The sequence below is a fragment of the Pan paniscus genome, chromosome 9, assembly GCF_029289425.2.
Source record: "Pan paniscus chromosome 9, NHGRI_mPanPan1-v2.0_pri, whole genome shotgun sequence".
Lineage (NCBI taxonomy): Eukaryota > Metazoa > Chordata > Mammalia > Primates > Hominidae > Pan > Pan paniscus.
In genome coordinates, this window is record NC_073258.2 from 63,641,386 (window position 1) to 63,712,522 (window position 71,137).

The following is a 71,137-nucleotide window of genomic DNA, read 5'->3' on the forward strand; positions in this document are numbered from 1 at the left end:
CTGAGGCAGGGGAGAGAAACACCCACCACCACCAAGCAGGATCTCCCAAGGGCCAGATGGCAGAGCCTATCTGGGACACTTGGTGGTGGCAGTCGAGGTACCTTCCAGAATCAGAGCAAACCTCCAGCCTCGCACCTGAAAGGCCAGTGCCCCCGGTGCCCCCAAACTCCCACTGTACCTGTGTGCTTATCTGTCCCATGCATGTCGGACCATGGCCAGGTCCCCTCCTGAGCCTGGGCCCCCTTCATGTGGCTTTCTCCTCCTGGCACATCCCCCGCTTCACCCCAACCACCAGCATCACCCATCCACCAGAGGCCAGCTCAAATGCCAGCCCTCCACGTACCCTCTCCCCTCTGCCCAGCTACCTTTCTTGGGGCAGCCCCCTTTCTTTTTTTTTTTTTTTTTTTCCTTTTTTTTTGAGATGGAGTTTCGCTCTTGTTGCCCAGGCTGGAGTGCAGTGACGTGATCTCGGCTCACCGCAACCTCTGCCTCCCAGGTTCAAGCGATTCTTCTGCCTCAGCCTCCCAAGTAGCTGGGATTACAGGCAAGCACCACCACAGGCCCAGCCAATTTTGTATTTTTAGTACAGACAGGGTTTCTCCATGTTGTTCAGGCTGGTCTCGAACTCCCAACCTCAGGTGATCCGCCGGCCTCGGCCTCCCAAAGTGCTGGGATTACAGGCATGAGCCACCGCGCCCAGCCTGGGGGCAGCCCCCTTTCAACTCCCGGAGCACCATTTCCTTCTCTGACTTCCTCCATCTCCCCACAGAGCATTCCCATCAGTTGCACCCATCTCTGTCTCTCCTCCTAGCTGTTAAGTTCCTCAAAGACCCAGGAGCCAGCTATCCTGTCCCCAGGACCTTGCACCATGAAGGTGGAAAGTAGAGAGCAGAGTCTGAGGCTATGGGTGATGTGACTCCTGCCTAAGACCCCTGCAGCCATCACAGCTGCCCCGGCCAGACCAGCCACTGCCCACAGAGGGATCCAATAGTGGCGGCACTGGATGGGCTTTAGGTGCCCCCAGTGGTCCAGCTCATCTTCCTTGCCCATTTCAGCTCCATTGGCCACAGCTTTCTTTTGTTTGTTTGTTTGTTTGTTTGTTTGTTTGTTTGTTTTTGAGATGGAGTTTCGCTCTTGTTGCCCAGGCTGGAGTGCAATGGCGTGATCTCGGCTCACTGCAACCTCCACCTCCTGGGCTCAAGTGATTCTCCTGCCTCAGCCTCCCAAGTAGCTGGGATTACAAGCACCTGCCACCACGCCCGGCTAATTTTTGTATTTTTAGTAGAGAGGGGGTTTCGCCATGTTGGCCAGGCTGGTCTCAAACTCTCGACGACCTCAGTTGATCTGCCCTCCTCGGCCTCCCAAAGTGCTGGGGTTACAGGCAGGCTACACCTTTCAACAGTCCCTAAGAGGGGAGGGATGCAGACACCTGAAATCCTCAAGATGGGCTAACCTCAAGAGCCCAGATGATGGGACACAGAAGGAAACTTAAAAGAAAGAAGGCACTTCTGAGATGCTTTATGCAAATACAAGCAAATGCATATGTGGATTCTTTTTGCTTTTTTTTGAGACGGAGTCATGCTCTGTCACCAGGCTGGAGTGCAGTGGCATGATCTCGGCTCACTGCAACCTCTGCCTCCTGGGCTCAAGTGATTCTCGTGCCTCAGCCTCCCGAGTAGCTGGGATTACAGGCAAGCGCCACCATACCCAGCTTTTTGTATTTTTTTAGTAGAGACGGGGTTTCACTATGTTGGCCAAGATGGTCTCGATCTGACCTCGTGATCCGCCCGCCTCAGCCTCCCAAAGTGCTGGGATTACAGGCGTGAGCCACCGCGCCCAGCCTTCTCTTTGTTCTTTTTTGCTCTATTCATGCCTTGTTTTTCCCCCTTTGCAGTCTGCCTTGGAGATCATTTCACCATCAGTTCAGAAGATCTTCTTTCTCTGTTTTCAGCCACACAGCGTTTCATTGTAAGGACACACCATAACGTACTTGACAAGTCTTTGTTGGTTGCTAGTTTAGAACATGTGCTCTTACCGGTGTTAAGGCGTCTCGGAGTGGGACGGTTCAGCGGTCACCACAGCCTTCAACTGTCACATGGCACAAAGGCCTCATGCATGGATTCATTCCAGGGATTCCTGTTTAGCAAGCGTTGCGTACCTTGGCTTACAGCGGCCTCAGCCCTAAAGGAGGTCAGTCAAGTAAAGGAGTCATACAAGAAAATAAGAATTGCAAAGTTAAAATATTGTGTAATGGGCCCTGTAAGCAGAGGGGGAAGAGAGGCCCATGGGGAGAGTCACCACCCATCAGAACCACCTGTCGGGGAAGGCTTCACTCCCTATTTTCACCCCCAACCCTATTTTTCCCAAGTCTTCTCTGTGTCAGGAAATAACACCCCATTCCCCCAGCTGCCCAAGTCAGGGTCAGTTCATCAGGAAAGGGATATCAGACCATGTCACTCCCTGATTAAAACCTTCAAGAGCTTCCCACTCTGAGTGTAAAGGCCTTAGAACGAGGCCTTGTGTGCTCTGGCCCCTGAATGCCCCCTTTGCAGGCACAGCAACCCTTTCGAAGCCCTCAGGCACAATGGGGTCCTTCTTTTTTTTTTTTTTTTTTTTTTTTCTGAGACGGAGTTTTGCTCTTGTTGCCCAGGCTGGAGTGCAATGGCGTGATCTCAGCTCACCGCAATCTATGACTCCCAGATTCAAGCAATTCTCCTGCCTCAGCCTCCCAAGTAGCTGGGATTACAGGTGCCCACCACCACATCCAGCTAATTTTTGTATTTTTAGTAGAGATGGGGTTTCATCATGTCAGCCAGGCTGGTCTCAAACTCCTGACCTTAGGTGATCCACCTGCCTCAGCCTCCCAAAGTCCTGGGATTACAGGCATGAGCCACCCTGTCTGGCCTTTTATTTGTTTATTTATTTTTATTTATTTATTTTTGAGGAGTTCTTGAAGTGCCACGCAATGCCTCTCCATGTCTATCTACCCCAGTTCCTGACTCCTAGCACCACGTCTGGCACATCATAGGTGGTCAGCATTTATTGGATGAATGAATGGATCAATATTTGATTGAGTCTTGAAGTACGAATAGAATTTGGCGAAGTGGACAAGGCAGGAAATGTGTATTCAGGCATGAGGCTTAGCTTGTGCATAGGTAGAAAGACATGAAAAAACATGGAACATTCTCAAATCCACAAATAGTAAGAGAGGGCTAAGTCGTTGTGTGGGGGAGAGGAGAAATGAAGTTCAAATGGTAGGCAAAGGTCAGTGGGCAAGGGCCTTGTAAATTGCACTTGAATTCTATTCTATAGGCAAAAGGAAGAGTTTAAGGGTTTCAAGAAGAAGGACACGACCAGTGGGTTTTAGGAAGATCATTCTGATGGCCTTTCACAGGATGGCTGAGGAGAGCTAGCAGGGAGGCAGGGAGGTCGAGTCAGGGGATTTTGACCAGGCCAGGCTATGTGCTATGAGGCCCGGGCTTTGGAGAAGAACCAGGAAATGGCAACTGGAGGCAAGAAAGGGGAGAAGGCCAAAGCCTGGGAACCATCAACACTTAAGAACAGTAAAGAATAAACATCTAAAGAGAACAAGAAGGAATGGCCAGAAGAAGGAAAACAGGAAAGAACTGAGGCGTGGGAGCGCAAGAGAGAGAATGGTTCGAGAAGGAAGCAGTCACAGGTGTCAAGGCCATTGGGAGGTCAAGTGAGATAAGGACTGAAGGTCCCACCAATTGGGCCATCAGGAGCACAGGACTTGAGAGCACTTCTGGGTGGGAGCAGACCCAGCCTGGGGCAGGGCTCAGGTTTCTGATGGGAATTCTGGAAGGGTCCCTTTTATTCAACATGCTTCAATCCAGGGGCCCCCGAAGTCTGACCACAGCAATGCTCCAAACCATGTGTCTTTCCTGGCTTAAGGTTCAGTCGCCCTCCTCAGAGGGGAGCCTATGAAAGAGCCCAGTGGAGTGTCAGGGTCCTGAGTCCTAGTCCTAGTCCTGTCCCTGCCACTTGTGAGGGACCTTGGGCCTCAGTTTCTCCAGGTGGGCTCCACAATTGCTTCTCTTGATCTGGACTGCCCCAGTGCCCAGGTTCAGTGAATGACACAGGCAGCTGGGTTTCCACATCCTCTGACTTGGGTTCCCTTCACTGCCTCCAGGCAGGGCTCGGCCCTCCACCCCCAAGTGGCCCATTGTGTGAGCTCAGTTTCAGTGGGGACAGAAACTGGGTTGAGAAAAGGGAATATTTACCTATCCCACCAAGCCAATGCCAAGTAAATAGTGCGGTATCTTACGTAGAGCCCTTGCCCTGCCCTTCCCCATCTGGGTGCTGCTGCCTAGAGCATATAAAAGCCACCTTGCTGGGCATGTCTCATACTAGCCCACCAGACTCAGAGACGGAACCAGAGACGGGCCAGAGCATCCCCCTCCTCCACCATGAAACTCGCTGTCACCCTCACCCTGGTCACACTGGCTCTCTGCTGCAGCTCCGGTGAGTGCTCAGAGACCCTCCCCTCCCTCCTGGACTTAGGAACTCTCAGGACCCCCCAGTTCTGCTCAGAAGAAGGAGTGAGCTGCCCATTCCTGCTCTGGAGCTGCTGGGAGGACCTGGGCATGCTGAGTCTCAGAAAACTGGGTCTGGTGAGCAAGCTCATCTTGGAAACTTGGAGAGAGCCCCAGGCTGTGAGGAAGCCTAAAAAGGGTCCCATCTTCTATATCCAACAACCCTCAGAATCCCAGGGAATGGAATAGCCTGGAGGGAGGAGTGGAGAATACCCCATAAAGATGAGTACATCCAGCATACGAATAATGAGGCCCTCATCCCAGATCTGGACAGACTCCAAGATGCTGAGACCTTGGTGCAGCCTCCAAGTCTGGGGTCTCCACTCCATGCTGGCAGCTGAAGTCACTGGAAGGGGAGCTGCAGGGACTCGTGACCCCAAAAGAAACCCAACCCAAGACAAGGTCTCTCATTCTGGGCACAGAGGAATATTCCAGAAAGAGATCTTCCCTTTGGGGAACTGCCAACCCAGAGTGGAGTTTTCTAAACATTTCCGTCCTCTGCAAAAGGGATTAGGAGTCTCTGAGTAGTTGCTGCTGTCACTAAAAGGAAAAGAATTGTGGGGGGAAGAGGGGCAGAAAGAGAGACGGAGAGAGGGGGAGAAAGGAAGGAAAGAAGGATCACAGCTCTCTCCAAGATCCCCCGTCTTTGGGGAACTGGGTTATCTAACTCTGTTTTTCACTCTGCGTCAGCCTCTTCCATTCTCATCTGAAAATGCTGTTGTTATTTTTTAATAAACAAACTCCAATTAATTCACTTGGAAAGCTTCACAACACCCATGGAGATAAGTTTTATGACCCTGGGGAGTTAGAAAACCCAAACCAAGAAGCAGTAGGAACAACTATTTTGCAGAGAGGTTTATTTGTTTTTCAGAGAAAATGACATCATTTTGGACTGAAATGTGTATTAATTAGAAGATCTCAGTGCTGTCTGCGTACAGAGGTGGGTGGCTGAGCAAGATAGGACTGCAACATGTTAAGGGGTGGGTCAGAGATGCATTTGTCTATTTGTGTGCACACGCATACAATATTTAACACTTACTTCACACAATGTGCCAATCACTGTCACCCTTTCACATAATATCTCTTTTCATTCTTTTTTTTTTTTTTTTTTGAGACAGAGTCTAGCTCTGTTGCCAGGCTGGAGTGCAGTGGCGCGATCTCAGCTCACTGCAACCTCCGCCTCCCGGGTTCAAGCGATTCTCCTGCCTCAGCCTCCCAAGTAGGTGGGATTACAGGCACGCACCACTGCACCCAGCTAATTTTTGTATTTTTAGTAGAGACAGGGTTTCACCATGTTGGCCAGGATGGTCTCCATCTCTTGACCTCGTGATCCACCCACCTAGGCCTCCCAAAGTGCTGGGATTAGGCGTGAGCCACCATGCCTGGCCTCTCTTTTTATTCTTACAACAACCCTATGAAGTAGGGATATTGGGCCAGGCAGGTGGCTCACGCCTGTAATCCCAGCAATTTGGGAGGCCGAGGTGGGTAGATCACTTAAGGTCAGGAGTTCAGGACCAACCTGGCCAACATGGTGAAACCTTGTCTCTATTAAAAATACAAAAATTAGCCAGGCATGGTGGTGCATGCCTGTAGTCCCAGCTACTTGGGAGGCTGAGGCAGGAGAATCACTTGAACCTGGGAGGCAGAGGTTGCAGTCAGCCGAGATGGCATCACTGCACTCCAGCCTGGGCAATAGAGCGAGACTCCGTCTGAAAACAAATAAATAAATAAAAATAAAAATTAAATTAAATTAAAATTTAAAAAATAAAAAATAAAATGAAGTAGGGATATTGTTCCCATTTTACAGATGAGAAAACTGAGCTACAGAAACACAGAGTGACTTGCCTGGTGACACAGTAAGTTACACATCAAGGACCTAAGTTCTGGAGAGGGTCTGACTTGGAGTGGCAATTTCTAGTGAGGCCCTAGAGTCAGAGGAGGGAAGGCAAATTTGTTCAGAAGGCAGAGAATTCAAGGAAAAGGGATTTGAGACTCACTGGGAAGATGGAGGCAAGCAGTGGGTAGAAAATGGTGACTTTCCCCCATGTTCCTGGTTGTAAGGACCTGAGAAGAAAACAGAGTCTGGAAGCTCTGTGTTGAAGGGAATGAAGTGGTACAAGTGGCTGCTCTGTCCATGAGCTGAGTGTGCCACAGGGCCCGGTGTGCACATGTGCACACCTCTTCCCGGCCAGGTTCGGGGGCCCATGTTTGGCTGGTACAATCTCAATGGCTTCTTTTCTTTTCTTTTCTTTTCTTTTTCTTTTCTCTTGCTTGCTTGCTTGCTTGCTTGCTTGCTTGCTTGCTTGCTTGCTTTTTGAGACAGAATCTCGCTCTGTTGCCCAGGCTGGAGTGCAGTGACGAGATCTCAGCTCACTGCAACTTCTGCTTCCTGGGTTCAAGTGATTCTCCTGCCTCAGCCTCCTGAGTAGCTAGGATTACAGGCGCCCAGAACCACGCCCGGCTAATTTTTTGTATTTTTAGTAGAGACGGGGTTTCACCATGTTGGCCAGGCTGGTCTCGAACTCCTGACCTCGTGATCCGCCTGCCTCGGCCTCCCAAAGTGCTGGGATTACAGGTGTGAGCCACCGTGCCTGGCTTACAATCGCCTTTTCCTGCCAGAGCCTGAATTTGTCACATGCCCCCAGTGAAGCATGGCTCAGGGCATCTCTAAGCACTGATGAGAGGCAAGTTTCTGGTGGGAAACAAAACCCTCAGTGGCCTCTTCCCAGCCTCCACACTGCATTAAAAAATCAGGCCAGCAGCTTCTATTATCAATACTCTGCCTTGATCTCCAACAGAAAGAAAAACGGAACCTTGCTCACCTCAACCCAAGAAGTCTAAGGAAGACTCGGGCAATCCACAAAAAGCTGGCCATAACCCAGAAAGTATTTGCACAGCACCAAATAGGCAACCTCTTAGAGCACCAGCAGATCTTAAGCTCTAGTCCATCGATGAAAAGGCTGCTATCTCTCGCTGATGGGCCTGGCTGTTCGCATCTGGGCAGACCCAGCGAGAGGGCTAGCCAGCTTGGAAAGGGGCCTGGAGACATGTGCCTTCTCTCCTCTGTGTTGCAGCTTCTGCGGAAATCTGCCCGAGTTTTCAGCGTGTCATCGAAACCCTCCTCATGGACACACCCTCCAGTTATGAGGCTGCCATGGAACTTTTCAGCCCTGATCAAGACACGAGGGAGGCAGGGGCTCAGCTGAAGAAGCTGGTGGACACCCTCCCCCAAAAGCCCAGAGAAAGCATCATTAAGCTCATGGTAACCAGCACCTTTCACGTCACACTGGTTAGAAGTGGCTTCCCCAAGTGGGGCTGCAGGATTGCCCCAGTTTTCAGACCTGTTTCTAATCCAGAGAGGAGAGTCACAGTGCCACTGTCCCCAGGCAGGCAGCACAGTGATCTTTCTAGACATCTCCTCTTCCTTTTTTTTTTTTTTTTTTTTTGAGACAGAGTCTTGCTCTGTCGCCCAGACTAGGGTGCAATAGCACGATCTTGGCTTACTGCAACCTCCACCTCCCAGGTTCAAGCGATTCTCCGGCCTCAGCCTCTTGAGTAGCTGGGATTACAGGCACCCGCCATCATGCCGAGCTAATTTCTGTATTTTTGTAGAGATGGGGTTTCACCGTGTTTGCCAGGCTGGTCTCGAACTCCTGACCTCAGGTGATCCACCCGCCTCAGCCTCCCAAAGTGCTGGCATTACAGGCGTGAGCCACCACGCCCAGCCTCCCCTTACTATTTTGTAAGAGGCTTTTGAGAAACAATCCAAGCCCTTACTACCTTAGTTCCTCCTAGAGTTGACTGCACCTCTCGGTTAATGTTGAAGTTTCTGTGGCTCGTCATCTCTGCCTAACTATGCAATTCATTCACTGTTGTATTGGGTTTTTCTGTTTCTTTGTCTATTTGTTTTAGGAAAAAATAGCCCAAAGCTCACTGTGTAATTAGCATTTAGAAGCTGAAGATCCCCAACTGCTCCAGCCTCTGCCGCTGCCATGCTTTGAGTCCACGCCCACCAGCCTTGCTCTCTTCAATAAACCACAAGCATCTCACTTTTGTGCCCCCTGCGTGTTTTTGGTCTCCTTGTTATGGTGGGGGGTCTGCCCCTGTCAGGGTAAGGTGAGCCAGGACAAAAGGAAAGCAGCCGAGCTCTGCCCTTGGATCCCAGCAGAAATCTCTGTGCTCTTCCAAAGCTCTTTTCCTCTAGGTTTCTGTCTCCAACAGAGCTCAAGCCCCCTCCCCTTATATCAGACCATACTCTACTCAACATCACAGACTCCACTTGTCCAACAGAACCAGTGATCCTGCCCCAGTCTGTTCCTATCTCAGTGAGTTCTGGCTCCATCCTCCCCGCTGGGCTGCACCAGCCTGAGGAGCATCCGCGATCCTTCCTTCTCTAGCCAACCCACGCTACCTCTAAAGGGCCTCTGGAATCCTTCACTCCAAGTCCACAGGCAACACCCCCATCCCTGCCTGTACAGCCCCCGGGGCCTCCTCTCTGGCTCCCAGCCAGACTCCAGGGCCCCCACAATCCCTTCTCCAACAACCCAAAGGAATTCTTCTCAAGTGCAAAGTCCCTCCCCATCCTTCAAAGCTTTCTAGGGCTCTTACTGTAAAATCCTAAATCCTGACGATAGATAGTGGCCCCTCACCAGTCTTTCCTGTGCCCCTCCTTCCCACGGCTCCTTCATTCTGCTCAGTCCCCACACACACCCCCACCTTCCCTGCCCTCAGTTTTTAAAAAGAGCCAAGCCCCTTTCAACCTTAAGACCTTTGTACCAGCCACACAGCCCTGGCTGCTCAAAAAGTGTGGCTGATGGCCAGGCACGGTGGCTCATGCCTGTAATCCCAGGACTTTGGGAGGCCAAGGTGGGTGGATCACCTGAGGTCAGGAGTTCGAGACTAGCCTGGCCAACATGGTGAAACCCCATCTCTACTAAATATACAAAAAATTAGCCAGGTATGGTGGTGCGTGCCTGTAATCCCAGCTACTCGGGTGGCTGAGGCAGGAGAATCACTTAACCTGGGAGGCAGAGGTTGCAGTGAGCTGAGATCGTGACACTGCACTCCAGCCTGGACAACAAGAGTGAAACTCCATCTCAAAAAAAAAAAAAATTGTGGCTGATTGGTTTTTTAAATTGCTCTAGAGCAAAATGTGCAAAGAATAGAACTCATCCTAAAGATGCATCCATGTGGATATAAAGACCCCCAAATCCCCGGCCAGTTTCATGGCAGCCAGCCCCCTGCTGGGCCACATTATCCACAGCACCTAAATAGAAGCGGAGGATTGGCTGGGCTTGCTGGCTCATGCCTGTAATTCCAGCACTTTGGGAGGCTGAGGTAGGAAGATGGCTTGGGCCCAGGAGTTCAAGACCAGCCTGGCAACATAGTGAGATTCCATCTCTACAAAAATAAAAATAAATTAGCCGAGTTTGGTAACGCATGCCTGTAGAGCTGGCTACTCTGGAGGCTGAGGCAGGAGGATCTCTTGAGCCCAGGAGTTCCAGGCTGCAGTGAGCTATGATCGTGCCACTGCACTCCAGCCTGGGTGACAAAGGTGAGACCCTGTCTCAAAAGGAAAGAAAGAAAAAGGTGGAGGACTGCAGAGGGGCTGCAGGAATCAGAAGGGCGTCGGCAGAGGGCACGGAAGGAGGCGGCGGGTTAGAGACGAAGCTCTCCACTTCGAGCCCCTCCATGGAGCAACGTGGTCCGGCGGGCCTTGTGCCCCGCGGCCACTAGGGGGCAGCATCGTCCACAGGGTCCCGGAGCGGACGCGGTGTCGGGGCTGAGGCACCCAGAGCTCCGGCTCTGAGGATCTGGTGTCATCCGTATAATTTTTTAAATCTCGGCCGTGCGCAGTGGCTGACTCCTGTAATCCCAGCACTTTGGGAGGCCGAGGCGGGTGGATCACCTGAGGTCGGGAGTTCGAGACCAGCCTGTCCAACATGGTGAAACCCCGTCTCTACTAAAAATAAAAAATTAGCTGGGTGTGGTGGCGCGCACCTGTAGTCCCAGCTATTTGGGAAGCTGAGGCAGGAGAATCGCTTGAACCCAGGAGGCGGAGGTTGCAGTGAGCCGAGATCGAGATCGCGCCACTGCACTCCAGCCTGGGAGGTGGCAGTGAGCTGAGATTGTGCCATTGCACTCGAAAAAAATAATAATAATAATAAATATATATATATAAAATAAAAATCTCATATTTTGAAAGTTTTAAAATCCAAATTCTGAGGGAAAACAGGGGCAGCCACACAAACCATGTTGCCACCCGGTTGAACCCTGCCAGGGAGTGATGTGTCAGCCCTTTTGGGATTAGCAATAATTCCATTCCCAGACGATTTCAAGGGCAAGGTTCACGGAATCTAGAACTTGAGATGGCCCCAAAGGTGGAGAAGACCATGCAGAGCTGGCGGGGCCGGCCTTTGACCTCCACCTGCCCGGTTTCTAAAGTCCCCAGGCAGAAACCACAACCCAATAACCCTTATTGATTGCTTAGGTGCTGGCAGGCGCTTTCGCAATCTTTTTTTTTTTTTTGAGACGGAGTCTTGCTCTGTCTCCAGGCTGGAGTGCAGTGGCATGATCTCAGCTCACTGCAACCTCCAACTCCCTGATTCGAGCAATTCTCCTGCCTCAGCCTCCCGAGTAGATGGGATTACAGGCTCCTGCCATCATGCCTGGCTAATTTTTGTGTTTTAAGTAGAGACAGGGTTTCTCCATGTTGGCCAGGCTGGTCTCGAACTCCTGACCTCAGGTGATCCACCCGCCTTGGCCCCTCAAAGGCTGGGATTACAGGCGTGAACCACCGCGCCCGCCCTCAGCCAGTAGTGGTTTTTTGTTTGTTTGTTTGTTTGTTTGTTTTTGAGACGGAGTCTTGCTCTCTCGCCCAGGCTGGAGTGCAGTGGCGTGATCTTGGCTCACTGCAAGCTCCGCCTCCCGGGTTTGCACCGTCCTCCTGCGTCAGCCTCCCGAGTAGCTGGGACTACAGGCGCCCGCCACCACGCCAGGCTAATTTTTCGTATTTTTAGTAGAGATGGGGTTTCACGGTGTTAGCCAGGATGGTCTTGATCTCCTGACCTCGTGATCCACCAGCCTCGGCCTCCCAAAGTGCTGGGATTACAGGCGTGAACCACTGCGCCGGGCCTTGCAATCTCTCAATTACTCCTCACACAACCCAGATTCCAGAGCCCGTGCCCCAACCCCTGCCCTGCAGGTGGTGGTGGGATCCCTAATTCCAGAATCCCCAGAGCCAAAAATCCAAATGATGGTGATGAGCAAAGTCCACCTACCCCCAAACACACACTCACACACACAAACTAGAAAGCCACCGTGCCCTTCATTTTCAGCCACGAAGGAGGGGATCTGATTGTAAAAATTCCGGAGCAGGTTGGGGGACTGGCAACTCCAAAAGAGATTCCTTGCCTCCGGTGGGGCCTTGATGGGGGCTGCCCAGCTCCCTCTCCTCCCCCACTCCCTCCCTGCTGAGGCATCACATTCTCCTTCACCAGGTCATCCTAAAGCACATACCTTTGCGCTGGTGGGCCATCCGCCTGGATGAGTATTGTTTCATGGGATAAGCTTCCAGAGCCATAAAAGGTTCAGAATTTTAATTGCCTATTCACAGCCAAGGGAAACATTTACCCAGGGCCAATGCAAGGCAGGTATCTGAGGAAAAGAAGCACAATTACGGTGCAGAGAGGCTTGAGGCTGGGGACAACACTGCAGGAATCACTGTGGGTGATTCACAAGAATGTGGGCTATGCCAATCCACAGAAATGGGCGTTAAATTTTAAAACAGCAGAATGCAAAGATAAACTGATTGCAGCCACAGGAAGAGCATGTAACTGTGTGATGCATGTTGACAGAAAGCAGGAAATTCGAGAAATGAAGGCACTGTTCACTGGGTGCTTTTCTGTCTGTGTGTAGTTACTCACACCAGTTACTCGTGTATTATAGCATGGGTCTGTAGACTATGGCCAGCAGGCTAAGCTCAGGCTATGGCCTATTTTTTTTTTTTTTTTTTTGAGACGGGTTCTCACTCTGTGGCCCAGGATGGAGTACAGTGGCGCAATCTCGGCTCACTGCAACCTCCACCTCCCAGGTTCAAGTGATTCTCCTGCCTCAGCCTCCCAAGTAGCTGGGATTACAGGCGCATGCCACCACGGCTGGCTAATTTTGTATTTTTAGTAGAGACAGGTTTCACCATGTTGGTCAGGCTGGTCTTGAACTCCCGACCTCAGGTGATCCGCCCACCTCAGCCTCCCAAAGTGTTGGGATTACAGGCATGAGCCACCGTGCCTGGTCATTTGTTTGTATTCTTAGTAGAGACGGGGTTTCACCATGTTGGTCAGGCTGGTCTCAAACTCCTGACCTCAGGTGATCCACCCGCTTCGGCTTCCCAAAGTGCTGAGATTATAGGCATGAGCCACCATGCCCAGCCTGTGGCCTATTTTTAAACAAACCTTAAGCTAAGAATGATTTTTACATTTGGAGGAGGAGGAGGAAGAGGAGGAGAAAAAGAAAAAGTATGCCCCCCCCCGTTTTATATAAATACGTAATTATACAGTCAGTCATTTTCACTATGAATATGCTAAGCTCCAAAACACAGGGAGGCCAATGTATAACTATAAGCATTCCTGCCTTTGGGAGGCATTAGGCACGAGCTGTGTGAAGAAAAAACTGAAAATGTAACTCATCAAGGCTCGGCACAATGGGTCATGCCTGTAATCCTGCAATCCCAGTATTTATTTATTATTTATTATTATTTTTTTTTTTTTTTGAGACGGAGTTTTCGCTCTTTGTTGCCCAGGATGGAGTGCAGCAGTGCAATCTCAGCTCAGTGCAACCTCTGCCTCCTGGATTCAAGCAATTCTCCTGTCTCAGCCTCCCAAGTAGCTGGGATTACAGGTGTCCGCCACCACACCCGGCTAATTTTTGTATTTTTGGTAGAGACGGGGTTTCACCATGTTGGCCAGGCTGGTCTCGAACTCCTGACCTCAGATGATCCACCCTCCTCAGCCTCCCAAAGTGCTGGTAATCCCAGCATTTTGGGAGTCCAAGGCTAGCAGACGGCCTGAGTCCAGGAGTTTGAGAGCAGTCTGGACAATATAATGATACCCCCGCCTCTACAAAAAAAAAAAAAAAACCTACAAAAAGTAGCTGGGTGTGGTGGCGCATGCCTGTAGTCCCAGCTATTCAGGTGGTTGAGGTGAGAGGACTTGAGCCCAGGAGACAGAGGTTGCAGTGAGCTGACATCTCACCACTGCACTCCAGCCTGGGGTGACAGAGCAAGACCTTGTCTCAGAAAAAAAAAAAAAAAAATCATCAAAGCAAAAAAAAAAAAAAGATTAAAAATAACAAACGTATTTGTAGCATGATAGTAATTTTAGCATTCATATCTTTGAGGAACCCAAGGGAGGAAAAGACCACTTTTTTTTTTTTTTTTTTTTTTGAGACGGAGTCTCGCTCTGTCACCCAGGCTGGAGTGCAGTGGCGCAATCTCGGCTCACTGCAAGCTCCGCCTCCCGGGTTCACGCCATTCTCCTGCCTCAGTCTCCCGAGTAGCTGGGACTACAGGCGCCCGCCACCGTGGCCGGCTAATTTTTTTTGTATTTTTAGTAGAGACGGGGTTTCACCGTGTTAGCCAAGATGGTCTCTATCTCCTGACCTCGTGATCCGCCCGCCTCGGCCTCCCAAAGTGCTGGGATTACAGGCTTGAGCCACCGCGCCCCGCTAAGACCACATTTCTTGATCACATTGTCAAGAAAACTGAATCTGAGTGAAAAACTTTTTGAAAGTATCTGTTAACCCTGAAACCTGCAACCAAAGGAAACTTACTCTGGAGGAAAGCTAAAGCAGAATGTTAGTTGTCAAACACCGCCATCACGTTGCAAAATCCAGGGGCTTGTGTCAATGTGCCTGGACTAATTGATCAGTAGGAAAGCTGCCGTTGTGTATGAGAGACAGTTGAGGTTACCCTGACAGAAATATCTGTAAATGACTCATGAGGCAGGAAGAAGAAGCAAAACCAGCCTTCATCAGCCTTATCACGATGATATGGATAAAATTATGTCTAGTTTGCAGCTGATGCAAGCCCTGCTGTTTTCGAATGCCAAGGGATTTGTGGGCAGTAATCACCATAGGGGTGTCTGCCACTCAAAATGGCTTCAGATAGACGATAAAGAGAAGTTTTATTGATGATGATGAGGCCACACAAACAATGCATTCTGAAACATGTAATTAGGGGATGTTCCTCCCAAGCACTTTCAGAATACACCAACAGGCACATGGGGATAATGTGAGGATGAATCATCAGTAGTTAGCCACCCAACATATTTCCATGAGCAAACTAAAATTATAAAACTATAGTACATGCAAAAAAATCTGAAAATAGACTGGGCACGGTGGCTCACGCCTATAATCTCAGCACTTTGGGAGGCCGAAGCAGGCGGATCACCTGAGGTCGGGAGTTCGAGACCAGCCTGACCAACATGGAGAAACCCTGTCTCTACTAAAAATACAAAATTAGCCAGGCATGGCGGTGGGTGCCTGAAATCCCAGCTACTCGGGAGGGTGAGGCAGGAGAATCGCTTGAACCTGGGAGGCAGAAGTTGCAGTGAGCCAAGATCGCACCATTGCACTCCAGCCTGGGCAACAAGAGCAAAACTCTGTCCCAAAAAAAAAAAAAATCTGAAAATACATTTAGCTAAGCTAGCATGGGAATTGATTGCCAGCTTGGGAATTGATAAACCGGGGGTTTGGAACTCAGATTTGTTACCCCATCAAGTGAATGGATTCCCAGCTAATCACAAGAGTCTAGTTAACTCTGAAAATACCTGCAGTTATATGCCCATAGCTGTAACTGCCCGGTGGGTTCACCTTTCTCGCTGCCTGGACGGAGCCAATTTATCAAGACAGGGGAATTGCAGTGGAGAAGGAGTAATTCACACAGAGCTGGTGTGTGGGAGACTGGGTTTTATTATTACTCCAAACAGTCTCCCTGAGCATTCGGGGATCGGGGTTTTTAAAGATAATTTGGCGGGTAAGGGCTTGGGAAGCAGGGAGTGCTGATTGGTCAGGCTGGAGATGGAATCATAGGGGGCGGAAGTGTGGTTTTCTTGCTGTCTTCTGTTCCTGGGGAGGATGGCAGAAATGGTTGAGCCAGATTACCAGTCTGGGTTGTGTCAGCTGATCCATCGAATGCAGGGTCTGCAAACTATCTCAAGCACTGATCTTAGGTTTTACAATAGTGATGTTATCTGCAGGAGCAATCTGGGGAGGCTCAGACTCTTGGAGCCAGAGGCTGCATGACCGCTAAACTAAATTTCTAATCTTGTAGCTAATTTGTTAGTCTTGCAAAGGCAGACTGGTCCACAGGCAAGAACGGGGTTTTTTTTAGGGAAATGGCTATTATCAATTTTGTTTCAGAGTCAAAACATGAACTGAATTCCTTCCCAAAGTTAGTTCAGGCCTATGCCCAGGAATGAACAAGGACAGCTTAAAGGTTAGAAGGAAGATGGAGTCGGTTAGGTCTGATCTCTTTCACTGTCATAATTTCCTCAGTTGTAATTTTTGCAAAGGCGGTTTCGCAGCCACCCTGTGTGTGTAACCATGAGGCAGATACCTACAGAGCTTCCTTTAGAGTTCCCTCTTAGGGCTGGGTGCAGTGGCTCAAGCCACTGTGGGAGGCTGAGGCAGGCGGATCACCTGAGGTCAGGAGTTCGAGACCAGCCTGGCCAACATGGCAAAACCCCATCTCTACTAGTAATACAAAAATTACCCGGGCATGATGGCGCATGCCTGTAGTCCCCGCTACAGCTGAGGCAAGAGAATCGCTTGAACCCAGGAGGCAGAGGTTGCAGTAGCAGAGGTTGCAGAGGCAGAAGTTGTAGTGAGCCGAGGTTGCAGTAAGCCGAGATCACACCACTGCTCTCCAGCCTGGGTGACAGAATGAGACTCCATCTCAAAAATAAAAATGAAAAAGAATTCCCTGTTAGGCCCCTGTCACAAAAGTAGGTACTAATCAGCCCTGGGACAGGATAGAGACTTGATCAGAGGCTCCCTGGGAGCAGGCCTTGGGGCATCAGGAGAGGAGAAAGGGTTGCTGGGCTGGGGGATCTCCTGACCTCCTGACCTTAGGCGTCCAGTCAGTCTCTGAGTCCATCTCAACTTACATGGAATTGATCCCTTTATTTTTTTTTATTTATTTATTTTTGAGATAGGGTCTCACTCTGTCACCCAGGCTGGAGTGCAGGGTTGCAATCACTGCTCACTGCAACCTCCGCCTCCCAGGCTCAAGCAATCCTCCTCCCTCAGCCTCCTGAGTAGCTGGGATGACAGGCGCACACCACCATGCCCAGCTAATTTTTGTATTTTTTTTCATAGATACGGGTTTTCGCCATGTTGGCCAGGCTGGTCTCGAACTCCTGGACTCAAATGATCTGCCAGCCTCTGCCTCCCAAAGTGTTGGGATTACAGGCGTGAGCCACCGTGCCCAGCCCTTATCCCCTTCTCTTGACCCTATTGCCAATTCCAGGCCTTCACCATCTGTGACCTGGATCATTGCAAACAGCCTCTACATTAGTTTCTATGGCTGCTGTAACAACTTACCACAGACTTAATAACTTAAAAACACACAAATTTATGATCTTCTCGTTCTGGAGGCCAGATGTCTGAAATGCATTTCACTGGGCTAAAAACCAAGGTGTTGGCAGGCTGCATTCTTTCTGGAGTCTCCAGGGGAGAATCTGTCTCCTTGTTTTTTCCATTTTCTAAAGGCCACCCGCATTACTTGGCTCATGGCCCCTTCCCCATCTTCAAAGTCAGCAGGGCAGCCTCTGCAATTCTCTCTCCGACACTGATCTCCTCTTCTGCCTCCCACTTCCATTCATAAGGATCTCTGTGATTACACTGGGCCCATCAGATACTCCAAAACAACCTCCCCTCTCACGGTCAGCTGATGAGAAACCTTCATCCATGTGCAACCCTAATTCTCTCTTGCCAGGTAACCTAACACATCCACAGGGTCTGGGGATTAGGACGTGGAGATCCTTGAGGGGCCGTTAATCTGCCTCCTAAATAGTCTCTAAGATTTTAGTCTTACTTCCTTCCCATGATTGCCAAAAATCAAACAGGAAGTTCATGCTTTTGCTTAAAATCCTTCCCTCTTCCTGGTCCGCTGTTGGATAAAGTCCAAACCCCTCACCCATCATCAAAGGCTCCTGGAGATGGTGGCCCTGCTTCCCACTGTGGCCTCAAATCCTGCTGCTTCCCACCTACCCTTCACTTTGAGGGTGCAGCAGTGGATGATGCTCGGAAATAAAACTGCCCTCTGAGTAAGGCTTGTCGATTCATGTCGAGGCACAGACGTTCACATTTGAAACAGGCAACAAATCCATGCCATTCACACTTCCACACTTTTGCAGAAACAGTTCCCGCTAACTGAAATGCTTTCCCTTCCCAAAGTCCCTGGAAGAACCAAACTCCATCCTTCATGACTCACTTGGGACATGCTTATACTAAAAATTGTTTCATTATTTATCTAAAATGCACACTTAACGAGCATACTGTATTTCATTTGCTAAGTCTGGCCCCCTTCAGATTCTTTCAAGACTTAGTCTGTGGGCTCTTTCTCCCTGTTCTCCCTACCCAGCACTTTGTGCCCTGAGGTTCAGGGGCTCTCTCTGCTGCTGAGCTTCCACGCCCCTAATCTGGGGCATGTATTTACAGTGGGATAAATCATGTATTTATCTTACTATAGCATGTTTGCTTCTAACTGTTGCCTTCTCTAGAATGTGAGTCCTATGAAGGCATGATTCACATTTTAGTTATCTTGCCACTCATTGTAGAAAAATTAGAAAACCCAAGAAAGCAAAAGGAAAATAAATCATTCGAATGTACATCTGCGTCAAGTACTTGATCACAGCAGCAGGATTCTACTTTTGACCCTCTAGTGGAAAAATTGAAACCAAGGTGGAAGCCAAGACAGTAAATTAAGTATATTACAGGACTTGAGACCTTTTTTTTTTTTTTTTTGAGACGGAGTCTCACTCTGTTGCCACGCTGGAGTGCAGAGGTGCCATCCTGGCTCACTGCAATCTCCACCTCCCGGTTCAAGTGATTCTCCTGCCTCAGCCTCCCAAGTAGCAGGGACTACAGGCACATGCATGCCACCATGCCCAGCTAATTTTTGTATTTTCAGTAGAGACAGGGTTTCACCATATTGGCCAGGATGGTCTCAATCTCTTGACCTCATGATCTGCCCGCCTTGGCCTCCCGACCTTTTTATTCCATCTCTCTGCTTCCAGGGGGACCATATCAATAACCAAGTGGCCCCTGAGACATGACCCTAAACCCCCAAAAAGACCTCCCATTACTCTCTGGCTGACCCATTTGAGGAATTCATATGTTCTGTGGGCAGGAAGTTCTAACCAAAATGCAAAAAAAGTTTGAAGTTCATCGTATTCCGTTGTTCCCTGCTTTTCTGTTTCTAGGTAAAGATGAGATTAGTTGGCCAGGCACGGTGGCTCACCCCTGTAATCCCAGCACTTTGGGAGACTGAGGCAGGTGGATCACCTGAGGTCAGGAGTTTGAGACCCACCTGACCAACATGGAGAAACCCCATCTCCACTAAAAATACAAAAATTAGCTGGGCGTGATGGCGGGTGTCTGTAATCCCAGCTACTTGGGAGGCTGAGGCAGAAGAATCGCTTGAACCCAGGAGGCAGATGTTGCAGGGAGCCGAGATCACGCCATTGCACTCCAGCCTGGGCAACAAGAGCAAAACTCTGTCTCAAAAAAAAAAGAAAAAAAAAAGATGAGATTCGTTTATGAAACTGGATTCCTCTTAAACCACAAATCCATCTGAATGGTATTCATTTCATGCTTGATAAATTTCAAGACCTGATTATTTTGCAATATCAATGTTGATAAAAGTTAAATATTAACCAGATAATCGAAAGTTATCCTTTAACGTCTGCTACCATAGAATAAGAATTTCAGACTGACCCCCAGTGACAGGAAACTTTGAAAAGGCGTGTGCCTGAAGAAATGTATCGATTGGCATGTTAAAAAATACATTTATTGGCCGGGCATGGTGGCTCATCCCTGTAATCCCTGCACTTTGGGAGGCCGAGGCAGGTGGATCACTTGAGGTCAGGAGTTTGAGACCAGCCTGGCCAATGTGGTGAAATCCCGTCTGTACTAAAAAAAAAAAAAAAATACAAAAATTAGCCAGGCGTGGTGGCAGGGACCTGTAATCCCAGCTACTGAGGCCGAGGCACGAGAATCACTTGAACTCAGGAGGTGGAGGTTATAGTAAACTGAGATCATACTACTGCACTCTCCAGACTGGGTGACAGAGTGAGACACTGTCTCAAAAAAAAAAGATTACATTTCTCCTTTTTTAGATAAATAAAGAGGAAAGAGAAAGGGGAGGGGGAGCAAGGGATGTAAGAGGGAGAAAGAAAAGAGAGAAAGGAGAGAATGCGCGGGGGTTCTCGGTCATGTGGAGGCAGCAGTCATGTGCTGACTCTGAAAACTGAAAAAAAAAAAAATAGTGACAGCAAGCTGCTGCCTGTGGCCAACTCTCCCAGGGATTCTCACAACGCCAGGGAAGGGAACAGAGAAAACCACAAAGGCTGACACAAGAACAGATGCTTGATAAATGTTTATTGGATAAACGAGCGAAGGATAATCACCTGAGCACCATAGTTGCCAAAGCCCCCTCTAGTCCCAAACCTAAGCCCACACTCTGTCCCCTTGCAAGTAAAGAAATGCACCAAGCAGGGCTTATGCAGCAGCCCTCGGTCTGGCCTGGCTGGAGCTATAAACATGCATGCTCCGAAAAGCCGCCTCGTGGAAGGTATTCCTTTAACTGCAGGTGTTTGTTGCCCTTGGCACAGCAATATGTAATTTCCCATTTTTAGAACAATGCTCCAAAGAACGGTCACAAAAACAACCTTAAGAGGGGGTGGTTTTCTTCCTGGCCGCTTCTACAGTCCTGTAAAACAACAACAAAGAGATTTATATTCAACACACTATTTGCATCTCTCCATAAAATCAGAAGATGGTTCGTTAACTTTGCACCAACTGAAAGAAGGTCCCCCCACTCCTTGCTAGGGCATCCAAACAAATGCTTGCCTCTGGAAGGGATAGATTTGGAAAGGATCCTGCTGTTGGGTCTCTTTTGGTCTTGCCACGCCTCCCTCTGTGTGGTTTCTGTGCGGCAAGGGTGGAAAGGAAGCTTGCCTAAAGCCCGAGTCTGTCCTTTTGGTGCCCCCCATACAAGCCTGAGACCAGAAGAGGACAGTGTGTTCCCAAGAACATTCAAATAACAGAGGAAGGTAGGAACCGTGAAAACAGCTGCCACCTCCAGCCTCAGCCATTAAGAAATCCCTTTCATTATCATCTCCAAACTGACTTTCTCTCTTCCCTTTCCTCTTCATGAACCCTTTCTGCTTCATGAACCCAAGCAACTGGCTTTGAGACTTCATAGCCCTTCACCTTCCCTCCCTGTCGTCTCCCAGAGCCTAACTACTACATCTTCTGTCCCAGCCCAGTGCCTCCTCCCTGAGTCACACCCAACTCGTCCCCATCGGACTCCCATGAATGCGCAGGTTGTCCTCTCATGGGCCTCCTGGCCTGGTCTCTCTCACCTCCCACGTGGGCCTGCATGCCCCAGGCTTCATCTTACACCTCCTGCGCTCAAGAAAGCTCAGCAACTCCTTTTCCAACAGAAACAAATCCAGCTTTCGGGCCAGGCACAGTGGCTCACGCCTGTAATCCCAGCACTTTGGGAGGCCGAGGCAGGCGGACCTCCTAAGGTCAGGAGTTCAAGACCAGGCTGACCAACATGGTGAAACCCTGCCTCTACTAAAAAGAAATACAAAAATTAGCTGGGCGTGGTGGCACACACTGTAATCCCAGCTACTCAGGAAACTAAGGCAGAAGAATCACTTGAATCCGGGAGGCAGAGGTTGCACAGTGATCCAAGATCCTGCCACTGCACTTCAGCCTGGGCAACATGGCAAGACCCTGTCTCAAAAAAAAAAAAAAAAAGCCAGCTTTCTTAATGGGACCTCATCTGGCACCAGGCCTCCTTTCCTACTTTATCTTCTACTAGTCCCTACACAAGTTTCAAGCACCAACCAAAATCACCTGCTCACCCTTCCCAAACTTTACCTTGGCTCCTAAAAACTACCTCCTGCCCTCCCCCTAATTGAGAATGACCTTCCTGGTCTTCTCTCTGTGACTAAATCCTACCCATTTTTGAAGACTCAGCCAAATAATACCACCATCTGACCACTCTAGTTCAAAATGCCCCCCTTTCCTTGCTGAAGTACTGCAATTCTGCCCCATTTATTCACTATATGTTACACTTTGTGAAGAAACCATTCACATAACTTCTTTCTTCCAAATGTGTGTTGAATTATTTAGAGGGCAAAGGTGCTAAGCCTCTTTAAGAGGCTTGGAAGGAATTAGGCACCAGGAAATTTCACGCTTTATTTATTTATTTATCTTTTTTTTTCTTTTTTTTTTTTTTTTTTTTGAGACGGAGTCTCGCTGTTGCCCAGGCTGGAATGCAGTGGCACGATTTTGGCTCACTGCTGGCTCCGCCCCCCGGGGTTCCCGCCATTCTCCTGCCTCAGCCTCCCGAGTAGCTGGGACTACAGGCGCCCGTCACCTCGCCCAGCTAATTTTTTTGTATTTTTAGTACAGATGGGGTTTCACCGTGTTAGACAGGCTGGTCTCGATCTCCTGACCTCGTGATCCGCCCACCTCGGCCTCCCAAAGTGCTGGGATTACAGGCTTGAGCCACCGCACCCGGCCTATTTATTTATCTTTTTAAGAGATGGGGTCTTACTATATTGCTCAGGCTGGTCTTGAACTCCTGGACTCAAGCAATCCTCCTGCCTTGACCTCCCAAAGTGCTGGGATTGCAGGCTGGCCGCACCCAGCCAGTTTTGACATTTCTACACTACCTTTTATTGCACACTTCCTATGAACCTGTCACTGAGCTGAGCACTTCTTACATATGACCGCATTTAACTCTCACAGTGAGACTAGAAGGGAAGTACCACTGTCACTTTTCACAGACCAGGAAACAAAGGCTTTGAGAAGTTAAATAACTACCCAAGAGCCTCACTGTTTAAAAGGAGCAGAGCTGGAGTTCAAGCCTGGCTCACAGTATTGACAGCTCTAGCCCATCCCCTTTCATTCTCAGCGAATTCACAACACAGAACAGTTAGGATGAACAGGGTGGGGAGGAAGCTGCAGGCTCTTTTCCTGATTGGAACAAATTCATGGAAAGGGTTCATAAAGGGGCTGGGCTTCCCAATTCATGTTTTTGTTTTGAAGAAGGTGGGGGAACTTGGGGTTCACACAATGAAGTTCTCTTTAAAGAATGGTGTCTGCAACATCTGATGCTCCGGGGGAGTAGCAGGCAACACAGAGAGCTTTGATGCTGTACCAAGATTCACTCTCAACATCCCAAGCCAAGTGGCAACAGTGCAGAATATGGCATTCAAGTCTAACTCCCACACTTACCAGCTGTGATACTCAGACAAGCTATTGTCCCTCTCTAAGCCTCAGTTTCCTCCTCTCTAACAAGAAAAGAATATCATTTTGACAGGTGGTTTGGATAGATTAAGGCAAATAATCTCTATAAAGCAACCAGGCACATATATTGGGTGCTCCATAAATTATTATTGTTATTACTTCTCTTGGACATGAGAATCTGCATTTCTCTTCATTAAAAAAAAAAAAAGTATAGGCCGGGCGCAGTGGCTCACGCCTGTAATCCCAGCACTTTGGGAGGCCAAGGTGGGTGGATCACGAGGTCAGGAGATCGAGACCATCCTGGCTAACACGGTGAAACCCCGTCTCTACCAAAAATACAAAAAAAAATTAGCCGGGCATGGTGGCGGGCGCCTGTAGTCCCAGCTACTCGGGAAACTGAGGCAGGAGAATGGCGTGAACCCAGGAAGCGGAGCTTGCAGTGAGCCAAGATCGCGCCACTGCACTCCAGCCTGGGTGACTGAGCAAGACTCTGTCTCAAAAAAAAAAAAAAAAAGAAGTATAACATACATTCATTAGAGTACATAAAGCACGCAATGGACAGCTTGATAATCATTTTCATAAATAGGCATTTCTATAACCACCACTCCAGGCCACATAAGGAATATTTCCAGCACCCCAAAACGTTCCCTCATGCACCCTCCCAATCCATATCCCCACCAGACAGAACCATGATTTGACTCATCATAGATCAGCTTTGCCTCTTTTTGAACTATATATTAATGGAATCAGAGCATATAATCTTTTCATCATTGCATAGTACTCTTATATGAATAGATCACCAATTTATTTCTCCAATCTTCTGTTGATGGGAATTTGGGGAGTTTCAGGTTTGGAGAAACTTCTTTGAACATTCTTGTACATATATTATTGTCAGCATAGGCACTCAAACCCCTCAGCTTTGTTTTGTTTTGTTTTGAGACAGAGTCTCACTCTGTCTGCCAGGCTGGAGTGCAATGGTGCAATCTCAGCTCACTGCAACATCTGCCTCCTGGGTTCAAGTGATTCTCCTGCCTCAGCCTCCTGAGTACCTAGGATTACAGGCACTCATCACCACACTCAGCTAATTTTTTTGTATTTTTAGTAGAGACGGGGTTTCACCATATTGGCAAGGCTGGTCTCGAACTCCTGACCTCAGGTTATCCACCCACCTTGGCCTCCCAAAGTGCTGGGATTACAGGTGTGAACCACCACGCCCAGCCCAAATCCCTTACCCAAATACTTAGGAGTAGAATTTCTGGGTTGTACAGCAGGCATATCTATAGCTTTAATATAATCTGCCAAACAATGTTCCCAGTGGCTGTACCTCTTCCACACTCCCCACAGCAATATGCAATAGTTCTAGTTGTTCCATATTCTCAGCAACACTTGGTATTGTCAGTCTTTTCATTTTAGCTATTATGGTGGGTGTGTAGTAGTATCTTTTTGTGGGAGTTTTGTGTGTCTATGTTGTTCTTTTTTTTTCTTTTGCATTTTGTCACCAAGGCCAGAGTGCAGTGGCATGATCATAGCTCACTGCAGCCTCAAACTCCTAGGCTCAAATGATCCTCCCACCTCAGTCTCCCAAATAACTGGGACTACAGGCTTGTGCCACCAGGCTCAGCTAATCTCCCAGCAAATTTGCATTTTCTGATGAATAATGATGTTGAGCACCTTTTCACAGTGTATTTGGCCATCTGGATGTCCTCTTTTGTTAGTGCCTGGTCAAGTCTTTTTCTCTCTCTCTTTTTTTTTTTTTTTTCTGAGACTGAGTTTTGTTCTGTCTCCCAGGCTGGAGTGCGGTGGTGTGATCTCGGCTCACTGCAACCTCTGCCTCCCGGGTTCAAGCAATTCTCCTGCCTCGGACTCCCGAGTAGCTGGGATTACAGGTGCCCGCCACCACGTCCAGCTAATTTTTGTATTTTTAGTAGAGACAGGGTTTCACCGTGTTTATCAGGCTGGTCTCGAACTCCTGACAGGTGATCCACCTGCCTCGGCCTCCCAAAGTGCTGAGATTACAGGCATGAGCCATCGCACCTGGCCTCTTTTTCTCATTTTTTTAATTGGGTCATTTTTAGTTTTCTTATTGATCTGCAGTACTTCAAATATTTTAGAAACGAATATTTTATCAAACATATGTATTGCAGATATATATCTTCTCCAGGTCTGAGGCTTGCCTTTTCATTTTTTTAATGGTGCCCTTGGATGAAGAGAGGATTTAATTTTGATAAAGTCCAATTCATCGATTTTTCTTCTGTGGTTAGTGCTGTTTGCATTCTGTTTTAGAAATGTTTGCCCATCCCTAAGGCCAGGAAGACCTTCTGTGTTCTCTGCTCCTTTTAGTCTTGCTTTATGTGGTATCTTCCTCTGGCGTGGAGACAACTGATTTGTTGTTATTTCAATGAGGAGCAAAGGTCTCATAGAAAAACTAATCATGACCGGCTCACATGAGAATGCTCATATGATAATGACTTCCTGGGCCTTTGGACTATGCAGCCTGCCATCCTAAGGTTGCTGTGTAGCATCAACAGGTACCACTGCTGACCTGACTGCATTGCTGAAATCCCACAGGAGCGGCCCTTAACAGAGGTGGCATCTTCCAAAGTGAACCAGGAAGGAGAGGGGTGGACACCCATCCCTCTCAGTTTCCCTATTTTTTTTTTTTTTTTTTTTTTGAGATGGAGTCTCGCTCTGTCACCCAGGCTGGAGTGCAATGGCGTGATCTCCGCTCACTGCAAGCTCTGCCCCCCCGGGTTCATGACATTCTCCTGCCTCAGCCTCCCGAGTAGCTGGGATTACAAGCGCCCGCCACCATGCCCAGCTAATTTTTTTTGTATTTTTAGTAGACACGGGGTTTCGCTGTTTTAGTCAGGATGGTCTCGAACTCCTGACCTTGTGATCCGCCCACCTCAGCCTCCCAAAGTGCTGGGATTACAGGCGTGAGCCACCGCGCCTGGGCAGTTTCCCTATTTTTCTCATCTGTAAAGTGAATGCTGGTTAGTACTCTAGGGCTAGCACCTTAAACTCGACCCAGCCCAGCTATGGCCACTTTGCAAACACATCCTTCCTATCCTGGCAACTTTGTCCAATCTCCTTCATAAACCCTTTTCCTGTGCATTTTGTTTTATCCCTAAATGTTCCTTTTCATTATCATTTGTCTAACCATTTATTATTTGTAGTGCATGTGTGCATCTGTCTTTCTTTTTGGTTTGTTTTGGATTTTTGTGTGATTTTTCTTTTTTTTTTTTTTTGAGATGGAGTCTCACTCTAGCATCCAGGCTGGAGTGTAGTGGCGCGATCTCAGCTCACTGCAACCTCCGCCTCCCGGGTTCAAGTGATTTTCCTGCCTCAGCCTCCCGAGTAGGTGGGACTATAGGCACCCACCACCACACCTGACTAATTTTTGTATTTTTAGTGGAGATGAGGTTTTGCCATGTTAGCCAGGCTGGTCTCGATCTCCTGACCTCCAGTGATCCGCCCGCCTCCGCCTCCCAAAGTGCTAGGATTGTAGGCATGAGCCACTGTGCCCGGCCGCATTTGTCTTTTAAGTCTCTCCTCTCTTCTGTCTTTCCTTCCCTAAAACAGGGTTTCTCCACCTTGGCACTATTCACATTTTGGACTGGACAGTTCCTTGCCACGGGGCCATCCTGCGTGTGGCCTGATGCACAGCTATTGCGATTTCTCTCCTTCTTCCCACCTCTCCACTCACTGCCAATCAAGGGCCCTGAGGGAAAAGTGAGGGGGTGGCCGGGAGGTAGAATCGTGGCTTTCTCAAGCTCACAGGGGCCTTAGATATGATCTAGTGCAACCCCCTCATTTTACGATGAGGAAACGACACTGAGAGGGGGAGGGAGAGGATGTGTCAGAGCCGAAAATGTTGGGGAACAAGTGCCAGGCCAAACAGGAAGTCAAAATTCCAGGGCTTGAGGCAGAGTTTCCAGTCCCACCAAGGAACCTGGGATTGCTTCCCACAGCTCCTTCCTCCCTCCCAGCCACGAGCCCCATTCCAGAAACAACCCGTGGCTGGCCAGAGGGAACGGCAGACACAGATCCCACAAGCCCCCAGGAGTGCACACCAGTGTCCATCCCTGGGAGCCCGTTTCTGAGCCTCTAGTGGACAGAGATGGCCACCGATTGCAGTAGGGATATTTCATGATGACGCCTGTCATGATCACATCTTAGTTTAACCCTATAATCAGGGGGGAAATGATGCTTATGCTGCCTGGCCACACCTGACCAAATGGAGAAGTCAGGGAACAACAGAGATCTGCAGAGAGCCAGAGGGAGCCTGGCAGCGTCCATCCCAGCCCCGTCTCCACAAAGGCAGATTCCCAGGACAGTTGAGGGCCCTCAGCCAAAATCTCCCAAGTTATAGTGGGGGTTCACATCTGCTAAGTGCTTACTATGTGCCAGACACTATTTCTAAACACTCTATAAATACTATAGGGTGGCTGGGCACAGTGGCTCATGCCTGTAATCCCAGCACTTTGTGAGGCGAAGACAGGTGGATCTCTTGAGCTCAGGAGTTCAAGACTAGCCTGGACAACATAGAGATACCCGTCTGTATTTTTTTTTTTTTTTTTGAGACAAGAGTTCCACTCTGTTGCACAGGCTGGAGTACAGTGGCATCATCTCAGCTCACTGCAACCTCCGCCTCCTGAGTTCAAGCAATTCTCCGGCCTCAGCCTCCTGAGTAGCTGGGATTACAAGTGTGTGCCACCACGCCCGGCTAAATTTTTGTATTTTTAGTAGAGATGAGGGTTCATCATGTTGGCCAGGCTAGTCTCGAACTCCTGACCTCAAGTGATCTGCCCACCTTGGCCTCCCAAAGTGCTGGGATTACAGGTGTGAGCCACCACGTCCGGCCTCTACAGAAAATTTTTAAAATTAGCCTGGCATGGTACCATGTACACCTGTGATCCCAGCTACTCAGGAGGCTGAGGCAGGAGGATCACTTGAGCCCAGGAGGTAGAGGCTGCAGTGACCTGTGATGGAGCCACTGCCCTCCAGCCTACGTGATAGAGTCAGAACCTGTCTCAAAAATAAATATTTTATTTTATATTTTATATTATTTTATTTTTGTTTGAGATGGTGTCTCACTCTGCCACCCAGGCTGGAGTGCAGTGGCACGATCTTGGCTCACTGCAACCTAAACCTCCTGGGTTCAAGCAATTCTCCTGCCTTAGCCTCCCGAGTAGCTGGGATTACAAGAGCATGCCATCACGCCCAGCTAACTTTTGTATTTTCAGTAGAGACGGGGTTTCACCATGTTGGCCAGGCTGGTTTCAAATTCCCGACCTCAAGTAATCCACCCACCTTGGCCTCCCAAAATGCTGGGATTACAGGCATCTGCCACCGAGCCTAGCCTCAAAAATAAATAAATACATAAATAAATAAATCCTCCAGGAGCTCAGTTCACCCTCACCGAGCCCTCTGAAGCAGCCACTGTCGTCCTCCCCTGTTAGAGATGCTGATATGGGGCCAGCAAGCCCTTGGTCAGGCAGCAGGGCTGTCACCCCCAGCATCTTTGGTGGGGTCACAAGTCGGCGCAAATCACCCTACTCCTTGACAACATCAAGCTCCCCTGCAACATCTCCATCAGACACGCATGGAGCCGCCATCATACAGAAAGATTTATACACTGAGACCTTATACAAAGCAATGGGTGGTGTTCAAGATTATATCAAAGGGACAGAATGAGTGCTTTTAACAGTTCCGTCTGTACTTATTTCAATGTCTGTCAGCAAAATGCTGGGTTTCATTTACAGTAGTGACATAAATGTTTCTTTTTAATTAAATGATTAAGGTTTTCAAAATAAATCTCTTTAGGGCCGGGCACAGCAGCTCACACCTGTAATCCCAGCGCTTTGTGGGAGGCTGAAGCGGGCAGATTGCTTGAGCCCAGGAGTTCAAGACCATCTTGGGCAGCATGGCAAAATCCTATCTCTATGAAAAATACAAAAATTAGCCAGGCATGGTGGTATGTGCCTGTAGTCCCAGCTACTTAGGAGACTGAGACAGGAGGATCACCTGAGGCCGGGAAGTCAAGGCTGTGGTGAGCCGTGATTGTGCCACTGCACTCCAGCCTGGGTGACAGAGTGAGATCCTATCTCAAAAATAAATAATCAATAAATCTATTTAGAGAAAAATATTTGCCAGGTGCAGTGGCTCACGCGTGTAATCCCAGCACTTTGAGAGGCCAAGGCAGGCGGATCACCTGAGGTCAGGAGTTCCAGACCAGCCTGGCCAACATGGTGAAACCCATCTGTACTAAGAATACAAAATTAACCGGGTGTGGTGGCGCACACCTGTAGTCCCAGCTACTTGGGAGGCTGAGACAGGAGAATTGCTTGACCCAGGAGGCAGAGGTTGCAGTAAGCCGAGATTGTGCCACTGCACTCCAGCCTGGGCAAGACAGAGCAAGACTCCATCTCAAAAAAAAAAAAAAAAAAGGAAAATATTAAACAAATCGTAGTGAGAATGGCATGTGGATGAGGATGCACCTGGGTGACCTAAGCCTGGGAGACCTGGCTCGAGTCTTGCACATCTTTCTTTTTTTTTTTGAGACAGAGTCTCACTCTGTCACCCAGGCTGGAGTGCGGTGGCGTGATCTTGGCTCACTGCAACCTCCGCCTCCCAGATTGCAGCGATTCTCCTGCCTCAGCCTCCCAAGTAGCTGGGACTACAGGCACATGCCACCACTCCACTCCCAGCTAATTTTTGTATTTTTTAGTAGTGATGGGGTTTCACCATATTGGCCAGGCTTGTCTCGAACTCCTGGCTTCATGATCCACCTGCCTCGGCCTCCCAAAGTGCTGGGATTACAGGTGTGAGCCACCGCACCCGGCCCTTTTTTTTTTTTTTTTTTTTTTTGAGACAGAGTTTCGCTCTTGTTGCCCAGGCTGGAGTGCAATGGTGCGATCTCAGCTCACCGCAACCTCCGCCTCCAGGGTTCAAGCGATTCTCCTGCCCCAGCCTCCTGAGTAGCTAGGATTACAGGCATGCACCACCACGCCTGGCTTATTTTGTATTTTTAGTAGAGATGGGGTTTCTCCATGTTGGTCAGGCTGGTCTCGAACTCCCAACCTCAGGTGATCTGCCCGCCTCGGCCTCCCCAAGTTCTAGGATTGCAGGCTTGAGCCACCGCGCCCGGCTGGGTCTTGCTCATCTTGAAGACAGCTAACCCTGCCAGGGCCTCCTGGGGCTGTGCAGCCCCTCACTCACCCTCTCAGCTGCCACTGCCATAGCATCTTCCTCGATACAGCCCCATAGACTTGAAAGTCATCATCAAATGCCCCTCAGCCTCTCTCAGCCCTTTATGCATGTGGGTTTCTCATGTTAGTTTCATTCTGCTTCTGGTGATGAAAGAGGAACCTAGAAAGGCTGATAAATTACTGAAATCTACAAATAGAAGGCCAAGTATGAAGACAGCAAGGAATGAGGAAACCCCACCCCATTCCTTGGACTCAGCCCTGGGCCTTCTGCCCCCGGCCAGCCTTATGAGGCACCAGCAGTAGAAATGTCACCCCAGGGTCCTCTGCTGAGAGTCCTCTCAGTCATGGTCTGTGAATGGGAGCTGCGAGGGCAGCACTTGAGGCCAACACCGTCCCCCTCCAATGCACGATGGACACTCCGGGGAGTGTGGTGGCACAGAGCGGCCTCTTGGCTCCAGATGTGGATCCTACAGAGAGTTCTGAGGTTCAGTGCCCCCTCCACCCACCCGGCCTCGTAACAACCCTGGCGATAACACAAAAGGCGTTCTTCTTTGGCAGATAGGGAAATTTTAAAGATAATACTCATAAGTGAGCCTGGGGCGACTTGTTCTATGGGCTGGGACTCAAACCAGCCACCAAAACCCACTGTCGGAGGAGCTTCTCAGAGGCCAGAATCAAACACCACCGGCCCTGTGAGTGCCCGGCCTCTGCCACAGCTGGGTGGGTGCCCAGCCAAGGAAGCCTGTGCCCCATCATTCAGGGCATTGTTCTCCCTTAGAAGAGGATCTCGAAAGCAGAAGGAAATTAGAAACAACCGCACAATGAATACCAGATTCTGCTTTCTCTCAGCTCTGTCTGCCAGGAGATTAGGCAGGGCTGGCTGACAGCGTGCCCCGCCCGGCAGCTGCTCGCCCTCCAGGATGTCCGCGCCGTGGGGAAGCGCGGGTCCCGCTGGCCTTCTAGCTCTCTATTTATTTCCAAAGTTTCGGGTTTTCTTTCTCCTGCTAGATGCGGATTCCTTGAAGGCAGAGTCACATCTGACACCCCTTTCCCATGGGGCACAGCACGCATGCGTGATGGGCACTCCGGGTGCGTCAGCTGATTACCTGATTTCATCTGGGCAGATGTGATGGCACAAGGGCAGTGACCCTGTGCCAGACACTTTCCTAAACAGGCATAAGCTCACTGAATCCCGGAGCCTTCCCATGAGGGAGAAACAATCTTTAATCTCATTTTAGAGATGATGAAGTGAAGTCCAGGCAGCCCAGCCAAGGGGCAGGACCGATCTGATGGAAGCAGCTTTGCTGGGACCAAATGACTCTGTTCCTCACCCATTACCAACACTACCTCCTCCAACAACACAGGAGACGTGCATGGAGCCCTCCTTGGGTCACAGTCCTACCCCACGTGCTGGATAAATAAAGAGGGTGACCTAAAAGCAAATATGACTCCTTCTGAACTCTCACCCTGCCAGACAGCGATGATAGGGATATTATGCTCATGCCACCTGGCCACACGTGACCCAGTGGAGAAGTCAGGGAGCAACAGAGATCTGCATTAAGGAGCTACCGAGAAGGAGACATACAGAGCTATTATCAATCAAACCAACCAAGCTTCTGAACATTCCCGCTAAGAACTTCTTTAGAATGCACTATTTTTTTTTCTGTTGGGGCTATTATTCATTTTAACCTAATGTTATGTTTTAAGCCTCCTACGTAAGTACACACCAGCTTTAAATGTTGTGGAATACTGAGCTCATATATCTAGTCAAACTTCTGTTTGCTTTTTGCTGCATCCATAGCTACGATTTGAATAAATAAAGGAGAAAGGTTTGGCTCCCAATCCTACTCCCTGGGCCCCATGCCATCATTCCCCAAAACAAAGGAGGAAAGATGCCAGAAGTGAGAGACCAGGGGTAATGGTGAAGAAAAACAACATCCTGGCCAGGCACAGTGGCTCAGGCCTGTAATCCCAGCACTTTGGGAGGCTGAATGGGGAGGATCACTTGAGCACGGAAGGTCGAGGCTATAGTGACCCACGATTGTACCTCTGCACTCCAGCCTGGGCAACAGAGCAAGACCCTGTCTCAAAACACCAAAAAACAGTCCGGGCGCAGTGGTTCATGCCTATAATTCCAGCACTTTGGGAGGCTGAGGCAGCCAAATCACCTGAGGTTAGGAGTTCCAGACCAACCTGGCCAACATAGTGAAATCCTGTCTCTACTAAAAATACAAAGTTAGCTGGGCGTGGTAGCGGGTGCCTGTAGTCCCAACTACTCAGGAGGCTGAGGCAGGAGAATCACTTGAACCCAGGAGGCGGAGGTTGCAAGATCACACCACTGCACTCCAGCCTGGGCAACAGAGCAAGACACTGTCTCAAAACAAACAAACAAGCAAACCAAAACAAAAATATCATCCTATTCTGGGTGGTACAGAGCAGGGGCAGGCTCCCCAGGGAGGGATGCAGGAGGGGCAGGAAGGCATTTCATTAATTTCCTACAAGGAGTCAGCACATTTTATAACTATGGGCAGGGAAGGGAGAAGAAGAGCTGCCAACCCACCCCTCTGCAGATGAGGTCACAGGCTCGGAGGGCGCCAAAGAAGCCTAGCTTGTAAGTGCTTGACCAGGACCTGAACCTGGAACCTGAAACTCAAGTCCTCGCTTCCCAGCTCAGGGCTCTCCCCCTCCACCTGGCTCCCCACCTGACTCCGCAGGATGTGGTGGCTCTGTGCTGTTTGTTAAGTGACCTGCACCCTCTGGATTGCATCCCATAATAGCCACACCCATGACTATATACTGGGTGGTTCCGTTCGTCCAAACAAGAAAACCCAAGGAGTGAGCTTTGTCCCGGGACTTCCCAGGGCACAACCACGCAGATGCGGACTGGGGTTTTCTAAAGAGTCTATTATATCAGATGATTAAAACAAAGATGCAGGAGAGGTGAAGGTCATGGATTCAATCTCTAAATGAGCCCACTGTCACACAAAGGAAAATGAGGGGGATCTGTCCTGGCCGGGCATCTTCATGTTTTGTCATCCACCCTCCTGCCCTCCTGTCTCAAAAGGCACCAGAGTCTTCTCAGAAAAGCCTTCCTGCTTGATCCAGTGACAACCACCACCTCCTGGGCACTCGATGCCACCTCCATGCCTCCTTCAGGACGTGGGGATCCATTATCCCATCTTGCTTCAAAATCTTTACCCTCTCTCTCACCAGCTCCTTTTGCTCAGCCTATAAACATCAAGTCTCCCCCAAACTGAAAAGATCTCCCTATGTCTGCCTCCTGCACCCAGTGATGGTGCCACCTCTCCTCTTACCTTCAACACTAGGCTTCCTGGTAGTCCCCCTTAATCTCCTAAACTTCTCCCAGTAATTCCTAAGCACCCCCTCCCCTGCCGAAATGTGCAATCAAGCCCAGCCGCTCTATGGAAACAGCCCTCTCAAGGGCCACACATAGTCCACTAAGTGTCACATCTAGGGGCTACTTCTCAGCACCCATCCCACTCGACCTCCCTGCATCAATTAACCCAGCAGAAAAACTCTTCCTTATGAAATGTGCTAATGGCAAGCGCTATTCCCTCCTTACTCAAAAGGCATTTCCCTCCCCTTGGCTGGAAGAATCCTGTTTGTTCAAGGACAGGAAAGAAATTTTTTGATTTCACCAAGACAGGCACAGCCCCTGGTCCAAAGCAAGCATGTGTCCTTCTGCCCAGTGGGATCTAGGGGGAGATTAGCAGGAATCTTCTGGGGACGATCCCTCCATCATCACCACCCCACATCCCACCAATAAAAGAGGCATGAGGAGAACGTCTGTTCCACGCTGTTGCTGTCTCCTGCCTTTGAACGCATCATGTGAGGATGTAATGCCCAAGGCTAGGAGAAAGGCAAGAGGGCCTCGGTGACACTGACACAGAGCTTTGCTGCTGAACACCCAGACTGTGAGAAAAATCAACCCTTTCATCTAATCACCTGGACAACTTTGCTGTTACCCACAGTGAAAAGCCTCCCAAGCTGACATAGCCCTCCTCCGTTGATTACTGCCTCCTCCCTCTGTCCCTCCTTATCAAGTCTCCTTGACAGCCCCTCTGCCCACCTCTTGAATCTCAGTGTTCTCCTGGCCCTCTGCCCCCGTGGACCTCTGAAGTTCATGCCCTCATCATCTACCTGTTTGTCAACTCAGTGAATACCTGTCAGCACCTTCTATGTTCCAATAGGTATGGTAGAGTTGGCACTCTAGTGGGGGAGAGAAACAATAAATAAGATGAACAACTAAAAAATTCCAAGTTGTGATCACTGTATGCTCTGAATGAAATGACTGGCTAAAGAGGATGCTGAGAGGGCCTGTGGAGCCCTCTCAGGTCGTGGGCAGTGACCTGAGAGGGGACATTTAGCTTGAAGTTTGAAGAATGGGAAGGAGCCAGCTACGCAAAGGCAAGGACGAGCATTCCCAACAGTGACGACGATGGTGAACCCTGGATGAAGACCTGAGGAAGGAAAGACATGGCACGTGGGGCCCAAAAGGAAGCCAGTGAGGCTAGAGGGACAAGAGTGATGAGGAGAGGGGACATCAGGTGAAGCTGGGATCTGGCGTAGAACCTTGTAAGCCACAGGAAGATGGTGGTTGTTATGCTGAGTGTGGCTGGAAGTCATCGGATATGAGGATTCACAATCAAATGTGTGTTACTAAAAGATCCCTGTGGCTGAAATTTGGAGCTGGATGGAAGAGGAAAGATCATGGACCATGCGGACTCACAGCCATCCAGGTGAGATGGTGGTGACTCGCCACACTACCTGCAGTGGTGGCGGTAGAGATGGAGAGAGGTGGCCACCTTTGTGATGTCTTTCCAATGTGGAAATGATAGGACTTGCTGACAAGGGGATGTGAGGGCTGAGGAAGAGGGAGGCATTGAGGATAACACTCAAGTTTTCTAGTTTGAAGGCGGGCGGGCTGATTTTATTTGTTGAGATGGAGAAGCAGGTTCAGGGGTGGGGGAGGCAAATCATTTTGGAGCTCCACTTTGAGTTCCATTTGGGAAATGCTGAGCTTGAAACGCTTGAGAGACATCCAAGTGAAGAAGAAAGGGGCAGCTCAGTGTTCAAGGCTGGAGCCCAGGGAGTTGGGAATTGTCAACCTACAGATGGTATTTAAAGTTCTGGGAAGGCCGGGCACGGTGGCTCACGCCTATAATCCCAGCACTTTGGGAGGCCGAGGTGGGCGGATCACGAGGTCAGGAGATAGAGACCATCCTGGCTAACACAGTGAAACCCCATTTCTATTAAAAATACAAAAATTAGCCAGGCGTGGTGGTGGGCACCTGTAGTCTCAGCTACTCGGGAGGCTGAGGCAGGAGAATGGTGTGAACCCCGGAGGCAGAGGCTGAAGTGAGCCGAGACTGCGCCACTGCACTCCAGCCTGGGTGACAGAGCGAGACTCTGTCTCAAGGATAATAATAATAATAATAAAGTTCTGGGAATGGGTAAGGCTCACCACGCAGAGCCATCAGGTCATTTGAGCTACAAGTAGCGTTTATTTTTCACTTCTTGCTCTCTCTTCTCATGGTGTGAGTTTGCCACAGGCTATCAAGTCTAAATCCAGTGTATTTCTGACAGCTATGCTCTCTCCTTCCGTTCCCTGGCTGGGGCCCTTCCAGCCTTCACCTTGCCTCCCCTGGAGACTTTTCATAACTACCTGGCCTTGGTCCCTCCAGCTCACCTGCACCCTGCCACCTGTGGGGTCTGCCCCCTGCTCAGCTGTAGAAAAGCTGAAACCAGAGAGGGAGGCAGGAGGCAACCTCAGAGAGCCAGCTGTGGGGCAACACCAGGCGGGATCAGGGTCACCCAGGCCTGAGCTGGAGAGGGGCCAGCGACCAAGAGAGAACCAGGTGCCCGGCTTATAACCACAGCAACCGGGGAGAGCAGGGGCAGAGGCTGGTAGTGCACCCTATTCTTCACCCTAGTCTGATGAAATGGCTTTATTAGTCCAGCTCACTGGCACCAACCCAGGCAGTTTCAAAGCTAAAGCTACCACCCAACACCTGGCATGCCAGGGGACGCTCGTGAAAACAAATACTGGCAAAAATAACAATGACTAACGTTTATTGAACTCTTCCAATGTGGTGGTTCGTCCCGGCTCCACTATGTGACTGGGCTTGGTGAACTCTCCTAGCCTTATCTGTAATGTGGGATTCAATGAGTTAACTCACGATAAAGTATCTTAGCTGATGCCTAGCACAAAGAAAATGCTCAATACTGAAAGGTATAATTGCTGTGAATATGATTACAATTAAAACAAAAGTCAACTCGTCACTTGGGCCCAGGAGTTCAAGACCAGCCTGGGCAGCATAGCGAGACCCTGTTTTTTATTTTATTTTGTTTTCTTTTGTTTTATTTTATTATTTTATTTTATTTTATTTATTTATTTTATTTATTTTATTGAGACAGAGTTTCACTCTTGTCATCCAGGCTGCAGTGCAATGGTGTGATCTCACGGCACACGGCAACCTCTGCCTCCTGGGTTCAAGCAATTCTCCTGCCTCAGCCTCCCGAGTAGCTGAGATTACAGGCACCCACCACCACGCCCGGCTATTTTTTTTGTATTTTTTGTTGTTGTTGTTGTTGTTTATTTATTTGTATTTTTAGTAGAGATAGGGTTTCACCATGTTGGCCAGGCTGGTCTCAAGCTCCTGACCTCAGATGATCCAACTGCCTTGGCCCCCCAAAGTACTGGGATTAAAGGTGTGAGCCACCACCCTTGGCCTCTATTTTAAAATAAATAATAGAGAATTTAAAATTTAAAAATCTCCAGCAGCTCCCTGCCCCCAGACATAAGACTTCACCATCAGCCAGCCCATGCAAACTACAGCTCCAGCTGTGCCGTGTCCCTCACCATTTCCTGCAAGTGCCATGCACCGTCAGACCTCCAAGCCTTTGCTCCCGCCGTCTCCCTTGCCTTCAATACCCTCCTTGAGCTTCTCCACCAGAGAGAGGAAGTCATCAGCAGAGCAGTCAACAGCCAATAGCCCTAGGCCCATTGGACTTTCAGACTGGGACACCTCTCTCGCCTTTGCGTTCTGGGCATCTAGCACAGCACCAGACAATAGATGCTGATGGCAGAAATATTAAAAGGTTGTTACATTTTTAACGAGCAGAGAAGGTGGGTGGCAAGCTCAGTTCAAGATTCCAGGAAGAGGCTGGACGTGGTGGCTCACGCCTGTAATCGCAGCACTTTGGGAGGCCAAGGCAGGAGGAGAAGAGATGAGACGGAGACCCATCTTTGGTACATGGAGATGATGTCACTGACCCAAAGCTAGGCAGGGGGCAGGCTCAGATGTTGGTTCTTCCTGGAATCTTTTTTTTTTTTTTTGATACGGAGTCTCAGTCTGTCACTCAGGCTAGAGTGCAGTGGTACAATCTCAGCTCACTGCAACTTCCGCCTCCTGGCTTCAAAGCAATCCTTGTAACAAGACTTCAGTTTAAAGAAAACCAACAACATAATGTGTTTAGGAACCCAAGACCAGAGCAAAATGTCGGGTCAGAGAAAGGCCCTCCTCCAGCCCCGCTTCCCATCCAGGACCCTCCTCATTCTCAGACACTCGCCCTATGTCCATTCTAGGCCCTTCCCAGCTGACAGCCTGGCAGGATGGCTGCCAGTAATTGTTTGAAATGGTTGCTTAATAGGATTATCTCAAAGATAAAAAATCTTCCATCTAAAAAAAAAATTGGCCGGGCGCGATGGCTCATGTCTGTAATCCCAGCATTTTGGGAGGCCAAGGCGGGCAGATAACTTGAGGTCAGGAGTTCAAGACCAGCCTGGACAACATGGTAAAACCCCATCTCTACTAGAAATACAAAAATCATCCAGGCATAGTGGCGTGAGCCTGTAATCCCAGCTACTCAGGAGGCTGAGGCAGGAGAATTGCTTGAACCAGAAGGTGGAGGTTGCACTTAGCCGAGATTGCACCATTGCACTCCAGCCTGGGTGACAGAGCGAGACTCTGTCTCAAAAAAAAAAAAAATTAATCTCATAGGATAGATGGCACTTCAGAGCTCGTAACAACTAGCAAACTAATTTTTTTTTTTTTTTTTTTTTTTTTTTTTGGACAGAGTCTTGCTCTGTCACCCAAGCTGGAGTTCAGTGGCAGGATCTCGCCTCACTGCAAGCTCCGCCTCCCAGGTTCACGCCATTCTCCTGCCTCAGCCTCCCGAGTAGCTGGGATTACAGGCACCCGCCACCAAGCCTGGCTAATTTTTGTATTTTTTTTTTTAGTAGAAACTGTGTTTCACCGTGTTAGCCAGGATGGTCTCGATCTCCTGACCTCGTGATCCACCTGCCTCGGCCTCCCAAAGTGCTGGGATTACAGGCGTGAGCCACCGCACCCAGCCTGCAAACTAATCTTAAGAAGCCTGCCTGGCAGGGCACAAATCCCACCCCAAAGAGAGTAATGACAATAACAGATACATTTGTTAAGTACTTCCTTTATGTCAGGCAGTTTACATTTGTAATCTCATGTTATCCTTATAGAAATACTGTGATGTACATGGCTTACTATCTCCATTTGCAGCAAGAGGGAAACTGAGGCTAAGGAAGTGCACCCAGTCAGTGAGAAAGCCAGAACTGGATGCAGGCCGTCCCGCTCTGGAACTCGTGCTACTCAGCCTATTCCATTGCATTGTCTGCAGAGAGGGTCTGTACTGTGATTCCACAGGTCAAGGGCTGAGAGGTCTGTTGGATTCCTGTGGTTTCTTACGAGCTGCTATTATTGGTTGTGTGGACGGATGGGTGATTGGAGGCAGAATAGGAAGGAGTTGTCAGAGCAGTCACCCAGGGACGGCCTCATTCAAGCCTTCGTGTTCATGCCATATTTTTATCTTGGCCTTTATCTAAGTCTTCTCATGCTTAGGGATGACCCAGATTGATGACAGCAGGCATCTTCAGCAACCTCTGCACCCTGAGTCTGAGCTCTTCCTGGGCTCACACAATGGGACAGGTGAGATGGTAAAAGGTGTTTCAGGCCGGGCGCGGTGGCTTACCGCACCTGTAATCCCAACACTTTGGGAGGCCAAGGCGGGCAGATGACTTGAGGTCAGGAGTTGGAGACCAGCCTGGCCAACACGGTGAAACCTTCTCTTTACTAAAAATAAAAAAAGTAGCCAGTCGTGGTGGCACGCACCTGTAGTCCCAGCCACTTAAGAAGCTAAGGCACAAGAATCGCTTGAACCCAGGAGGTGGAAGTTGCAGTAAACCAAGATCAAGCCACTGCACTCCAGTGGGCAACAGAGCGAGACTCTGTTTCAACAAAAAAGGTGTTTCAGCAAATTTTGCAAGAATAATATGAACACCCTACACCCATCTGCTGCCCAAAACAAAGTCGTATGTCCCAGGAGCATCCCACCTCCAAACCCCACCCCCATCTATATACTTCATTAACGGAGGAATGGACACCATCACCTCCGTGGCACGTCGGAAGGAATGTGTCTGCTTTATCCCACAATGCAGACTGATCTTTCATCATCAATGCCTTAAAGTTAATCATTACTGCTCTTGCCTAACTCGTCATCCGCTTCCCTGATGACCACTTCAGCTCAAGGGTAATTTCTTCCACCTCATCCTGGTTCAAGGAGAAACCATGACATTCAGCCCCATTTGGATTGTGGAAGTCAAATGAGTGGTAACAATAATAAGAATAATAATTTAGCTATAATTTATTGGGTACTTACTGTGTGTCAGGAACATGACAACTCAGAGATAAGGAAACTGAGGCTTAGAAACACCCCAGGAGACCCAGCTAGTCAACAGCAGAACCAGGATTCGAACCCAGGACCTGAACTTGGCACTGCACCACTGCCTTGCAAGAAGGCTCCAGTCTGGTGTCTGTAAGAGCTGCGAGAGCATTCAAGGCTGTCTCAGTCCACCAAAAGGGGTGGGTGACTTGAGGAGCCTCTGGAAGTCAAAGGTAGAGTTTGAATTCTAGGTCTGAATTTAGCGGGCTATGTTCTAGGAACACATCTCAACAAGAGGATTGTGTCAACACATGCTGCCGTGAGCACAGTCAGAAATTCTAAATTACTTCCCAAACCTGCCCAAGAATTTGAAAAGAATCCTTCCCATCTGGCCGGGCGCGGTGGCTCACGCCTGTAATTCCAACACTTTGGGAGGCCAAGGCAGGCGGATCACAAGGAACAGCCTGACCAACATGGTGAAACCCCGTCTCTACTAAAAATACAAAAATTAGCCAGGCATGGTGGCATGTGCCTGTAATCCCAGCTACTCTGGAGGCTGAGGCAGGAGAATCTGTTGAACCCGGGAGGCGGAGGTTGCAGTGAGCCGAGATGGCGCCACTGCACTGCAGCCTGGGCAACAGAGCGAATCTCTGTCTCAAAAAAAAAAAAGAAAGAAAATTGGCCGGGCACGGTGGCTCATGCCTGTAATCCCAGCACTTTGGGAGGCGGAGGCGGGCGGATCACGAGGTCAGGAGATTGAGACCATCCTGGCTAACACGGTGAAACCCCGTCTCTACTGAAAATACAAAAAATTAGCCGGGCGTGGTGGCAGGCGCCTGTAGTCCCAGCTACCCGGGAGGCCGAGGCAGGAGAATGGCGTGAACCCGGGAGGCGGAGCTTGCAGTGAGCCGAGATCCTGCCACTGAACTCCAGCTTGGGCGACAGAGCGAGACTCCATCTCAAAAAAAAAAGAAAAGAAAAGAAAAGAACTAAGAATCCCTCCCATCTTCAAGAAATTATGAAAAACCAATCTAAATAACAACACAAAATGTGAATAAGAAGGTGAAGGAACTGAAATGTTTCATAATGAGAGCTGGAACTTCTGACCCTCATTCCAGCAATATTTTCGCAGGATGCCACCCTGGGGACCCGCTCCTTTAGCCAAAATTATGGGGTAAGGAGATGTCAAGCCCAGAAACCCCCAGCCTTTCAGGGTTCACAGGGATAGATCTGCCAGGGCGATGGGGAGAAGAGTGGGAGGGGGAGGAGAAGAGGAAGAAGAGGGAGAAAGGAGTGAGAGGCATTTAATGAGTGATCTCCCCACACTCGTCATGGGATATGCAGGGAACTGAAATGCCTGCCCCCATGTCTGCTCCAGCCCCTCCTCAAACGGCTCCAAGAAGTTGAGAACCCACACCTTCCTTAAGTGATCTCCACTGAAGGCTCAGATTTGCATTTCTTTTTATTTATTTATTATTATTATTTTTTTTTGAGATGAAGTTTTGCTCTTTTGCCCAGGCTGGAGTGAAGTGGCACAATCTCAGCTCACTCACTGCAACCTCCGCCCCATGGGTTCAAGCGATTCTCCTGCCTCAGCCTCCCCAGTAGTTGGGATTACAGATGTACGCCACCATGCTCGACTAATTTTTGTATTTTTAGTAGAGACAGGGTTTTGCCACATTGGTCAGGCTGGTGTCGAACTCCTGACCTCAGGTGATCCACCTGCCTCAGCCTCCCAAAGTGCTGGGATTACAGGCATGAGCCACCGCACCCGGCCACATTTCTTAAGGAAATGCACCAACTAGCTCCGCTAGAAGGCCTGAAATGGCTTCAGGACACTTAAAGGAATTGGCCCCCTTAAGAGAGTCTCCTGATCCCATGAAGGCTGGGCTGACTGGCAGCGCAGTGCTGGCTCCCCCATTTTGCCTTTCATTTTATTCCTCCCAAGCCACATTCCTTAAGAAATGTGGCCAGGCGTGGTGGCTCACGCCTGTAATCCCAGCACATTGGGAGATCAAGGCGGGCGGATCTCCTGAGGTCGGCAGTTTGAGACCAGCCTGGCCAACATGGAGAAACCCTGTCTCTACTAAAAATACAAAATTAGCCAGGAGTGGTGGCGCATGCCTATAATCCCAGCTACTCAGGAGGCTGAGGCAGGAGAATCACTTGAACCTGGGAGGTGGAAGTTGCAGTGAGCTGAGATGGCGCCATTGCACTCCAACCTGGGCAACAAGAGCGAAACTCCATCTCAAAAGAAAAATTAGTTGGGCATGGTGGCGGGCACTTGTAATCCCAGCTACTAGGGAGGCTGAGGCAGGAGAATCGCTTGAACCTGGGAGGCAGAGGTTGCAGTGAGCCAAGATCGCACCATTGCACTCCAGCCTGGGTAACGAGCAAATCTCCATCTCAAAAAAAAAAAAAAAACTATACAAAATTAACTAGCTGTGGTGGCGGGTGCCTGTAATCCCAGCTACTTGGGAGGCTGAGGCAGGAGAATCACTTGAACCTGGGAGGCGTAAGTTGCAGTGAGCCAAGATCACGCCACTGCACTCCAGGCTGGGCAACAAGAGCGAAACTGTCTCCAAAAAAAACAAAAGAGGAAAGTCAGACACACAAAGAGACACCAGGGGTACACAAGCACGGAGGCAAAAGCACGTGAGGACGCAGGGAAAAGACAGCATCTGCAAGCTGAGAGAGGCCTCTTGGGAAGCTAACCCTGCAGACACCTTGATCTTGGACTTCCAGCCTCCAGAATGGTGACAAAATAAGTATATGTTGTTGAAGCCACTCAGACTGTGTTATTTATGTTACAGCAGCCTGAGCAAAAAATACAGCCCTCATCATTGGCCTTTGCCACTTTCTGTGGCTGATAATGATAATAAACGTTAACCTTAGTACAGGTCAAGCACTGTGCTAGGCAGTCTTTATGCTTTAGGCAGTTTGCACGCTTATTTCATTCAATCTACTGACAACATAGGGAACATTATTACCCCATTTTACAAAGGGGGAAACTGACACTCAGAGAGGTTAATAACTTGCCCAAGAGCACCCAGCAGATACATGACTGAGATTTCAACCCAGTTGGCTGGGTTGGCTCTCAGACCAGTTTGACCCTGGTGGACACTCCCTGGCCAGGTGTGAGGCTTGGCCCCATAGTTCCAGGCTGCCATTCGAGGCTGGTCTCCCTAGAATCTCAGTGGTGGCATGTCACCCCATGAGCCCATCAACTTCATGTCCCACAGCAGAGCCCTGCCTCCTCTGAAGGCCTGTAGATCACTTAGTAGATCTGGATCAGAGACTAGGATTTCACACTTATAAGCCCCACCCCTGCCACCGCCTACGGCTGAGTCTGGAGCAGGTGGTTCAGAGAGTCATCATTCCTTTCCTTTCTTCTCCTAGGGATGCCTCCAGCTCTTTGTCCTTTGTCAGCAGGAATGAGCCCAGGGAACAAACAAGCCCTTTACCTGCAGTCACCTGACCTCAGGAACTCTTCAAATCATCTCAGTAATGAAGTGCCCTAAGGACTCTAGCTCATTGATTCACCTTAGAAAAGGCTTAGTTCAGGCTGGGCACGGTGGCTTATGCCTGTAATCCCAGCACTTTGGGAGGCCGAGGCGGGAGGATCACCTGAGGTCAGGAGTTCAAGACTAGCCTAGCCAACATGGCGAAATCTTCTACTAAATATACAAAAGAAAACCCTCTACTAAAAATACAAAAAGTATGCCGGGCACGGTGTAATCCCGGCACTTTGGGAGGCTGAGGCAGGTGGATCATGAGGTCAGGAGATCAAGACTATCCTGGCTAACATGGTAAAACCCCATCTCTACTAAAAGTACAAAAAAATTAGCCAGGCGTGGTGGCACACACCTGTAGTCCCAGCTACTCGGAAGGCTGAGGCAGGAGAATCGCTTGAACCCGGGAGGCAGAGGTTGAAGCGAGTCGAGATGTTGCCACTGCACTCCAGCCTGGGTGACAGACCAAGACTCCTTTTCAAAAAAAAAAAAAAGACAAAACAAAATATGAAAATTAGCTGGGCATGGTGCCACAAGCCTGTAATCACAGCTACTCAGGAGGCTGAGGCAGGGGAATAGCTTGAACCCAGAGGCGGAGGTTGCAGTGAGCCAAGATCAAGCCACCACACTCCAGTCTGGGTGACAGAGCAAGACTCCATCTCAAAAACAAAAAAAAGGAACGAAAAGGCTTAGTTCAGCAAATTAACATGAAAACAGAAAGCCAAATACCACATTTCTCACTTATAAGTGGGAGCTAAACGCTGAGCACACATAGACATAAACATGGGAACAAGAGATACTGTCACCACCAGAGAGAGGAGGGAGGAATGGGGACATGGGCCGAAAACTACCTACTGGTGGTACTATGCTCACCACTTGGGTCCAATATACCCATGTGACAATCCTACGCATGTACCCCTGTATCTAAAAGAGAAGCTGAATTTTTTTTTTTTTTTTTTTTTTTTGAGATGGAGTCTTACTCTTGTTGCGCAGGCTGGAGCGCAGTGGCGCGATCTCAGCTCACTGCAACCTCCACCTCCCGGTTTCCAGCGATTCTCCTGCCTCAGCCTCCCGAGTAGCTGGGATTACAGGTGCCCGCCAACATGCCTGTCTAATTTTTTTTTTTGTATTTTTAGTAGAGACAGGGTTTCACCGTGTTGGCCAGGCTGGTCTCAAACTCCTGACCTCATGATCCACCCGCCTTGGCCTCCCAAAGTGCTGGGATTATAGGCGTGAGCCACTGCACTGGGCCCGAAAAGCTGAAATTTTTTTAAAAAGAGAGAAAGAAAATACTTAGTTCATAAGCAACAGAACTGATAGCTGTCCACCAAGAATAAGAACAGGACCACTTCTTCACCCCCACGTCAGAAGGTCAGAGCTCAGTGGGCCTTAGGGACGGTCCCACCTGATCCCCCCACCAGAGGGGCCACAGGATACAGTACAGAGTGCACCATGGTTCTGAGACGGGAGAGTCTGGTGTAAGCTGGAGTGGACAGTCACTTTCTGCAACTAACTCACCCTCCCTACAACTCTTCTGCTGGAAAATGCCAAGTCACCCCTTATAATCAACAAAGCCAAGCTTTGTAAGTACTAAATTACTTTGGAGGGTGGGAGGAGGGCAGAAAAATTGGCCAGTACTCGTTATAGCTCTCATTTCACTCTGTGTCAGGGTTCATTAGTTCCCTACCTGGCTTCTTCTGCCTGTGTTATAAACCTCTTGTGGACAGGAGCTAGCTCTGTTTCCTCCACTGCTCCCAAGGACAGGAGCTGGTTCTGTTTCCTCAAGGTGTAGATCCTGAACCACCTGCACCAGACTCACCTGGAGGGCTTATTCAATGTGAATTCCTGGTCCCCGCTCCAGATTTACTGAATCAGACGCTCTAGGGTGGGACCTAGGAATTTGCCCCAAGTACCCCAGCTGTTTCAAAGTCCACTGCTCTGCTGGATTCTATGTTTAACTGTGGCCTGTCCCACTAAGAAAGCTGGCCAGGCCCTGGTGTGGAACTAGGTAGGATTGCCACCTGTCTTGGTTTGGACTGAGGGATTTCCTGGGATGAGCCTCTTGGGGTGCTAAAAGCAGGACAGTTTACAGGGCAAACTGGGATGGCTGGTCACCCCAGCACCTCTCCAAACTCCCCACACAAGGGCAAGGAGCAGGGGTTCCCAAGCTCACAGGTAAGAGGGTCCCCAAAGCACTCATACTTGGTGGTGGAATGCACCACAAATGTACTCACAGCTGAATGTGGACATGGGTGATATTTTGAGATTTCACAACACTTCACATGAAAAAATCAAGTCAGACCACAGGGAACTGACTCAGGGCACTGGAAATGGATCCTGCTTCTCCAGCCTCTCCCCTGCCCAAAACCTTCAGTCTACACTGAAAGCAGCCATCACTTACCCTAAGCTGACTGTTCCTTCAGCATCAGAGGGTCATCCCTGGGGACGAGGAAGTCATGAAAATCATGGGATGTCAGGACCAGACACTCTCCTGGAGCTCACACAGCCCTGGCCCCTCATTTCTCAGAAGAGAAAGCTAAAGTCCAGAAGGGCCCAGTGATGGAGAGGCACACAGCCAGCCAGCCCAGAGATGAATGCCCCTCTCCTGACCTCCACACCTCCACACAAGCCCCTCTGCTGGGCAGAAAATGACAGGAGCAGGAAAAAGCCCAGAAATATTCATTGAGAAGGAGGCCAGATGCGTAGAATAGTCAAAACAAAAGAGCCTTAAGGCATCATGGTCCCCTAATCTCCTGCATGTCACAGATGAAGAAACTGAGACACACAGAGGTCAAATATCTTTCCCAAGACGACATATAGGAAATCCCTCTTACAGGTCATTTAGGGTCTGTCCACAGTGGCTTTAGACGTGTGTACCACCAACAACTCTTGGCCAGACATGGTGGCTCACACCTGTAATCCCAGCACTTTGGGAGGCGGAGGCGGGCGGATCACCTGAGGTCAGGAGTTCAAGGCCAGCCTTGTCTACATGGTGAAGCCTTATCTCTACTAATAATACAAAAATTAGCTGGGCATAGCTATTCGGGAGGCTGAGGCAGGAGAATCGCTTGAACCCAGGAGGCAGAGGTAGTGGTGAGCTGAGATCGCACCATTGCACTCCAGCCTGGGCAACAAGAGCAAAATTCCGTCTCAAAAAAAAAAAAAAAAAAAAGAGCTGGGCGTGGTGGCACACGCCTGTAATCCCAGCTACTCGGGAGGCTGAGGCACGAGACTCGCTTGAACTGGGGAGGCAAAGGTTGCAGTGAGCCAAGATCACACCACTGCACTCCAGCCTGGGTGACAGAGTGAAACCATGTCTCAAAAATAAACAAACAAACAAAAACCAGATCCGGAGACACGCTGCATCTGAGATAAGAGACTTTCATGAGCATGTCCACAGGAAGGGAGGATGAGAGCACCAGGAGATGGACTGGAGACCCTGATCCACAGACAAAATTGGAAGCCTTCAGCCTGGGGGAGCTCCCCAAGAGGCAGTGTGGACATCAGGCCCAGTCGGCGTGACTTGATAGTAGCAGGGGACGGCTGGGGTGACCTTCACTTTTCACTTTCAAACAGCTTTTGGGTTGTATGAAATAATTGATTAAAATTTTTAATTTTGTGATATCTTTACAAAAATGATTAAAGAGGGAAAAAATACCTTTCTTGAGCAGATAGTGACAGAAGAGAAGGAGAGCAAGCCGTGAGTTTTGGAAAGCAGACAGATAAGGATGGTGGAATCAACTGCTGAGATCCAGGAAAAAGAACAAAAGACCCCTAGGACCCAGAGATAAAGTGGTCTCAGGTATCCTGGAGACGAGGTGGCTGTCATGTGGTAGAGTGGGACTTCAAGTAGCCTTTTTTATTTTTGAGATGGCGTCTCAGAGTCTCGCTCTGTCACCCAGGCTGGAGTGCAGTGGCGCGATCTCGGCTCACTGCAAGCTCCGCCTCCCGGGTTCACACCATTCTCCTGCCTCAGCCTTCCGAGTAGCTGCGACTACAGGCGCCTGCCACCACGCCTGGCTAATTTTTTTTTTTTTTTTTTTTTTTTTTTTTGTATTTTAGTAGAGACAGGGTTTCACTGTGTTAGCCAGGATGGTCTCGATCTCCTGACCTCGTGATCCGCCCGCCTCGGCCTCCCAAAGTGTTGGGATTACAGACGTGGGCCACCACGCCCGGCCAAGTTCCCCTTTTTTTTTTTTTTTTTTTTTTTGAGGCAGAGTCTCACCCTGTCACCAAGCTGGAATGCAATGGCACCATCTCAGCTCACTGCAACCTCCACCTCCCAGGTTCAAGTGATTCTCCTGCCTCAGCCTCCCAAGTAGCTGGGATGACAGGCATGTGCCACCACACCCAGCTAATTTTTGTATTTTTAGTAGAGATGGGGTTTCACCATGTTGCCCAGGATGGTCTCGATCTCTTGACCTTGTGATCTGCCCACCTCGGCCTCCCAAAGTGCTGGGATTACAGGCGTGAGCCACTGCGCCCGGCCCAAGTTGCCTTTTTAAGTAAATTAAGAAGAAATCTAAATTTAATCAATCTGGAGATCATAAAACATTTCCATTTGTCAGAGTCAATAGTTAGAGAAGGGCCAAGCCTAAGGATTTTAGAAGTAATTCCTAAAAAGGATTTTAAATTCTCCATAATTGAGAATTCAAAAATATTACCTCCATAACCAGCCTGGCCAGCATACTGAAACCCCATCTCTACTAAAAATATGAAGAGTAGCTGTGTATGGTGGTGTATGCCTGTAATCCCAGCTACTCGGGAGGCTGAGGCAGGAGAATCACTTGAACCCGGGAGGCGGAGGTTGCGGTGAGCCGAGATGGCGCCATTGCACTCCAGCCTGGGCAACAGAGCGAAACGACATCTAAAAAAAAAAAAAAAACAACCTTCCACAGGATAGTTCACGGCAAAATGGGAACAATCTTCCAGGAACTGATGTCTTTGTGGTTGGCCCAGGAAAAAAATACCATGGCCATGTGGAATCCTTGGGGAATAAATGAGTCATTTTATAGGGAAGAATTTCCTGAATAGCTGAAGGTGAAACCTTTATGAGATGGGCATTTAAACTTTTAAATAGAAGTCCTTCTAAAATGGCCTCTTGGCCCCTGCATTTTAAAACACAGCACAAGGCACATTATTTCAGCAATCTCATTTTTAAGGTGGCACCCTAGAGCCTGCTGGCACCTGGAACTCCTCTTGTCAGCGTCTTACCTTCCCAACTTTCCCTCTCTCACCACAGTCCCCCTACCCCAACGCCCACCCTCCACCCGCTGGGCCTCCGCCACCCGACCTCCGCCCTCCCATCTCATCTCAACTCTCTGGTCCTGCCTCAGCCCTCTTTAGCACTGACAGTTATTCAAAGCTCAGCGGCCACACCCAGTGGATCAGCAGTTTTCTGTCTCTATTTGTGAAAGCTACAGAACTGGAAACTACTGAAGACTGTCCCAGAACCAGGCTGTGGATAATTACAGCAACAGGCAACGTTCCTTTGCCACAGGACACTTGATTTACATATTTTATGAAGTCCTTACACCCTCAAAAGCAGCCAAGCACAGGTGGTTTTAGCCACATTTTTATGACGAAACTAAGTTTTACAGGTTAGATGAGCTTTGAAAGGGCACCTGGTTGATAAACGGTAGATAGATAACTTAATCCAGATCTTCTAACGCTAAATCCACACACGTTGCTACTTCTTGAATCACCTAATCTTAAGGATCAGTTATCTAAAATCGCCCAGAAAATGGGCAGAAGGAGTAACAGTTGATTATCTGGTTACAAAGGGTTTCGACAATGTGACTGGTCTGGATGTCATTGTTAATAGCCCTTAGTAGAAGAAATAGATGAGGATGGAGGAGCTTTGTTAATTTAGTTTCAGAAGAGTTGGCTTCAGGCCGGGTGCGGTGGCTCACGCCTATGATCCCAGCACTTTGGGAGGCTGAGGCAGGCCAGTCACCCGAGGTCAGGAGTTTGAGACCAGCCTGGCCAACATGGAGAAACCCCGTCTCTACTAAAAATACAAAAATTAGCCGGGCGTGGTGCCTGTAATCCCAGCTACTCGGGAGGCTGAGGCAGGAGAATCACTTGAACCCAGGAAGCAGAGGTTGCAGTGAGGCGAGATCGTGCCCCTGCACTCCAGCCTGGGCGACAGAGCCAGACTCAGTCTCAAAAAAAAAAAAAAAAAAAAAAGAGTTGGCTTCTGCTATCTCCATCTCCCAGTCCTACAGACCAGGAATGTGTTTCTAACAATGTATCCATTTTAACCGTATTCCAGGACAACAAGCAGTGTCTTCTGTTCCAATAAGTTGATTATAACAGGATGCTGGCAGTTTGGCTCTTTGCAGAGAGTACACGCCCCACACTCACGCAAACTGGCGTCACTTTAAATTTGTGACCACAGATCTCAAGTTGCCACCCAGCACTGCCCGGAAATGCTGCTGCATTTCTTAGCAAATTCGCCTGTCCCTTTTTCAAGATGACTGCTCCGCTCCTCTCCTCCATCCTCCAGCCTCCAGCCTCCAGCCTCCCTCCCGTCTTGCTTTCAGTTCATGATTTTGCCTTGTGCACCAAGAAAAATTAAGCCATGATCAAGAGCTAGCTCATCTTCCCTCCATCAACACTTCCATTTCCCTACATCCCACTGTGCGTGCTGTCAGGCTTGTTCTGCTGACAGGGTGACCAACTGTCCTGGTTTGCCTGGAACTGAGGGGGTTCCTGGGGTATGGAACTTGCTGGGTTTTTGGTTTTGGTTGTTTTTTTTTGTTTGTTTGGTTGGTTGGTTTGCTTGTTTTGGGTTTTGTTTTTGTTTTTGTTTTTTTGGGAGACAGAGTCTTGCTCTATCCCCCAGGCTGGAGTGCAATGGTACGATCTCGGCTCACTGCAACCTCCGCCTCCCAGGTTCAAACAATTCTCCTGCCTCAGCCTCCCAAGTAGCTGGAATTACAGGCGCCCGCCACCACGCCCGGCTAATTTTTTTTTGTATTTTTAGTAGAGATGGGGCTTCACCATGTTGGCCAGGATGGTCTCAATCTCCTGATCTTGTGATCTGCCCGCCTCAGCCTCCCAAAGTGCTGGGATTACAGGCTTGAGCTACCGTGCCCGATGAGTTTTTTTTTTAATAGGATCTTCCTGTGTCATCATTGCAGCCTCAACCACCCTGGCCCAAGTAGCAGAAACCACAGGAACGGGCCACCATACCCTGCTAATCTGCTAATCTTTTTCTTTTTTGGGGGCGGGGCGGTGTAGAGACAGACTCTTACTATGTTGATCCGGCTGGTCTCAAACTCCTGGGCTAGAGTGAGCCTCCTGCCTCAGCCTCCCAAAGTGCTGGGGTTACAGGCAGGAGCCACCGCACCCAGCCTGAACTTGCTATTTTAAAATTGGATTTTCAGCTGGGCGCCTGGCTCACGCCTGTAATCCCAGCACTTTGGGAGGCTGAAGCGGGTGGATCACCTGAGGTCAGGAGTTTGAGACCAGCCTGACCAACATGGCAAAATCCTGTCTCTACTAAAAATACAAAAATTAGCCGGGCGTGGTGCCACGCACCTGTAGTCCCAGCTACTCAGGAGGCTGAGGCAGGAGAATCACTTGAACCCAGGAGGCGGAGGTTGCAGTGAGTTGAGATCGTGCCACTGTACTCCAGTCTGGGCAACAGACCAAGACTCCGTCTCAAAAAAAAAAAAAAAAAAAATTAGCCAAGTATGGTGGCATGTACCTGTAGTCCCAGCTATTTAAGAGGCTGAGGTAGGTGGATCCCTTGAGCCCAGGAGGTCGAGGCTACAGTGAGCTGTGGTGGTGCCACTGCACTCCAGCCTGGGCGACAGAGGGAGACCTTGACTCAAAAAAAGAAAAAGAAGTACACGCTTGGGTGATCTGGCAGCGTCAGGTTGCTGTAAAAGTTGCAGAACACCTGGTCTCAGTTTCTATAAGGTGTTTCCTTGTGGAGCAGTAACAAACAGCTCCTGGACAGACACAGTCGGGAACCCCTTTTGAAGAGCTTTCCTCTAGATCCCACATCCTCCTGGCTTTCCTCCTCTCACACTTGCTGTCCCTCCCGTTTCCTTTGCTGCATCCTCTTCCTTTTCCTTTTCCTAGATCCCAGATGTTGGAGAGCCCCAAGGCTCAGCCCTTGGTCCTCTCTGTTCTTACTCCATGCTCTCCCGGTTAGTGCCAAGCAGTCTCTTGGCTGTAAATATCACCTACACACTGATGGCCCTTGCGGTGGATAGAGTTCTGTCCCCCCCTCGAAAGATATGTTGAACTCCTAACCCCCAGTACCTGTGAATGGAATCTTATTTGGAAACACGGTCTTTGCAGATGTGATCAAATTTTACCGTGAGGTCGCCGGGCATGGTGGCTCACGCCTGTAATCCCAGCACTTTGGGAGGCCGAGGTGGGTGGATCACGAGGTCAGGAGTTTGAGACCAGCCTGACCAATATGGTGAAACCCCGTCTCTACTAAAAATACAAAAATTAGCTGGGCGTTGTGGCAGGCGCCTGTAATCCCAGCTACTCAGGAGGTTGAGGCAGGAGAATCACTTAAACCCAGGAGGCGGAGGTTGCAGTGAGCCAAGATCGTGCCATTGCACTCCAGCTTGGGTAACAGAGTGAGACTCCGTCTCAAAATAAATAAATAAATAAATAAAAATTAAAATTAAAATTAAAAAAATTTTACCATGAGGTCATATTGAATTAGAGTCAGCCCTGATCTAATGACTGGTGTCCTTATAAGAGGAAACACAGAGACACAGATAAAGGCAGCCACATGGAGATGGGGGCAGAAATTGGAGTTATGCTGCTCTAAGCCAAGAAACACCAAGGATTCTGAGCACCAGCAGCTAGAAAGAGGCAAAGGAGGATTCTTCCCTAGAACCTTTCAGAGGGAACATGACCCTGCTAGCACTGTAATTTTGGGCTTCTGTCCTCCAGAACTGGAAGACAATAGCCTCCAGAACAATAAGTGGCTGTTGTTCAAAGCCACTCAGTTTGTGATAATTATAGCAACCAAAAGAAACTAATACAACCCCCAATTTACATCTCTAGCCTGGGCCGGGTGTGGTGGCTCATACCTGTAATCCCAGCACTTTGGGAGGCCGAGGCGAGTGGATCACTCAAGGCCAGGAGTTCGAGATCAGCCTGGCCAACATGGTGAAATCCCGTCTCTACTAAAAATACAAAAATTAGCTAACAATGGTGGCACACACCTGTAGTCCCAGCTAGTCAGGAGGCTGAGGCAGGAGAATCACTTGAACCCGGGAGTTGGAGGTTGCAGTGAGCCGAGATCACGCCACCGCACTCCAGCCTGGGCAACAGAGCAAGACTGTCTCAAAAAAAAATTTTTTTGTTTTTAATTATATCTCTAGCCTGTACTGCTCCCCTGAACACCAGAGTTGTATATAGCCAGCTACACACCTGGCCTCTCTTCTTGGCTGTCTGTTAAGGATCCCAAACTTAACGTATCCAAAAGTAAAGTTTTGATTTTTTTTTTTTTTACCAGACTCTCTTCTCATTTCTCCCAACTCAGTAAATGACAAGGCCATTTAGCCAGCTGTCAAGTCCAAAAACTTAGAAGTCATCCTTGATTTGTCTCTCACCCCTGCCTCCTACATATCTAATTTATCAGCAATTTCCATCAGCTGTGCATTCAAGCTGTTTCTTCTTCTGCCAGCCATCATCGCATCTTGCCTCACTAGTTTATTTCAGGAAGACAAGAACTTACTCACTTAATCACTGCTATCTCCCAGGCCTGGGATATGATAGATATCCAGTAAATATTTGTTAGATCAGTGAAGTAAAACCTTATTAATGCAAACATTCCCCTGATAGAGAATTTGTGATCATTTAAACATAGGCTACAATGCAAATTAACAACATAACTAAGATAAGGAAGCATTTTAACTATGTAGAATAATAAACTGTTTACAAACAACATACCTGTTAATTATTTGTATACTCATTATGATCCCTAAGTATCTCTTTTAAAAGACCTGGTTTACTTGGTTATGCAAAGCCTAGATCATTCCTTGCAGCTTATTTCAATACATTTAAATTATATCCAAAACTTAGCCAGGCCTGGAGGCGCATGCCTGTAGTCCCAGCTACTTGGGGGGCTGAGGTGGGAGGATCACTTGAGCCCAGGAGGCAGAGAGGCAGAGGCTGTAGTAAACCATGTTCATGACACTGCACTCCAGTGTGCGTGACAAAGTGAGATCCTGTCTTAAAAAAAAAAAAAACTTAGAAAAATAGTATATCCTTGAAAGTAATATAATTGTACTTCTTTAAAAGAAAACAAATTCTACAATTCAAACTTTTGCAGTGATCACATTAGAAAGTATACCCTATAAATGCCTTAAATTCTTGGTGTCTGTAGTCTCTACCTCGCCTAGCATTCCAAAAATCCCTCTTGAGGCTTGGCGCAGTGGCTCACGCCTGTAATCCCAGCACTTTGGGAGGCCGAGGCAGACGGATCACCTGAGGTCAGGAGTTTGAGACCAGCCTGGTCAACATGGGAAAATCTCATCTCTACTGAAAATACAAACATTAGCCGGGCATGGTAGCGCGCGCCTGTAATCCCCGCTACTCGGGAGACTGAGGCAGGAGAATTGCTTGAACCCGGGAGGCGGAGGTTGCAGTGAGCCAAGATCACACCACTGCCCTCCAGCCTGGGCAACAGAGTGAGACTCCGTCTCAAACAACAACAACAAAATGCCTCTTGAAACAGTCAAGCCTTTTGACACCGAGGAAATCATCTTAGCTGTGATTGGTTTGGAAAAAAGAGAGGGACACTCTCAGGCAATTCCCAACACCCTACTAAAACTTTCAGCAACACATCTCTTCAGTATATATTCAGTGGCCCAAAATGTCATTTTCCCAGACAAATGGCTGCATATCATTCACTTCTTTGAAGTTCAGTTCAGCTCACAAAGTACTTCCTGAAGCCTTATCTCAGGTCAGACACAGTGCCGGGGTCAAGGGCTCAAAGATGAGTAAACAAAACAAGGTCCCTGTCCTCTAGAATCTTCTTCCATTGAGGGATGATGATATTAGTTATAATAATTACATGGAGATTTGGCTGGGCACAGTGGCTCATGCCTGTAATCCTAGCACTTTGGGAGGCCGAGATGGGCGTTATCACTTGAGGTCAGGAGTTTGAGACTGCCTAGGCAACATGGCAAGACTCCATCTCTACTAAAATACAAAAACTTAGCCAGGTGTGATGGCACGCGCCTGTAGTCCTAGCTACTTGGGAGGCTGAGGCAGGAGAATCGCTTGAACCTGGGAGGTGGAGGTTGCAGTGAGCTGAGATGGCCCCATTGCACTCCAGCCTGGGTGACAAAGCGAGACTCTGTCTCCCAAAAAAAAGAAAAAAAAAAAAATATATATATATATATATATATGTGGGGATTTTATTCACAGACCACAGTAAGAGCTAGGGTTGGGGTGCATAATGTATGGGCATGTGTGTACAGGTTGCTAAATAAAATTATAGGAGGCCATTGGTTTGGACTGAGCTCCTGCCCTAGGCCCAACAGATCAAACCAAAATGGAATTATTCATGCTCAAGTTCCACACCACCAAGCCAAAACTGTTCATCTGACCTTCTGAGAAATCAGGAGAAAGAGCGATAACAGCCGAATCCTCAAAAAGGCCAGTTTCAGCCAGCATGATAAGGAAGTGTCCACTGCTTTAGCCTTTACAAGGAGGTCAAACTTCCCATGCTGATCAGTAGTGGGACTGCGCCTGTGAAGAGTCACCACACACCAGCCTGGGCAACATAGTGAGACCCCATCTCTAGTTTAAAACAAACAAAAAAATTAAACCCTTTATAAGGACAGTAACTCTGAGATGACCCATCTGCTTTTTGTTCTCTGTTTCTGCTTTCCTCAGCTCTTTTCTGTCTTTAAAGTTAACCTCCTCTGCTCAGCTTCTTGGAACATTCATTTCATTTTGTAGAATAAGACATTGCATGATTCTAGAACTGCAAATAACAGCCAATTGGTTTGTTCTTTTTTGTGTATATGGAGAACGAGGTCTCACTATTTTGCCCAGGCAGGTCTCAAGCGGTCCTCCCACCTCTGCCTCCTAGCTTGGTGTGAACCACTTAGCTCGGCCCAATTGGGATCTCCTGATTTCCTTTTTCTTTTTTTGAGTCGGAGTCTTGTTCTGTTGCCCAGGCTGGAGTGCAGTGGTGTGGTCTTGGCTTACTGCAAACTCTGCCTCCTGGATTCAAGAGATCCTACTGCCTCAGCCTCCAGAGTACCTAGGACTACAGGTGCACGCCACCACACCCATCTAATTTTTGTATTTTTAGTAAAGAGGATGTTTCACCATGTTGGCCAGGCTGGTCTTGAATTCCTGTCCTCAAGTGATCCACCTGCCTCAGCCTCCCAAAGTGCTGGGATTACAGGCGTGAACTACTGCGTCCGGCCCCAATTAGGATCTTTAACTAACTAAACATGTTGTAATTTTTGTTTGTTTGTTTGTTCGAGACAGAGTCTCACTCCATCACCCAGGCTGGAGTGCAGTTATGCAATGTCAGCTCACTGTAACCTCCGCCTCCCAGGTTCAAGCAATTGTCGTGCCTCAGCCTCCCTAGTAGCTGGAATTACAGGTATTTGCCACTACACCCAGATAAATTTTTTTGTATTTTTAGTAGAAATGGGGTTTCACTGTGTTGGCCAGGCTGGTCTCGAACTCCTGGCCTCACGTGATCTGCCCACCTCAACCTCCCAAAGTGCTGGGATTATAGGTGTGAGCCACTACGTGGGGCCTACGTGTAATTTTTGTCTTTTGACCAGATATAGCAATAGGTAATTCCACCAGGGGGAGAGGTGTCAGAAACAGAGAAGGTGACCTGTGAAACTGATTGAGTTCACAAAGTGGACAAGATAGGAAAAACAAAAAGCACAGTTCATCAATGTGTGTACTCAATCATAAACCAAAAATCACATGAAAAACCTCATAGGTTTTAGAGATTAACTCTCATAACTAGAGCTCTGGCCCCTAGCTATCAAAACCACAAAAGTTGGCAACGTGCGGTGCTCACGCCCGTAATCCCAGCACTTTGGGAGGCCAACATGGGCGGATCACAAAGTCAAGAGATCGAGACCATCCTGGCCAACATAGTGAAACCCCATCTCTACTAAAAATACAAAAATTAGCCGGGTGTGGCCAGGTGCGGTGGCTCACGCCTGTAATCCCAGCACTTTGGGAAGCTGAGGTGGGCAGATCACAAGGTCAGGAGTTTGAGACCAGCCTGACCAACATGGTGAAACTCTGTCTCTACTAAAAATACAAAAATTAGCCAGGCATGGTGGCATGCGCCTGTAATCCCAGCTACTCAGGAGGTTGAGGTAAGAGAATCGCTTGAACCTGGGAGGTGGAGGTTGCAGTGAGCTAAGATTGTACCACTGCACTCCAGCCTGGGTGACAGAGCAAGACTCTGTCTCAAAAAAAAAAAAAAAAAAATTAGATGGGCGTGGTGACACACGCCTATAGTCCTAGCTACTCGGGAGGCTGAGGCAGGAGAATCGCTTGAACCCGGGAGGCGGAGGTTGCAGTGAGCCGAGATCGCGCCACTGCATTCCAGCCTGGGCGACAGTGAGAGACTCTGTCTCAAAAAACAAAAAACAAAAAACAAAAAGTTGAGTTTAAAACCCATCATCCAGATGCTCATTAATGTAGCCACAGAGTGGGGCTTGGGTGCTGATTAAAGAGTCCGACAGTGGTCATCCCAGGTGGGCAACATCAATTTCAATGATGACTTCCACCAGCTCATCATCTCCCGCCAACCTCCATCTGTCACCTCTTTTTTCTTTCAGGGAAAAAAAAAAACCAAAACTTCTAAACAGCCACATTGTTCACAATAATCCGGTGCTTACCCAGCTGCTGAACTTCAATAGAAGAACTAAATAATACAAGATGCTGGGCCTGTTCCAGTCCCCCGAGACCTGACCGTCCCTGCTGGACAACTCAGATGCCTCATCCACCTGGGGTCAACCCCTGCAAGCTGAAAGAACGTCAGATTTTATTTATACCAATATAAAAGAAGGCTTTGGGGAGAAACTTTTGTCAGGCAAGAGCTTCAGCCTCCTGCATCCAGCTGCAGGGATGATGGCCCATGGGGAGGTGGCACACCTCAGAGGAGTCTTTTTCTGACTGCAAACACAGTCCAAGCTACCCTGGAGCAGAGTTTCTTAATAGTGGCGCCTTTGACATTTTGGGCCAAAGGATTCTTTGCTGTGGGAGGCCGTCCTGTATGTTGCAGGATGTTGAGGCTACTAGGGGGGCTTTGGTTGTCGCAACTAGGGGGGACTTCCACTGGCATCCAGTGGGCAGAAGGCACGCCAGGCTAATTTTTGTATTTTTAGTAGAGACGGAGTTTCGCCATGTTGGCCAGGCTGGTCTTGAACTCCTGACCTCAGGTGATCCGCCCACCTCGGCCTCCCAAAGTGCTGGGATTACAGGCATAAGCCACCATGCCTGACCAATTTTATACAATGTTTTAAATAATTTTGTGCATTAAACAGAATTTTGACTGTGACCTGTCACATGAGGTCAGGTGTGGAATTTTCCATTTGTGGCATCATGTCAGCACTCAAAAAAGTTCAGGTTTTGGGACATTTTGGATTTCGGATTTTTGGATTAGGGATGCTCAACCTGCACTATCACTGTACATGTTGCAAATGGGGAAGGTGAGGTTCAGAGCCCAGTAAAGGCCTGCCTGGGGGCCAGGCAGCCCATGGCAGGTGAAGCCGGACATGCCCTGAGGCCTGGGTGTGGGAGACTGGCTGGGATGCGGGTACCCACAGGCACACCTCAGCCCCGCACACTGGCAGTTAGGAGAAAGAGAATGGCAGAGAGAAAGGGATCTGAGAAAAGCAAGAAGAGCACAAATGAAGAAAGGGAGAGGTGAGATGGACAGGGAGAGGGGTGGAGAGATAGAGGAAGGCCCATCTGCCCAATCCCTGGGTGACTTGAGGGCTGCTACGACCACTCGCCCCAGGGTCTGGGTCATCTCCCCTCGGAGCCAGGAGGCTGCCCATGACCCGGGGCCTCCTCAGGAGGAAGCACGCACAGCCCCCTTGTTGAGGCAGAGGGCTGGCTCCGTATCAGTCCTTCCCTGTGCCCACAGGCCCCCTTTCCCACATCTCTGGCCTCCTTGCCTTCACTGACTTCCCATGCCGTCACACCACCTGCCTCTAGACCTAGAGTGGGCCGAGCCCCGGCCTCCACTTGGATTGACCTCTGTGGCTCTCACCCGACTCCTCTCATCCTCTGTAGACCACACAGCCAGACACCCACCTGACCCAGACCCTCCCCACTGCTGGCCTTCCTTTATCAGCTCCTTGCCCTCCCCTCTGACCCATGGCTCACTGACCCTCCCTGCATGGGCCAGTCCTCACAACTGTTCTTCCACTGTCCTTCCACTCTGAGTTCTTAGGCTTTTATCAACACCCCAGCCCTCAGCAATGCCTGCCAGAAACCACCCCAATCCCAAGGCCCCACTGTCACCCTTACCCAAACCTCCTCCTTCCCGCCTCTCAGCCCACACTCACTGACTCATCCAGCCCTCACCATCCCTATGAAGTCAACCCTCAAACCCTGTGCCAGGACAGCACAGCCCCCACCCCCTGCCACCATCCTCTCCTGTAAATTCTCAAAGAATGGTCCAGACTCCTACATGAGAACTACCAGGGCCCTTTGCTTAAAATACTATGACAGTGAAATAAGCCAGACACAAAAGGACAAATGCTGTATAACTCCACTTATCTGAGGTACCTGCAGTAGTAAAATTCACAGAAACAAAGTAGGGCTAGGTGCAGTGACTCATGCCTGTAATCCCAGCACTTTGAGAGGCCAAGGCGGGTGGATCGCTTGAGGTCAGGAGGTCAAGACCAGCCTGGCCAACATAGTGAAAACTTGTCTCTACTAAAAATACAAAAATTAGCCGAAACAGTGGTGCATGCCTATAACCCAGCTACTCGGGAGGCTGAGGCACAAGAATCGCTTGAACCCAGGAGGCAGAGGTTGCAGTGAGCCAAGTTCACACCACTATACTCCACCCTGGGCAACAGAGCAAGACTCCATCTCAAAAAAAAAAAAAAAAAAAAGGCCAGGTGCAGTGGCTCATGTCTGTAATCCCAACACTTTGGGAAGCCAAAGCGGGTGGATCACAAGGTCAGGAGTTCGAGACCAGCCTGGTCAACATGGTGAAACCCTGTCTCTACTAAAGACACAAAAAAATTAGCCAGGCATGGTGGCGGGCACCTGTAATCCCAGCTACTTGAGAGGCTGAGGCAGGAGAATCGCTTGAACTCGGAGGTTGCAGTGAGCCGAGATCATGCCATTGCACTCCAGCTTGGGCAAAAGGTCGAGACTCCATCTAAAAAAAAAAAAAAAAAAGGCTGGGTGCGGTGGCTCACGCCTGTAATCCCAGCACTTTGGGAGGCCGAGGCGGGTGGACCACAAGGTCAGGAGATCGAGACTACGGTGAAACCCCGTCTCTCCTAAAAATACAAAAAAATTAGCCGGGCGTGGTGGCAGGCGCCTGTAGTCCCAGTTACTCGGGAGGCTGAGACAGGAGACTGGCGTGAACCTGGGAGGTAGAGCTTGCAGTGAGCCAAGTTTGTGCCACTGCACTCCAGCCTGGGCGACAGAGCAAGACTCCGTCTCAAAAAGAAAAAGCTGTATAAAACAATGATAGGAACCAGGCTCAGGTCATGCTATAATCCCAGCACCTTAGGAGGCTGAGGCTGGAGGATTGCTTGAGCCCAGGAGTTCCAGACCAGCCTGGACAACATGGTGAGACCCCCACCTCTACAAAAAAAATAAACAAAATTAGCTGGACATGGTGATGTGTGCCTGTAGTCTCAGCTACTCGGGAGGCTAAGGTAGGAGGATCACTGGAGGCTTGGAGGTTGAGGCTGCAGTGAGCCATGATCACACCACTACACTCCAGCCTGGATGACAGAGTGATACCCTGTCTCAAAAAAAAAAATAGGTAAGCGAGGTGACAGACATGTTAATGAGCTTGATTTAATCACTGAACATTGTATACATATATCAAATATGTCAATCAAAAATAATAGTAGTAATTTATAAATAAAATAATTTAAAAATTAGAAATGCAATGACAAATCAGAAATCTTGGGAGGGAGCCCAGAAACCTACATCTTTTTTTTTGTTTGTTTGTTTTGAAACAGAGTCTCGCTCTGTTGCCCAGGCTGGAGTGCAGTGGCACAATCTTGGCTCACTGCAACCTCCACCTCCCAGGTTCAAGTGATTCTCCTGCCTCAGCCTCCTGAGTAGCTGGGATTACAGGTGCATGCCACCATGCCCAGCTAATTTTTATATATTTAGTAGAGACGGGGTTTCACCATGTTAGTCAGGCTGGTCCTTGAACTCCTGACCTCGTGATCTGCCCTCAGCCTCCCAAAGTGCTGGGATTACAGGCATAAGCCACCACACCCGGCCCTCAGAAACCTACATCTTTAACCAGCTCCCCAGTGATTCTTATGCATCTTAAGTGGAAGAACTGAGAATTGCTGCCGCTTCTTAGCTGCGTAAGCTCGGCCAAGTTGCCAAAACTATGCAGCCTCAATTTCCCCACCTGCGAATGGACATGAGGCCTTCCTCACAAGGATCTTGTGAGAGTCACATGAGATAAGGAATATAAAGAGCTGGGGAGTGACAGCTGGTTGACAAAAGTGAGCTGGACATTTAGTCAGTTCGCAGACATCCACTGAGCACCCCGTGCTGGGTCCTGGAAATATGAGAGTGAGCAAACAATGTCCCAACATCCTGGTGCTTGCAGACAGTGGGGTGTCTTCCTTCTCCCACCTTCAGGCCTCTGAAAAGCTACCTGCTGGAAAGGAACACCTGGCAACAGGTAGGGAGGATCCTGACCTCAGAGGCTGGTGAGGAAGAGGGACCCAGGAGAAGCCACTGCACTGGCAGGGACAGTGACAGAGGCGAGGTGCAGAGGGTCATCAGGGCACTTAAAAGGGGACCCCGGGCCGGGCACGGTGGCTCACGCCCGGAATCCCAACACTTTAGGAGGCAGAGGTGGGCGGATCACCTGAGGTCAGGAGTTCAAGACCAACCTGACTAACAAGGTGAAACCCTGTCTCTACTAAAAATACAAAAATTAGCCAGGCATAGTGGCAGGTGCCTGTAGTCCCAGCTACTCAGGAGGCTGAAACAGGAGAATTGCTCAAACCCAAGAGGCAGAGGTTGTAGTGAGCCGAGATCGCACCATTGCACTCCAACCTGGGCAATAGAGCAAGACTTTGTCTCAGAAAAAAGGTGGGGGGACCCCTGCAGCCATCAAAATGAACAAGATCCTGTCTTTTGCGGGAACGTGGATGGAGCTGGAGGCCATTATCCTCAGCAAACTAACACAGGAACAGAAAACCAAATATGGCATGTTCTCACTTATAAGTGGGAGCTAAATGATGAGCACTCATAAACACAAAGAAGGGAGCAACGGACACTGAGGTCTATTAGGTTGGTGCAAAAGTAACTGCAGTTTTGCATTGTTGAAATTTGCATTTGATATTGGAATATATTCTTAAATAAATGTGGTTATGTTATAATTTTTTTTTTTTTTTTTTTTTTTAGACAGAGTCTCACTCTGTCACCCAGGCCGGAGTGCAGTGGCGCGATCTCAGCTCACCGAAACCTCTGCCTTCTGGGCTCAGGTGATTCTCCTGCCCCAGCCTCCCAAGTAGCTGGGATTACAGGCACCTGCCATCACACCTGGCTAATTTTTGTATTTTTAGTAGAGACGAGGTTTCACCATGTTGGCCAGGCTTGTCTCGAGCTCCTGACCTCAGGTGATCCGCCCGCCTCAGTCTCCCAAAGTGCTGGGATTACAGGCGTGAGCCACCGCCCCCGGCTATATATCGCTTGAAGGCGCATTTCTCACCTTGTTTTTTTGCTAATGACTTATTACTTGCTGTTTATTTTATGTTTATTTTAGACTATGGAAATTATGTTAGACCAAAGCAAATTCAAGCTATTTTCTTATTCTAGTTCAAAATGGGTTGTAAAGCAGCAGAGACAACTGGCAACATCAATGCATTCGGCCCAGGAAATGCTAATGAGCATACAGTGCAGTGGTGGTTCAAGTTCTGGCCGGGTGGCTGAGGCAGCCGGATCACCTGAGGTCAGGAGTTCGAGACCAGCCTGGCCAACATGGCGAAACTCCCATCTCTACTAAAAATACAAAAATTAGCTGGGCATGGTGGCGCATGGCTGTAATTCCAGCTACTTGCTAGGCTGAGGCAGGAGAATCACTTGAACCTGGCAGGCAGAGGTTGTAATGAGCTGAGATTGCGCCACTGCTCTCCACCCTGCCTGGGCGACAGAGCAAGACTCCGTCTCAAAAAAAAGTTTTGCAAAGGAGACAAGAGCCTTGAAGATGAGGAGCGTCGTGGCGCCAGCCATTAGAAGTTGACAATGACCAATTGAGAGAAATCATCAAAGACCTCTTAAAACTACACGAGAAGTTCCCGAAGAACTCAACATGGACATTGGACGGTCGTTCAGCATTTGAAGCAAATTGGAAAGGTGAAAAAGCTTGATAAGTGGGTGCCTCATGAGCTGAGCAAAAATTTAAACAAAACAAAAAAAAACATCATTTTGAAATGTCTTCTCTTATTCTACGCAACAACAATGAACCATTTCTCGATCAGATTGTGACGTGAGACAAAAAGTGGATTTTAAACGACAAGTGACGATGACCGGTGGTTGGACCGAGAGAAAGAAGCTCCAAAGCACTTCCCAAAGCCAAGCTTGTACCAAAAGAAGGTCATGGTCACTGGTGGTCTGCTGCCAGTCTGATCCACTACAGCTTTCTGAATCCTGGCAAAACCATTACATTTAAGATATATGCTCAGCAAATTGATGAGATGCACCAAAAACTGCAATGCCTGCAGCCGGCATTGGTTGCAGAAATCACCCAATTCTTCTCCATGACAATGCCCGACCGCATGTCACACAACACTTCAAAAGTTGAACGAATTGTTTTGCCTCCTCTGCCATATTCACCTGACCTCTCGCCAACTGACTACCACTTCTTCAGGCATCTCGACAACTTTTTGCAGGGAAAACGCTTCCACAACCAGCAGGATGCAGAAAATGCTTTCTAAGAGTTCGTCGAATCCCGAAGCATGGATTTATATGCTACAGGAATGAAAAAACTTATTTCTCATTAGCAAAAATGTGTTGATTGTAACGCTTCCTATTTTGGTTAATAAAGATGTGTTTGAGCCTAGTTATAATGATTTCAAATACATGGTCTGAAGCCGCAATTATTTTTGCACCAATACTTGAGGGTGGAGGGTGGGAGGAGGAGAGAGAGAAGCAGAAAAGATAACTATTGGGTACTGGACTTAATTCCTGGGTGATGAAATAACCTGTACAACAAGCCCCGTGACATGAGTGTACCTATGTAGCAAACATTCACATGCACCCCCGAACCTAAAATAAAAGTTATAGGGCAAGTGCCGTGGCTCACGCCTGTAATCCCAGCACTTTGGGAGGCCAAGGCGGGCAGATCACAGGTCAGGAGTTCGAGACCAGCATGGCCAACATGGTGAAACCCCTCTGTACTAAAAATAACAAAAATTAGCCAGGCATGGTGGCTGGCGCCTGTAGTCCCAGCTACTAGGGAGGCTGAGGCAGGAGAATCACTTGAACCCGGGAGGCGGAGGTTGCAGTGAGCTGAGACCGCGCCACTGCACTCCAGCCTAGGCAAAAGAGTGAAACTCCATCTCCAAAAAAAAAAAAGTTATAAAAAGCAGGGGGATCCCAGTCAAGCCCTGGGCCAAGGCTTTCCAGAGGTGGTGATGGTTGTGCAGAAACCTGGAAGATAATTGGCTTAGGGGATGGGGGGCCTTCCTGGCCAAGGAATAACATGTGTATAGGTACAGAGGCCTCTGGAACATTTGAGGAAGCGAAAGAAGGCCAGGGTGGTGAAGCCTGGGACCTGTACACCAAGAGCAAAGGGAAGTCAGGTGGACTCAAAATCCTCCCAGGAATTCCTCTCCGCAGGACTCAGTGCTATCTTAAGAGCAGAGCCCCTGGCCTCCCATCTCCTCCCCCACTATTCCAGGTGGTTTCTTGGAATGGCCTCTCACCACCACCCGCAGCTTCACCCAGCAGGTCTGGTCAGGTCTGGTCAGCACACACATTTGCTCTTCTTCTCAGCTAGGGCCCAGCGGCTAAGCAGGAGCTGGGGCTGAGCCCCTGAGGTCTTTTCACACTAAGACTGGACCCTCCAGCCCCTGACAGGGCTCACCCCAGGGCTCCCCAACAAATTCAGGAGAGCAATGATACAAGAATGCCTCTTCTTTGATTTTTTTCTTGTCCTTTACTTCTCCCAAATTATTGCCCCTAGCAATGCCTAGAAAAGAGGACAGGGTGCCGGGCGCCGGTGGCTCACTCCTGTAATCCCAGCACTTTGAGAGGCCAAGGTTGGGGCTTGGAGGTGGAGATTGCTTAAGCCCAGGAGTTCCTGACCAACCTAGGCAACACGGCAAGACCTCATCTCTACAACAACAACAACAAAAATTAGCTGGGCATGGTGGCACACGCCTGTGGTCCCAGCTACTCAGGAGACTGAGTTGCAAGGATCGCTTGAACCCAGGAGATCGATCCTCCTGCAGTGAGCCGTGATCATACCACTGCACTCCAGCCTGGGTGACAGAATGAGACCCTGCCTCAAAAAAAAAAAAAAAAAGAGAGAGAAAAGAAAAGAGCAAAAGAGGAAAATGTACACCATTAATACACCATTAAAAAAAATCCCTCCTAGGCCTTTGATGACACCATTTCACTAATTTTGTTTGTTTGTTTGTTTTTGAAACAGAGTCTTGCTCTGTCGCCCAGGCCGGAGTACAGTGGCGCAATCTCAGCTCACTACAACCTCCGCCTCCTGGGTTCAAGTGATTCTCCTGCCTCAGCCTCCTGAGTAGCTTGAACTACAGGCACATGCCACTGCGCCCGGCTAATTTCTTTTCATTAATGTTGACACAGTTAAGATGACAGAGTCTGTCTACTTCAGCACTTATTGTAATAAGATAGTAAGACAAATTTTCTAAGAGCTTTGTTTTGTTTTTTTTTTTTTTGATACGGAGTTTCCCTCTTGTTACCCAGGTTGGAGTGCAATGGCACGATCTCGGCTCACTGCAACCTCTGCCTCCCAGGTTCAAGTGATTTTCCTGCCTCAGCCTCCCGAGTAGCTGGGATTACAGGCATGCACCACCACGTCTGGCTAATTTTGTATTTTTAATGGAGACAGGGTTTCTCCATGTTGGTCAGGCTGATCTCGAACTCCTGACCTCAGGTGATCCGCCTACCTCGGCCTCCCAAAGTACTGGGATTACGGGTGTGAGCTACCCTGCCCAGCCCCTTTTTTTTTTAAGAGAGCCATTACTTGGGTAGTTTGGGGTCTGCGAAGTGCTAAAAATACTAGAAAATTACCTGAATATTTTTGTCAGGCCAACATTTTTGTCTTGGGTACAAGGAGGGTGGGAAGTTTGCCAGACTGCTCATAAGCCTTCTATTAAGATGTTTCCCTAAGAACCTGTCACCATGCAGAGGGGAATACCCCATACAAGCAGCAGGTCTCCATCTCCCCAACCAAATGCCTTCCATTCCTTCTTCCACGACGCACGAAACAGATAAGGCATGAAATCAAAGCTCTCTTTCCAGAACCGGCTCTCCAAGTGGGTGATCCGTTCCTGCATGCAATCTTGTCCTTTTGCCTGTTTAACTGTGAAACTATTCTTGAAAGTATTCCAAAGTGGCTTTAGGGAATATTCATATCTTGACTGTTTTTCACTTCAATAAAAAGTTAAGGCAAACTTGGCCCATTCCGGGGAGCTGGAATCCAGAGGGGAGGGAGATGAGGTCCCAGTGCTCCTTCTGGCTGGGTTCTGCCGGATTTATAGGAGGGCCTCACAACCCTCACCCCTGATTTCAAGCAAGAGGGTAGCAGGCAGAGCTTGGGAAGCCTCACCCGGACCCTGCCACCTGCCAGAAAGGTCAGGGCCCTGCTCCCCTGCCTGTGCCCACTGCTGGGAGCAGGCTGGACCCAGTGACCAGCTGTCCTGGACAATGACAGCCACAGAACCCTCAGCCCTGCCAATCTTGCCTCGGATCCTTTCTAAATCCCTTTAGCAGTTGATACTTTAGGGGTGGGAGGAAATAAAGCTCAAGGGTTAAATTAAATTTCTGCTTGTGACAGAGTTCACTCCAGGTACATCCATTCAGAGGCTAATCAGGCAAACCTGAGATTAACAGAGAAAGGCCTGACTTTGCCAGGCACAGTGACTCACGCCTGTAATCCCAGCACTTTGGAAGGCCGAGGTGGGTGGATCACAAGGTCGGGAGTTCAAGACCAGCCTGGCCAAGATGGTGAAACACCGTCTCTATTAAAAAATACAAAAATTAGCCAGGCACGGTGGCGGGTGCCTGTAATCCCAGCTACTTGGGAGGTTGAAGCAGGAGAATCGCTTGAACCCGGGAGGTGGAGGTTGCAGTGAGCCGAGATCGCGCCATTGCACTCCAGCCTGGGTGACAGAGCAAGACTCTGTCTCAAAAAAAAAAAAAAAAGAAAAGAAAAGAAAAAAAAGAAAGGCCTGACTCTTTCTCAGTGGTCCTGGACTCTGAAACCCTGACCTCTGTCCCCAAACAGGGCCTTCCTTCCTGAGCTCTCTGCTATGCAAGGAATTCTGCGTGCAGTTAAGACAAAAAAAAAAAAAAAAAAAAAAACCTGGATTTGCTGCCTTCTGGTCTGACCAAGTTGGAATGCGCAGCGTGAAGAAATGCTCGTTGCCTAGGCAGGAACAGCCATCCACAGGAAAACAGACCTCAGTAAATAATGTCCTCCACCTTCCCCCAAAAGCCCAGAGGCTGCCTCTTGTGAGTAACCGATGAAACCCGAGGCGCTCCTGTAGCTCCTGGGCTGATCCCTCTCCAGGAGATGACTTGGATGAGAAGGAAGGTGCTATGGGCTTCTCTTTTCTTTTTTTGTTTTTTTTGTGTGTGTGTTTTTTTTGTTTTTGTTTTTTTGAGACAGAGTTTCGCACTTGTTGCCCAGACTGGAGTGCAGTGGCGCAGTCACGGCTCACTGCAACCTCTGCCTCCCGAGTTCAAGCAGTTCTCCTGTCTCAACCTCCCAAGTAGCTGGGATTACAGGTGCCCACCACTGCACCCAGCTAATTTTTGTATTTTTTAGAAGAGACAGAGTTTCACCATGTTGGCCAGGCTGGTCCTGAACTCCTGACCTCAGGTAATCCACCCACCTCGGCCTCCCAGAGTGCTGGGACTACAGGAGTGAGCCACTGTACCTGGCCTTGGGCTTCCCCTTTCTTCCACTTCCCTTGCACTATCTTTGTCTGGACCCTCAGGGTCTCGTCCCTGCCTCCACACCTCCCACCTTCAAACCTACCATTGCTACCCAAAAACCTCCCTAGACCTCAGCTTCTAGCAAGTCACCCTTCGATACTCTTTATTTTTTATTTATTCATTTATTTATTTATTTATTTATTTTGAGACTGAGTCTTGCTCTTTCTCCTAGGCTGGAGTGCAGTGGCACAATCTTGGCTCACTGCAAGCTCCGCCTCCCGGGTTCATGCCATTCTCCTGCCTCAGCCTCTTGAGTAGCTGGGACTACAAGTGCCCACCACCATGCCTGGCTAATTTTTTGTATTTTTAGTAGAGACGGGGTTTCACCGTGGTCTCGATCTCCTGACCTCGTGATCCACCCACCTCGGCCTCCCAAAGTGCTGGGATTACAGGCGTGAACCACCGCGCCTGGCCCTTCAATACTCTTTAAAGTCTGAGTTCTTCAACCCTCTGCCTTGATGTTAAGACCTTTTATGATCCGTCTCCACCCTCTTGCCCTGTCTCCCCCACCATTCCCCAATGCATGCCCTGTGTCGGGTAAGGTCAGTCTCTCTTCCCTGCTGGGTCAGCCATGCTCACTCCATCCCTGGCCCGTCACTCATGTTGTCTACATGTGGAGCTCTCCTTCAAGGCCCAGCTCATATCTCTCTTCCTCCATGAAACCTTCATCAAGATGTATTTAGGCCGGGCGCAGTGGCTCACATCTGTAATCCCAGCACTTTGGGAGCCCAAGGCGGACTGCTCACTTGAGGCCCGGAGTTCGAGACCATCCTGGCCAACATGGGGAAACCCCATCTCTACTAAAAATACAAAATTTATCCGGGCGTGGTGGTGCGTGCCCGTAGTTCCAGCTACTCAGGAAGCTGAGGCAGGAGAATCATTTGAGCCCAGGAGGCAAAGGTTGCAGTGAGCTGAGATCACGCCACTGCACTCCAGCCTAAGTGACAGAGCGAGACTGTCTCAAAAAAAAAAAAATGTAGTATTTAACAGAAAGGACTCTGGAGCCCACCTGGGTTCAAATACTGGCTTTACCCTTCCGTTCTCTCAATGACTTTGGGCAAATTACCTAATCCTTCTGTGCCTCAGATTCCTCCACTGCCAAATCGGGATATAATTGCACCCACTCACGAGAGCTACCGTGAGGATGAAATAAATGACATCACATAAAGCATTTACGCCATGCCCAACACATAGAAAGCACCTCAGAGGGTGAGTGCTTACTGTTACCTGAGCATGCCATCCCTCCCTCATACTCTTTTCCCCAGAATGTCTCCATCTAGCATGGTAGAAACCACACCTGTCAAATTCATCTTGTACTGCTCACTGCAATTTCATGTGTAGCAAAGAGGAACAGGAACATTTTATCTGTAATCGTAGCATCGATAAGCAATAGCTTATTCATGAATGTAAAATATTCCTCATTCGTACTGTGCAGAATAAGCAGGAGAACTGGCCCTGCTTCCTCCTGGTATAATTTAACCCTTAAGAGGCCTAGGAGAAAAAAGACAGGGCAAACTATCAGGAACACAAAGACACACAAAAACGTCCACAGGATGGTCATTTGAACACCAAAAGGACAATCATTTGAACGACATGGTTTCACACCAAGAAGCACTGCCTGGAGAGTGACCTGGTCAGAGGTGGGAAACTCCACCAGCATCTGTTCCTCCTGAAAGTGAACAGCAGCCGAGTGACAGAAGACCCCGAAGGCCCAGGGCCCAAGGGACGCTACGTGGCAACAGCATCGGGGTAGGGTGGGCTGCAGGCCTTCTGCTTTACCAGAAGAATGCTGCAGGCTCATGAATCAATCAGTTCAGAGCTCAGGATGATACGGGAGTCGGGGGCCACTCAGCCTTTTCTGGCCTCCATTCCTTCAGCTTTAATTTGAAGAGAACTGGTGGAAACAGAGGATCACTAACAAATCATCCAGTTCTGAAATTCTGTCCTGTGCCAAAATGATCTACACAACACTCTCTACATAGATCAAGAAAGGGCGGGCCGGGCGCGGTGGCTCGCGCCTGTAATCCCAGCACTCTGGGAGGCCGAGGCAGGCGGATCACGAGGTCAGGAGATCGAGACCATCCTGGCTAACACGGTGAAACCCCGTCTCTACTAAAAAAAAAACTACAGCCAGGCACGGTGGCTCACGCCTGTAATCCCAGCACTTTGGGAGGCCGAGGCAGGCGGATCATGAGGTCAGGAGATCGAGACCATCCTGGCTAACACGGTGAAACCCTGTCTCTACTAAAAATACAAAAAAAATAGCCGGGCGTGGTGGCTGGTGCCTGTAGTCCCAGCTACTCCAGAGGCAGAGGCAGGAGAATGGCGTGAACCTGGGAGGCGGAGCTTGCAGTAAGCCAAGATTGTGCCACTGCACTCCAGCCTGGGCGACAGAGCAAGACTCCATCTCAAAAAAAAAAAACAAACTACAAAAAATTAGCCAGGCACGGTGGCGGGCACCTGTAGTCCCAGCTACTCCGGAGGCTGAGGCAGGAGAATGGCATGAACCCAGGAGGTGGAGCTTGCAGTGAGCCGAGATCGCGCCACTGCACTCCAGCCTGGGCGACAGAGCGAGACTCCATCTCAAAAAAACAAAAAAAAAAAAGAAAGGGCATGCATAGAGCAGTGTTCAAAAGAAGGGATGGCTGGGTGCAATGGCTCACACCCATAATCCCAATGCTTTGGGAGGCTGAGGCAGGAGGATCACTTGAGACCAAGAGCTCAAGACCAGTCTGAAAAACATAGTGAAACCCCATTTCTACAAAAAAAAAATTTTTTTTAATTAGCTGGGCATGGTAGCACACACCGGTAGGTAGTCTTAGCTACTCTGGAGGCTGAGGCAGGAGGATCACTTGAGCCCAAGAGTTGGAGGCTGCAGTGAGCTATGATCATGCCACCACACTACAGCCTGGGTGACAGAGCGAGACCCTGTCTCTGAATAAATAAATAAATAAATAAATAAATAAATAAATAACAAGAGAGACGCCATAGGTCAGGGGAAGGAGGGCTTGCTACTTTATGTAAGGTGTCAGAGAAGATCTCTTGCGAGGTGACATTATAAGGGGAAGACTTTGTCAAGGGGAAGAACATTCCAAGCATAGTTCACAGCAAATACAAAAACCCTGGGATGGAAGCTTGGCTGCCAGATCAAGGAACAGCAAGGAGGCCCTTGTGGCCA

General features: G+C 49.0%; 1 protein-coding gene and 1 pseudogene across 1 annotated transcript; one reads left to right on the plus strand and one right to left on the minus strand.

Moving 5' to 3' along the window:
* The first annotated feature begins 4,175 nt into the window (after window positions 1-4,175).
* Window positions 4,176-9,211, plus strand: SCGB1A1 (secretoglobin family 1A member 1). The gene is made up of 3 exons (XM_003828497.6): window positions 4,176-4,485; window positions 7,631-7,818; window positions 8,469-9,211. The coding sequence occupies exons 1-3, from the start codon at window positions 4,431-4,433 to the stop codon at window positions 8,499-8,501; spliced, it is 276 nt and encodes a 91-aa protein (XP_003828545.1). The 5' UTR covers window positions 4,176-4,430; the 3' UTR covers window positions 8,502-9,211.
* A 9,255-nt stretch (window positions 9,212-18,466) lies between these two features.
* LOC129393369 (protein GVQW1-like) lies at window positions 18,467-29,504 on the minus strand (annotated as a pseudogene).
* Between the last annotated feature and the right edge of the window lie 41,633 nt (window positions 29,505-71,137).

Excerpts from the sequence above, each read along its gene's own strand:
- SCGB1A1 (XM_003828497.6), top strand. The coding sequence starts at position 4,431 with ATGAAACTCGCTGTCACCCTCACCCTGGTCACACTGGCTCTCTGCTGC. Across the intron at positions 4,486-7,630 it reads GGCTCTCTGCTGCAGCTCCG|CTTCTGCGGAAATCTGCCCG; the intron begins GTGAGTGCTCAG and ends TCTGTGTTGCAG. Across the intron at positions 7,819-8,468 it reads AAAGCATCATTAAGCTCATG|GAAAAAATAGCCCAAAGCTC; the intron begins GTAACCAGCACC and ends TATTTGTTTTAG.